General features: G+C 48.5%; 1 protein-coding gene across 1 annotated transcript; it reads left to right on the forward strand.

The window, feature by feature from the left end:
* Positions 1–35,123: 35,123 nt before the first annotated feature.
* STC2 (stanniocalcin 2) lies at positions 35,124–49,069 on the forward strand. Its single transcript, XM_040262734.1, has 4 exons — positions 35,124–35,551; positions 37,610–37,752; positions 40,305–40,516; positions 45,663–49,069. The coding sequence occupies exons 1-4, from the start codon at positions 35,401–35,403 to the stop codon at positions 46,063–46,065; spliced, it is 909 nt and encodes a 302-aa protein (XP_040118668.1). The 5' UTR covers positions 35,124–35,400; the 3' UTR covers positions 46,066–49,069.
* The last annotated feature ends 22,655 nt before the right edge of the window (positions 49,070–71,724 follow it).

The following is a 71,724-nucleotide window of genomic DNA, read 5'->3' on the forward strand; positions in this document are numbered from 1 at the left end:
TTTTGACCCTGACACAAATAATACAAACAAGAATTAATAAACTTACTGACTTTTTGTGCTTCCTCTTCTGAGAAACATATGTTCATGTCTTCGCCATGTTTCCAGTTTCTTTTCTTATTGACTGGTAGGTGTTCCTTTTATAATGTTGATACTAATCTCTGGTTGTATGTATTGCAAATATCTTCTCCTAGTAAGTTATCAGTTCAATTTATTGAAGGTATTTTTTAATTAACAAAGCATATATCAAAGGGCTTTGTTTGTTTGTTTTAGACTCAATGAGAAATATTAACCCCTATTTTAAGCAGACTTACCTGGAAGGTTGTTTCCCAGTATAATTAGCTTCGAGGACTTTCTGCAATTCAAAATCACTTTCCTTTACATTAATGCAAGATACTGATAAATTTTCACTCTGACTTTTTTCTTCAACTTTCTAAATCAGCACTAAGAAATAACCCAATATCTTTCCTTGGGATGGGCCAGATTGGATAAATTTAACAGGATGGGTGTTTCTCTGACATGATATGGTCTGTCTGAAATTGATAACTTCTGGCAAAGATCTGCATGCTATTTTAAGTTCCTTCTTGGAAATCAGAGAACATTCTGGTTACATTAATACCACACTTAAAAATCATCAATTAAGTTAGCCCTTTTCTAAGACATTTTTAAGAAAACAATCTTGTCATATTAGTTTTCAATGCAGAAAATATAATATCTTTATGAAAATTCTATGAGTATATTGGATTTCATTCACCATCATACACTCAAAAAATTATTTCTCCATCTGGAAGAAAAACAAAGTTAGACCCTTATTTCATACCACATAAAAAAATTAACTCTTAATAAAGTGCTAAATGAGAAATAATGTTAGAAGAACATTTTTATAAAATCTATAGGAGGCCTTCCTAGTAAACAAGCATAAACATTATAGCTCCAAAATAAAGAATAGGCAGATACAACAATACAATATTTTTCGGGTGCAAGCTTCTTAATCCAATTAAAAGCGAATAAGCAATAAAGACATTTAGCCACCAAAAAGCGTAAGATAGATCCTGGGCTGATCAGTTTGGTCTCGATCACTGAGGACCTAGGCTCTGCATCTGTTCACTCTGCAGGGCTCAACTTTGGCCTTTGCCCTCGGGCTCGTCCCCAAACGGTCCACTTGATCCAAGTGCCGCAGCCTCCCTCAACAATGTCCAGAGGCAAAAAAGTAAAACCAGCACTCCTTGGGTCCCTTTTGCTCTGGTTTTTTGTTGTTGTTGGGTTTTTTTGGGGGGGGGTGGTTTTGACTCTGCTTTCAGGATCTTAATTCCCCAACCAGGATCAAACCCATGCCCTCAACAGTGAACACGCAGCATCCTAACCACTGGTCCACCAGGGAATCCCTCCATGGGTCCTTTCTGAAGGATGTGAAACCATCTCTTAGGATTTCCCTTCTCAGGAACCCCCAGTAGAGTTTAGTCATTGGAGAAATCTACACTTCCTGCATCTCAGTGGCCACAATCGCATCACAAACCTATGCCTAAAGCACAGAATTAGTAGGAGAAGTGGAATAACCATAATTGGCTTGAACTAACCAAAATTCACCCTCTGGGACTAGGGAGAAGCCCATACCCTACTCTTAAAGCCCAAGGCTACCCCATTAGCAGGGAAGAAGAGGGAAGCTGCTGCTGGGAAAACAACAGACAGCACCTGCCATAGATAATATAAAATCTCCTCCTCAAAGTAAACAAGTTTACATTATTGAGGTTAGAGTATGTGCCAAGTTGCCCTCTAGAAGCTCACAGTCCAGTGCAAGAGTTGGCAAACTTTTTCTGTAAAAGGTCAGATGATAAATATTTCAGTCTCTGAAGGTCATTTGTTCTCATGCAACTACTCAGCTTTTCCAGTGAAGCTCAAAAGCAACCACAGATAGTATGTAAACAAATGGACTGTGCTCCAATAAAACTTTATTGATAAAAGTAGCAGGCCATATTTCACCCAAGGGCTATAGTTTGTGAACCCCTAGTCTAGTGGAAAGATAAGTATGTAAACCAAGATCTCACACTATCCTGCAGACCTGTTTTGGCAAACCCTGGGTCTAAGAAAGACATTCACTTTCTAACTGACCACAGTCCCCACTATTCCCTATTGTCCCACACTATCCCACTCTCACTTTTACAGTCGTAACTCTCAAGTAAAGGTAAAGACGGTTTCATCCAGAGTTCTAGGGAACACCTACTTGCTTATTTATGGCTTTTTTGTACATAAATTTCATGATTTACCATGCAATGAAACTGTTTGTTCCACTGTGATCCCTGGTATACTTTGGGACGACAGACACACAATTTAACGGAATTATCTGGGCACAAATCTTTGTAGGCATGCAGTCCAGAGGAGCCCCTTGATAATTCTTTCTCAAGAGTGATCAACAGCCCTGAGTGGTCCCTGTTGACAAGCTCCGTGGTAACCCAATCTCTACATTCTGCTGACGAGCCACACTCCCGTGGTTTATGAGCTCAGTGGAATCCCTGAATAGAATTATACCCTTTTATTGAGTCCTAAACCATATATTATCATGAATACTAAACCAGTTCAAATGGTCCATCCCCTCTGCCTTAACATTAGACAAAGCCTTCAGCAATTACCCTTCTCTTTAAAGAATGTGTTTTCTTTGGCACTGAATCCTGCTGAAACCTGATGTGCCCAAGCCTTCTGCATCAGGCTCCAAGTTAGGCTGCCTCTGGCCCCATTGGTGTCTGGGGTCATTCAAAGACCACAAGGAAGCTAACTGTCTTCCCTTCCCATAAAGAAAGGATCAGCAAGAAGAATTATAAGCATGGGCTCAACTTGAGAGGAAATGGTTACAACCCTTACAAAGAACAGTAGCTCTTTATCATCTGACATCTTCAGGTGATGCAAGCACTTGAGAAGCACACTTTCCACCCTCAGCAAGTCCAAGGCTCTCCAGAAGGTGGTACCTTCTTTACCAACTGTAAAAAAGGAGTCCTGTTATTTCTTTTCATTCATTCAAGAAATATCTATTCAGCATCTGCTGTGTGTCAGCTACTACACCAGGCACTGCAGATAGAGCAGGAAATGGAAAAGATCCAAATGTGACAGCAACAAGCGATGCTGAGGAGTTGGAAGTGGATAATAAATCGATCACCAAGTGCACGATATGAAAGCAACTTGTCGTAAGCAACATGATGGAAAAGAACAAAATGCTGTGTGTACGAGTTCCCTGTGGCTGCTGTAACAAAGTACCACACACCGGGTGACTGAATACAACAAAAATGTATTCTCCCATAGTTCTGGGGGAGTCCAAAATCAAGGTGTGGACAGGGCCACGCGCCCTCCAAAAGCTCTAGGGGAGAATCGTCCTTGCCTCTTTCATCTCCTGGTGGCCCCAGCGTGCTCACTGGCGCATGGCTGCGTCATTCCAGGCTCCCCCTCCATCTTCCCGCAGCCATCTCCTCTTCTCCCCGCGTGTTTCTTTTCTGTGTATCGCTTAAAGGTCAGTTGTTGTTGGATTCAGAGCCCACCCAGATAGTCCAGGATGATGTCATTTTGAGATCCTTCATTTAATGACATACATCTGCAAAGACCATTTTTCAAAATAAGGTCACATTCACAGGTTCTAAGGGGTTGTGGAACCCGGAACTTGGGAGTCACCATTCAACTACAGGAAACAGCAATGGGATAGCGTATTTTAGATCAAAGGTGGGGGGAGTCAGAGAAGGTTCTCTGAGGAGGTGACATTTAATCGAGACTTGAAGGATGAGGAGGAACATATCTTGCAGAGTAGAGGAGAGTACGGTATCCGCATACCATGCATAGGGACAAGGAGAACGGCATTGCTGACTCAGCGCCCAATCTATGCAAAGGCCCCCAACGCTGCTGAGCTTACAGTCCTCCAGAAACTGAAAGAAGGTTAGCAGAGCCAAGAGAAGGGTGAGGATGGCCTGAGGTATCCTGGGAGGGATGGGCAGAGGCCTAGCCTGAAGTCACAGTAAGGAGACGGGATTTCACTTCACGTGAAAGGGGGATCCCTTGAAGAGTGTTAAGCATAAGAATAGCATGATTAAATTTACCTTGCACCCTGAAGGCATTTTCAAAAGCATAGCTGGCCTCAGTTTAAACTGGGAGTTACTATTTTTAGTGGAGTCTTGGTAATAACAAATACACCCTATTTTATCATTTATACCACTAGATGCCTTAATTCCTTTAATTAAAAAATGCATTTAACTCAAATACAAACCAGAGTGTCCTGTGGTCCAGTGTCTGTCTGACAGTCCATTTTAGGAAGCGCAGTTTAGAGATCAAAAATAATGAGAATTCCAATCTTTGCTGGCATCTCTTCCAGAACATCACAGGGGATCTAATTCATAATCTATACCAACACTTAATCAAACCCTCTTTCCCCATTGCTCTCCTTCATATCTCTTATCTCTTCTAACCCACAGCTTCCTCTTGCCCAGTCTTGACTAATTCCCCATCAAAATCTCTCCCCAAAACCTAGCCTAAGGTTCTTGACTCCTTCACCACTGATCCAGCAAACAGACACACAGCCTCCCTTAGCAGAAAGAGGCGGCAGAACCCAAGCAGCCAGGGACAGACTCCACAATCCAGTTTCTCTCTCTCTGAGGAGGTGTTGGTGCTAAATACAGTTTTATGCCTTCTTTCTTTTCACACACAAACTTCTAAATTTTTAATTAAAACCTCCATGAGGATGGAAACTACATTTCACACATTTTGCATCTCCTACACTGTAGAGTTAACCTCTTTGCAGAAAGGTGAGACAGATTGATAACAGGAGTTTGCCGGAGACCCTGAATCCTTGCTCTGTGATCCAACATTCTTCCCACATTATCTATGAAGTTCCTGAGATGAAACTGTCTGGTCTTAATTAAGCTGTGGCAACATCTGTCATAAGTGATTAGTGACATTTTTCCGTTCACTTATCACCCCTAAAAATGGACTCAAACCTGCTAAGGAGGAATGAACAGACTAAGGCAGACTGGAGCATAGGTGAGGGAGGTTGCAGAGGTCACCCAGGGGGATGTGCGAGGCAATGGGGCAGGGACAAAAGCAGCTGCCACACTGGGACCCGGCTCCCAATGGCAGGCGGTGTGGACGGCCCAATCCCCTTCTACCAGTAGCATCTTCTGCCAGTGAGATGATCTGAAAGGATAGCAGAGGACAGCAGAGAAAGATGGGCAGCTCACCATGGACTGCAGGCTCCTCCAGGCCAGAAACTGCTGAATTCAACTTGGTATCTCCTGCCTCCCCTCCACCCTCCACCTCCTGGCTCCTAAGCTCCTAGCCTGGGATGTAGCACACTGTGAAGTTGCTGGGGTGGCTGGGTGGTTAGTTAAGTGAGCAATTAAAGTCTCTAACAGGGGCCTTCCCAAGTCTTTTCCTCTGAAACTCAGCAAAGGCCATAAAGTTACACTTGCTCCTGCTCCCTTAAGCCAACCCCCGAACTTCCCAGACTGAGAAAGAAGATTCCTGATTTCTAGGAATGACAATGTGGTATAATAAATAAATATGTATATATGACATGTACTATATACACACACACACACACAACACACACACACACCACACACATACGGTAGTTGGTCTTTGTCCTGGGTGACTGGCACAGAGCTCCTAAAACCCTTGGAATTTTCTGAGTGATGAGAATGTCTTTTGTTATTCATAATGACTTCCTTTGACAGTACCAGAAATTATGCTAATGACATGAACTTTGGCAGACCCACTGGATAGTTTCAGGATGGCAGCAGAATGGCAGAGAAACCAGCCACAGGAGTGGACCACAGGTTGGAAATTTCAGCCCCACCCCCGCTCTCCGCACAGCCCTGATCTCTGGAGAGCGGAAAAAGGCTAGAGACTGAGCCTAGTCAACAATGGCCAGTGATTTAATCAGCTGTGCCTATATAATGAAACAACACGAAGCTGGGGGAGCTTTCAGGTTGCTGCACTCATGGATGTGATAGGAGGCTGGCACCCCAGAGAAGGCACGGAGGTTCCCTCTCCCCTCACCTTCATCCTACGCATCTCTTCTGTTTGGCTATTCCTGAGTTGTATCCTTCATAATAAAACTATTATTGCTAAGCATAGCACTTTCTGGAGTTCTGAGTCATTCTAGCAAATTATGGAACCTGAGTGGGTTTGGGGGTCATGGGAACCCCCAATCTGTAGCTGGCCAGACAGAAGTGTAGGTAGCTTGGGGACCCGATTTGCAACTGGCATCTGGAGGGGGGAAGCAGTCTTATGAGACTCAGATCCTGACCCGTGGGCTCTGTGCCAGCTCCAGGTAGTGTCAGAACTGAATGGAACTGTAGAGCAATTGGTGGCAGGGAAGGAAAGAAGTAGTTGCTACTGGAAAAATGAAACCGAGATCCCAAAGATGCTCACTAGCTGTCAAAGGGTGCACATCCCAGCCATCCATCAGAGGATCTTATTCATGAAAATGTTCTCATTTTAAACTCATATGACCACTGTACTCTCTCTAATGCCTGGAAAATCCTATGGACGGTGGAACCTGGTAGGCTACAGTCTATGGGGTCACAAAGAGTCAGACGTGACTGAGCGACTTCACTTTCATTTTTCTTTCTTCTAATGTTTTACAAACTCTACTTAAATCCCTCTTCAAATATAAACATTTTTAAGCACTCATCATGTGTAAAGTACCATAGGGGAGATGGTCTTTAAACTTTCAAGCGCATACTACTCCTAAAAGAATTCTGATGCTGTATATAAGCCCTTGCACATTTTCATTGTAAATTTAAATAGTACAAACCATGCACTTCCCACTGTATTGTAAATATTGACATTTTATAAAATATAAAACTGTTACATCACTCTTTTAAAATTTCCAATGGAATCCAAATGCCATAGCAATTTGATACCTACCATCAGCTATTTTTAAAACTACATAAACAAACTCTTCTTTATGAGTCAGAAAAGTTTACATTTTTCCTTTTTCCTCCTTGAAATTATATTTATTCTTCTTAACATAATTTCATTGTACTTGTAATTTTTATGCTATAAAGTCTTTTATTAATCATCCTATCAAACTTTTATGCAGGAAGAATGTATATTAATTGAAATTGTAATTTACTTTTTGATTTCTGCATGTTAGGCTCTGAATGTTAAAATCTTTTCCTTTGGAGTCTGTACATTCGATCAAGGCATTGTAGATATATTAAAAATATTGGTGTTTACATGTTAAATATACATAATACAATTTGTTGAAAATAAAAGTCTTAATCAATATGAGGGTTCCACAGAGACTTCCCTGGTGGCTCAGGGGCTAAGACTCAGAGCTCCCAATGCAGGGGGCCTGGGTTCAATCCCTAGCCAGGGAACTAGATCCCACTAGATCCATGCTGCAACGAACAGTTCACATGCCACAAAGCTCTGGCGCAGCCAAATAAATAAATATGAGGGTTTCACAGACATGGGTATTTTTAATGTCTCTGTTTGGCACTTTAGGGTAAGGAAGAGCTGCCACTTCCTCTGAAAAAGTGAGAGAAAGGCATCTGGAAAGAAGAGCAAAGGAGAACTGGCCTCCACAACAGGTGCGCTCTCAGGCAGACGTGTCCAAGCAAAGGATGCTGGAGTGGATTCATTTGGAACTACCTGTGCTCACATCCCCACAGAAAGTTCTTCCATACCCCCAGGGACAAGAGAAACCCAGGTTTAAAATGCAAGTTATAGGCAGTTCACGGAGGAGCAAAACATAATTTCAGTCTTTGAGGAGTTTACACCTGGATACGGCGATGAGATTAATCTCCACCTGAGATTTATAACAGCAAACGATCTAAAAAGAAAAAATTGTTCAAGACAATAGAAGTGGTGGGCAGCAGAATGGCCCCCAAATATGTCCACATCCTAATCCCCAGAACCTATGAAAATGTTACTTTCCATGGCAAATGGGAATGAAAGCTGATAATCAGCTGACCTTACAATAAGGAGATCATTCTGGATTTCCAGGAGGGCCTAATGGAGTCTCCAGCATCCTTACAGTGGAAGAGGGAGTCAGAAGACCAGGTCAGAGTGATGCTCTCAGAAGAAGGACTCAAACCGCCCCTGCTGGTTTTAAAGGTGGAGAAAGGCAGCCTCTCTAAGCTGCAAGAGGCAAAGCAACTCATTCACCTTTAAAGCCTCCATAGGGAACAGGTGCCTCAGTGGTAAAGAATCTGTCTGCTAATGCAGGAGGCGCTGGAGATCTGGGTTCAATCCCTGAGTCAGGAAGATCCCCTGGAGAAGGGAATGGCAATACACCCCAGTATTCTTGCCTGGAGAATCCCATGGATAGAGGAGCCTGGTGGGCTGCAGTCCATGGGGTCACACAGAGTCGGACACGAGTGAGCGACCAACACACACAGGGGGCACAGACATGCTGACACCTTGACTGTAGCCCAGGGAGACCCATATTGGTTGATAAGCTGGTGTTGTCTAAACCCACTGAGCTTACAGTAGTTGTTACAGCAACAGTACACATCTAACACAATAGCAATCCGTCCCGCACACAGAAAAACAGGAGCCTTGGGGGCTCAGAAAAAGGCACTTCCTCTTGCTAAGAAAGGAGGGTGTGGCAGTCAAGCACTGGCCACACCTGAGTGTGAATCCCACTCCATCTGGTTTGGCCTGGGGGCACTGCCAGCCTGAGGACACGGGTATGGGGCCTGCTCAGCCGCTGGCCACCACTGTTCCCACACCCACCCTGTCTGCTGTCTGGAGAAAGGTGGGGCCCTCGCGTCTCCAATTCTCACAACAACCTTGCAAGGTGTACTGTCATCCCCATTTTACAGCCAAGGAAACTGAGGCTCAGAGAAGCAGAGGATCTGTACCTGGCAACGGCTAATCCACCCCTTATCCCGGACGCTTTTCAAAATCTAGCTTCCTAAGCCCTGCTGCAGACCCTCTGAATACTCCAGGAATCTCCAAGTTCAAATCAAAGCCAAGAATCTCTGCTCCCAAGTTCCTTGAGGGTAGGCTTGAGCACCACCACACAGGGTCACTTAGAGCTGCCAGGGTAAATCCTTACGTCTGCAGAGTGAGAAAAGGTAAACTGAGACATGTGAAATTTTGAAGGCTTTATAGGAGCAAGGAAGGCAGGGGCGAGGGTGGAGGCTTTTATGGTGAAGAGACAGAAGCAAAGCAAAGCAATCATTTAATTGGCTGTAGCTTAAACAGTTACCTTAATTGGACAAATCTATTTGGCCAACGGGACAGTTGCTCTTGAGTTTCATTTTCTCAGATTCGAGTAAATCTAGTTGGCTGTTTATAATTAGTCATTTTTGAGTTTTGTTTTCTTAGATTTGAGTGCACTAACTCTGGCTTAGGCTTAGGTTTGCTTATACAGGGTGCCAAGGTCACTAGGGCCACCCCTGTCTAACAGCCTCCTTGTCTGACTACCTTAGCCACAGGCAGATCCCAATACTGTCACCTGCCCTCGTCAACAGTGAAGTGCTGTTGTCAATCAAAGACTGGAGGGCACCAGCTCCTCCTACACTACATGGTTCTCAGCCTTGGCTGCACATTAGAATTACTCGAGGGAGAAAAAAAAAAGGCTCTCTGCCTGAGGCCCACTATGTTGACAAAGGTTCAAATTCCATTGATTTGGGTTGGAGGGAGCGACCAGTGATGTTTTAAGCTCCCCCAGATGATTCAAATGTGCAACCAAGGTTAGGAATCACTATCCTGCAACAGTTAATACCTGCGAGCAATGTTCACACTGCACTTACAGATCAGACACTAAGTGTTTTGTCCGTGCATGTTAACTTAATCCATACAACTGCATTAAGAGTAATCTTCATTTCATAGCTAAGGACACTGACGCCCAGAGAAAGATCTGCCCAACATACAAGCAGCAGTAGTGGGGCCTGAATGCAGACAATCTGGCTCCTGCATCTCTGTGAACCGCCACCTGCTTCCCTGGGAGGCGAGCCCTATATCCCTCAGCTCCATGGCCAGGTCCCAAGGAGTCCATATTTCCCTGTAACTGCCCTGGTGTCAGTAAATGCCAATGGCAGCAGGCTGTCCATCCGTGTACTCACACCAGGGCTGAAAGCTATCTACAGTTGCAAGAACAAAGTCAGGAGGGGGAGGTGCTTTCCCTACCCACATTCTAACTGCATCCTCCCTGCCCTTCCCACAGGAGTGCACAGAGGAGCCGCCCCTGGATGCAGCCAACCCAGCTCACTGCCACCACACAGCCACCCCCTCTCCACTGAGCGTGTACACAGGAATGGTGCTTCTCTTGGAGAAGCCACATTTCAGCTGATTTAAAATACTATCTTTAAAAAAACATCATATTAAAGTGGGGGAGGGATGCAGTGGGAGTTTGGGATTAGTAGATGAAAACTATCATAGATAGAATGAAAACAAGTTCCTACGGTATAACACAGGGAACTATATTTGGTATCTTATGATAAACCATAATGGGAAAGAATATTTTAAAAAAAAATGTCTATGTATGTATAACTGAATCACTCTGCTCTACGGCAGAAATCGACACAATGTTGTAAATCCACTACACTTCAATAAAATTTTTTTAATTTAAAAAATCATTAAAAAACATGATGGACAGATGAACATTGTGAAATGGAGGTAGGGGCTGTTTGCAAAAAGAATCTGTACACCAATTCCCGTTTGGTACAAATACATACATGTTTAAAACCAGAAGGATGCTGACAGAAGGGTGATTTTTGTTCTGATTATCTGGGCATTCTAAATAGTTTACAATGAAGTCGCATTACTTTTGAAATAATGTAGGAAAAGAATCAAAGTAAATATTTTTTAAAGCAATGGTCTACAATAAACTAAGACGTTTGAAATTCTAACCGAAAGTATTTTTGTACCTGATCTTATATTAGTGATGGTTGCTAAGGAACCATGTGATGCAAATTAGGAATAATCCCAACTATAGCTCAAAGGGGTGAAAACAGAGACAGTCAGGTACACAGAAGCCTATGGATTAAAGAAAGGAGTCATGAAAAAATGTGTCTAATCATGCTGGCTCTTTCTCTTCCAGCTCAGGTGGAAAAGAAGGACCATTTGTTCCCGCGAAGCACAAACACTTAGGTAGTTGAGCATCAGAGCCCAAGACAGCCAAGAGCCTCTAAAGACTAGTCAGGGGCAGGAGGAAACAAATCATCATTACTATTTATCGGATATATCTATGTGCCAGACACTGGGCTCAGCGTTTAATTCTCAAGACACCCCAAAAGGTGGTGCTGTGACTATCCCCATCTTCCAGAAAAGGAAACTGAGGCACAAAGAGCAACTTGTTCCAGTTCACACAGCCAGGAAGTGTCAGAGTCGCCCTACAGCCCCAGGCAGCCTGATCCCAGAGGCCACGAAATGCCACCACACCCAGAAAAGGCAGAGTGAGCGCTTTCATCCTGGTCGGAGCCGAAAATAAGGCTCAAGGGCATCTTTCAAAGCCGAAGCGTGGGAAGAAGCAGCGGCCTCTCAGAGAGGAATGAGAAAGAGGGAAGGAAACAGATGAAGCATTCCCAGTTAAAAAGAGTAGAGAGAAAAGTGTGAGCTTTGGGGTTGGCATGGATCGTACTAGTTTCTGCTAGTTTCTCGGTTTACTGCTTCTATAAATAGGGTGTTGTTTGATGTTTATGTTCTTCTGCTTAATAAAGGATCTGTGAAGTGAGTGTGTGTCCACATGTGTATGTGAGTGTGTGTTCATGCTCCTGCATGAATGGCGGGGGCATGCAGAGGGGGAGGGGGCACAAGAGCCTGTAAGTGTGTGCATGGGGAGGTATGGGTGCACGTGTGCGTCCGCAGGGACAAGGATGTGTGCCTGTGGGTGCATATGAGCCCCAGACCATCCCCAACACACTTGTGTTTTCCCAGGGGCAACCTGGCCTAATTGCCAGCAGAATTCCTCAACAGAAATAAACAGCCTCCCGGGAGAGTCGACCGTCCACCCCTTGCTTGAAGCAGCAGCAGATGCTTCCTCCTCTGTCTGCCCTGCACCCACAGAGCCCCAAGACAGAGCACCTCAGTCCGAGTTGTTGACAAACTGACAGCAAACGAGGCTGAGGCTGGGGAGGGGCCGGGAGAGCCGGTGGGGGCGGGGGGGGAGTGCCAGAGGCACAGTCAGTGGCCACTCCTTTCTGGCTGGACACTCTTGCCTTTCACACATTCCTCGGATTTAAAGAAGAAAAAGGCCTGCTTAGTCCACTCTCCCTGCAGACGCACAGGGTGTCAATGACCAGCACTGTACTGCCCCGCACAGACAGCACCGTGTGGCCCGCCGCCCGAACACCAAGAGGCAGGTCACCGCCCCAAACCCTCCTTCTGGCGGGGCGCACGGGTTAACCCACACATTCTTGGGCTGGGCTCTTCTGGCTGGGACAATGACTGCAGTCTCAAGTGGTGGTACGGTTCCTGTCCCCAAGGCCGTGGTGGGGGGCGGGGAGGAGGTGTCTTACTTTTTGAAGTTTTCTTGAAACTAGGAAAAGAGCAAAAAAGTGAGCTTTGATGGCAACTTCTTAGCAGGCAGGGCTCTTCCTTGCCTAAGGCGAACACTATCAATACCCTCAGAGCATACTGCAAGTACTAGAAGCCAGCAGTTTTGCAACTGCTTCTCAAGACAAAAAGCAGAGCCCTCCCCGGGGGACAGCTTGCACGATACTCCACCTTCAAGTGAGAAGGAGAATCAGAAAGAAAACAGGTCAATAAGGGAGGTGCCCTGAAGAGCAGCCTCTCTACAGATTTGAGGGAGGGGCAGCTGTAGAGAAGCTGCAGTCCTCCAGGGAGACCCTTGTCCCTCTATAAAGCCAGAGAGCTCCTGGATCATTTCCAAAGCAAAGGCGCAAGTGTAAGAAATAGGAAGCAAATTGAAGGAATGGAGCCTAGTGAGCACTTAGGTTATTTTTTGAAGCATCCAGAAGAAAGATGTCAATTCTCCAAGGTGAACTGCAGTTTCATGCTGGCTAATGCTCAGGGAGCCTGGGTGGAGGAGCTGATTATCAGACCCGAAGGGAAGAGAGTACTGTTCACGAGTGAAGGACTGTCCCAAGTGTCACTAACGACACAAATCATTTCTTCAATCCATGGGTACCGGACTGGGGTCTCCTGTGGACCAGGCGCAGGAGGCATATGTCCCAAACGCGAGCGGGTGCCAAGAGCCAGGCGGAGGGGGAAGTAGAGAGGCCCTCCTCCTCCCCCTGATCGTGTCTCTCCATCCTCTGGAGGAAAGCCACGCCCTCACCCCAACAGGCCTCCTCCATTTCCACAGAGACCTAGGAAACCATTCAAGTGCACCCGCAAACGAGGGGCAGAGGCAAGACCAGAACCCCGCTCTCCTCGGGCCTGACTCATTGGTGGCACCATATCACACACACGGTCCAAACCCAAGCAGGAATCTGGAAACAGAGGGTGCTGCCTGGTTCCTCAGTTCAGTTCAGTCGCTCAGTCGTGTCCAACTATTTGCGACCCCATGGACTGCAGCACGCCAGGCCTCCCTGTCCATCACCAACTCCCGAGGTTTACCCAAACTCATGTCCATCCAGTCAGTGATGCTATCCAGCCATCTCACCCTCTGTTGTCCCCTTCTCCTCCTGCCCCCAATACCTCTCAGCATCAGGGTCTTTTCCAATGAGTCAACTCTTCGCATGAGGTGGCCAAAGTACTGGAGTTTCAGCTTCAGCCATCAGTCCTTCCAAAGAACACCCAGAACTGATCTCCTTTAGAATGGACTGGTTGGATCTCCTTGCAGGCCAAGGGGCTCTCAAGAGTCTTCTCCAACACCACAGTTCAAAATCATCAATTCTTTGGCACTCAGCTTTCTTCACAGTCCAACTCTCACATCCATACATGAGCACTGGAAAAATCATAGCCTTGACTAGACGGATCTTTGTTGGCAAAGTAATGTCTCTGCTTTTTAATGCCCCTAAAATTATGCACAATAAGACAGACCCCAAACAGCACCCAGTCAGAAGTGGGGTTCCATCCCAGACTGAAGCCCACACCACTACTCATCCATAAAATGGGCATTGTGCCTGGATCCCTCATCCCTTACCTGAACAGGTAGCACATTTCAGAAACCTCCAAACACTTCTTGGAGCCTGTGTGCCAAGTACAGGTCCATTGGGCAGGAAGTTTTACATGCCATGCTAGTGAGCCAGGCTTCATCCTGTAGGAATGGTTTAGGGGCTGGAGGGCACTGTGGAAAGACCCCGAAGGACTGACAGAGATCAGATGTGTGTCTTAGAAGGACTAGTCTAGAGCCACATACAAATTAGATGGAACAGGAAGCCTGCTACCAGGTCATACAGAATGAAGATGAGTAGTATTTTTTTTTAGGGTTTTTCTGTGTTCAGGTGTTATACTAAGTACTCTACCAAGTACTAACGGATTTAACCCTCAGAACAACTCTACAAGGTAGATACTGTTACTACACTCATTTTAGAGATGAGAAAACTAAACACAGAGAACTTAAATAACTACCCTGTAGCTTATATATGACAATGTAGAATTTGAACCCATCTAGTCTGACTTCAGAGCCTGCATGTTGACCTACTAAACTAAACTACCTCTGTCCAGATAGCTGCTAAATATCTAAATAGGAACCCAAAAATGTCTGCTGACCAGCTAGTTCCACTATATGATTATCTGGTTTTATAGAGAACAGAAATCAGAGAGATGAGTGAACTTTTTTTTCCATTTTCATCCAAATGTTTGGCATCCATAATATAGTATGTCCGTGAGTGGGAGCCACTCGGGAATTAGAACTGTTACCGGTAGAAACAGTCTTAATGCAAGGTTGTTGTTTCAAGAATTAACATCCTACCCAAAAATGTCTGCCTAACTTCCCAAAGCCTTGCACTTTTTGACGAACTGTTTTCCAGCATTTTTATTCCACTATGGGTTTGAGCAGCAGTTAATAGACATACCTTGCCCATTTATTTGTCTTCTATCCGGTATTAGCTGAAGTCACATCAGATTTTTTTTTTCTTCTACATCACAAATAACAAAACCCATGCATATTTTAACTTCATCTCTAGGATTAAAGTAAATACATAATTTTGGCAAATTACTTGGAATTACGGGCTAGCAGCATCTGGTTCGGATATTCTCGAGTAAATTATTGGCACAATCTCTGCCACATTTTTAATTTTAACCAAAATGTTCTCAGAAACATGTGTTTTCTGTCCCGTTTGCATGGAATCTGTTTCAGAGGGCCTTGGAGTTTTACACTGGGGTTTCAGACATTAGCTGCGATACCTGAGCACTGCTCACGGGCCTTGAAGAGCCCTCCTCCCTCCAGCACCATTCTGTCCTGCCTCCAGCTCTGCAGGGCGAGAAGCCCGCAGGTACTGTGTGTACGCGTCACTTGCCCTTCCTTCTGCTCCCAAATTACATACCTCACTTTTATGTCAAGTCCAATATAGCCTTCTTACCGTTATTTTTTTCCTCCTTATTCCACATCAAGAGTACCCAATTACTTTTATAAATACTTGCTTTAAAAATATCACAGTGGTTTCCTGCTGCTTCAAATTCTGAAGGGCTATGCAGGATTTTAGACTCTTATAAATCTTTCAAACAGTTCATATTTTATCAACAAAGTGTGCTTTTTTGTAAACCCTAAGTATTAACTCCTCATCGAAAGTTTTTTTTCGCCAATTATTTGACCTTTCCTTAAAAACAACAAAATTAAAGGAATTTGGGTCATTTCAAAAGCTACTTGCCGTGCTGTCCACAGGCCCACTAACTCCACCTCGCTCACCAGCAGGAATGGGGTTTGCTTAAAAGAGAAAGTAGGAGGGCTGTCAATTTCAAAACATCCCAGCAGATGTACAGCAGGGTTATGTACTAGGTCTATAAAAGAAAAGTCCAGGAAGGCCATGGCTTTTGCTAAAACTGAAAAGCTCAAGGAGCTCATCGAGTGAATGTGGTGTCACATCACCAGGGACACAGCAGGACTGAGCTTGATGGTCGAGGCTGGGCCCCCGGTCCTGAGGCTGCACCAGTCCTGCAGGTTACCCAGCTGTCTCAAGGCATACAGCCACTTCCGTGGTTTTTCACTTGAAAATCCTTAGAGATACCCAAGCCTTGGCCACTTAGGAGACAAATCCAAGAATGATATTCAACCTCCAGCAAGATGCAGTTCTAAGCAACACAAAAATCAAGGTGTATCCACCAACCAAATGATCACCTGGAAACTCAGGAGTTCCAAGGCTTAAGTCTCCTTTGCTATATTTGAATTTGTATAATATCTTATGATCTGGAAACCACTGCTGGGCATAGAATCAGAGAACAAGGGGGGAGAAATGTAGTCTGGGTACATTTTAGAACCTCGGGTCACAAACACAAAAGAATAAACTAGGACATCCCTGGTGGTCCAATGGCTAAGACTCCTTGCTCTTAATGCAGGGAGCCCCTGTCCGGTAACTGGTCAGGGAGCTAGATCCCACACGCCACAACTAAGAGTTCACATCCCACAACTAAAGATCCTGCATGCTGCAATTAAGACCTAGAGAAACCAAATAAATATTAAAGAAAAAAAAAGGAATAAATCAACTCTTTGAAAAATGACCTTGGGTTAGAGATCCTTGATTACCCCCACCAGAAATCCAGGAGAGTGTTTGCAATCAGCTTAGAGTCACCCCCATCCCCAACTCACCGGTTCCCCACGCGCATCCGGCAAAGACCTGGTGGCCACCCACTGTGTGCCCAGTTCTTCTGGGAGCTGAGGCAGGGCCCAAGAAGCACAAAGTGGACCCAGAGATTACCATACTCAGCAAAGCGAGCCAACCAGAGACAAGCATCATACCATACTGCTCACATGTGGAATCTTAAAAAAAAATGATACAAATGAACTTAAATACAAAACAGAAATAGACCCACAGACACAGAAAACAAATTTATGGTTACCAAGCGGAAAAGGGAGGGGGGAAGGGACAAATCAGGAATTAGGGGTTAACACATACACTCTACTATAAATAAAACAGATAACCAACGAGGTTCTACTGTATAACACAGGGAACTATACTCAATATTTTGTAATAACCTGTAAGGGAAAAGCATCTGAAAACAATAGGCATGTATGTATGTATAACTAAGTCACCTTACTGTATTCCTGAAACTAACACAACATTGTAAATCAACTATACTTCAATTAAAAAAAAAACACAGAAAATGGATACCTCTCCTCAACAGTGAAATTGTGGGTGTACAGCCTTAGAGCTACATAACCCTATCAGGCACTAGGTGAGCAAAACCAATCAGGGTCCGGTCAGGGCACTCAGAGTAGGTGGGAAGGCACGGCTTCTGAAAGCTGGCTACTCAGAAAAGGGGGTCCAGAAAGTGAGGTCTGGGCCAAGCCACAGGAGGTATTCACAGTCCGGGTTCACAGAGAACAGAACCAGGAATATATACATACATATCTGTGTGTATGTATGTTTACGCACATATACACACGCTTCCCAGGTGGCACAGCGGCAAAGAATCCGCCACGAGAGACGCAGACACAAGACACGCAGGTTCGATCCCTGGGTTGCAAAGAGCCCTAGAGGATCCCCTGGAGGCAACCCACTCCAGTATTCTGGCCTGGAAAACCCCATGGACAGAGGAGCCTGGTGGGCTATAGTCCATGGGGTCGCAAAGAGTCAGGCACGACTGAACACACACACACACACACAGAGAGGATGACTTTTTGTAAGGAACTGGCTCCTGTGATCATGAGGGCTGACAACTCTGAATTTTTAGGACAGAATGTAGGCTGAAAACACAGGAGGAGTTGACACTGCATTCTGCAGGCAGAGTTCCTTCTCTGGGACAGCTCAGCTGACTGTATGGGAACAACCCACATCATCCAGGGCAATCTTCTTTACTAACAGCCAACTGACTGTAGATGCTAACTACATCCACAAAATACCTTAGCAGCCACACTCAGCTTCCCATTTGATTGACCAGCTGGGCCTACGACCCGGCCAAGTTGACACATAAAACTAAGCTCCTAGGAGGCCTCTGGAGAGGAAGCAAGAAGGGGCAGGCTGTGGACTGTGGAGCCCAGCTGGGCCGAGGAGAGAATGGTGGGTCAGAGAGCTGAAAGTAGTGAGCTGAAAACAGGATCACGGGGCAGGAACAGCCGCTTGGGTGTCAGCTCGGGGGTTCTGAACTCTGTGCTCAGAGGTTCAGGGCACATGTCCCAGCCTCTGGAGTCACTAAAGGTTTCCCATGATACAGGCAATTCTGCAGTCTGCAGGGAGGATAAACCAGGAAGAACAGACCACTGAGAAATCTGCATGAATCCACCCAAGGGAAGGACCAGATCCCAGACTGGTGAGAGGAGAGGAGCTGAGCGGAAGGATGAATGGCTACAAGAGGCAGGCAGCCCAGACAGATGCAAGGGACAGATACAGTGCTGGGCCCTGAGCCGCAAAGGACACCCCCATCCCCACAGGCAGCAGTGGGGATCAAGAGCAGCAGCCAGCTTGGAGATCAGGCTGGGGGTCCTGTGTCTTGGGGGTGTGCTCACTGAGCCCCCAGGGGACACAACCACATGCAGAGCAGAGCTCAAGGTAACCAGAGAGAGAAACAGGCCAGTGCTAATTCATCTGGTGGCATCTCCCAGGGAGAGACCAAAAAGAACAGTTTGGAGAGTTGAGCCTCAGAGGGTGGCTCCAAAGAGCCCAGAAACCAAGGGGACGGAACCAGAAAGTCAGACAGGCCATCAACAGATGCCAGCCAGGCCACAGAGGGAGTGGAGGGCCATCGTGCAGACCAGGGTATAAGCAGAAGCTTTCCAAATGGCAGAAGCAACACAGCAACCAAGCAGCTAGGCATAACCCCAGGAAGAAACACGACCTGCCCTCAGGGCCTCTCCCACCTGCAAGGGAACCTGAGAGAAGAATCTACAGCCTGGGGCACGGGCCATGTGATCAAAGGGGGAGGCTGAAGCAGCTTCTCCCTGAAATTCTCCCCAGCCCTTCGGAGCCCCGAAGGGGTGAGCAGAGGACCCCCAGGAGGCGATGGGTGCATATGCGCTGGACTTCAGTGGAGGTCTACTTAGCACCCGGACACCTAATAGGATGAAGGTGGGGACAGGTTACTGAAAGTGGAGGAGCAGGCAACAGAGACAAAGGCCACTGCGAGAGAGTAAACTGGGGAAAGATGGGGCAACTGACCACGGGGGAGGGCAGGAGGAGCGGGCACCTTCTTCCTTGATAGACAGATGATTCACACACCGCGGTTCACAGGATACTGAGGCTCAAGGCAAGGACGGAGGTTAGTGCGGCGGTAGTGTTAGGTAGTGTTAGCATCACTAGGTGGGCACCAACCCACCCTGCTTCAGACCCCTGCCTGGTACAAAAGGGGTGGTGGAAAAGGAGGTACAGCTGGATCTTGGAAAAATAAAAGACTAAACAAGAGATGATAGAGGCAGCAGCCCCAGATGATCAACAGCTCACTCTTCTCCATGGTGCTTACTGACCATCAGACACAACTCAAGGAGCTCTGTACGCTAATGCACTTCAAGTCTCTGAATCACCACAGCCCTAAAAAGGTGCAGTACAATAATTACCACCATTTTACAGAGAAATAGAGGAACAGAGAGGTTAAGAACCTGCCCAAGATCACACAGTTAGGAAGTGACAGAACGGGAATTCAAACTAGACCGTCAACCTAGGTGCGAGAGACTAAAAGCCCTGTCTGAAATAAAGCAAGAAGATAAATGCAGAACTCCACAAGCATACACATATGGTGGCTGGTTTACCCACCCAGATGCACAACAGCCTGGAGCATCCTCTGATCTGGAGGCAGAAGAAGAACACTCGCCAGGAGCTTGCAATGCCCCCTCCAGCACACTGGTTCCCAACACCCTTGCAAAGACTTGTCCTAAACCACCATGATCTGTGCCCAGGAGCCAGAGGTCCAGGGTCCAGAAGACAGGGGCTGGCCAGCATCACAGCTTGGACAATACTGGATGGGCCCTGAGAAGCTAGGGCTTCATCCGCCAGGCAAGTCCCCCATCAGATTCCAGAGATGCTGAGTATGCTGGAAGTAGCTCAGGAGATGCTTCACACCAAGGTCCCTGTCGGCTCTAGGAGCCTCTGTGTCTATGCTGAGCCAGAACACAGATTTAGAACCTGGAGATATACTGATGATCTGCTGTGTCACTTGACCTCTTAACCTGCCAAAATCCAAACTGGTAATTAAGGCAAGTCCAAACATCCAACTGTTCATGGGATTCTCAAGGCAAGAATACTGAACTGGTTTGCCATTCTCTTCTCCAGTGGACCACATTGGGTCAGACCTCTCCACCATGCCCGCCCCACAGGGCATGGCTTAGTTTCATTGAGTTAGACAAGGCTGTGGTCCTAGTGTGATTAGATTGACTAGTTTTCTGTGATTATGGTTTCAGTGTGTCTGCCCTCTGATGCCCTCTTGCAACACCTACCATCTTACTTGGGTTTCTCTTACCTTGGACGTGGGGTATCTCGTCGTGGCTGCTTCAGCAAAGCACAGAGTCGGACACCACTGAGCGACTGAACTGAACTGAAACATCCAACACATAGAGAGACCATCTTTGCCCCAAAAAATAACCTATTGCTTTTACATTTGTACCTTGTCTTTTACTGATAAAACCTTTCACCCTACGGAAGGGTTATCTATTGCAACATAAGAACCAAAATGTTGATTTTGTGCTTGTCCACCCAGCCAAGGCCTTAAGGCTCAAGAGACAAATATACATTGTATTATTTTCTCACTCTCACCCAAAACCATTCTCCTGCTGCAAAGTATTAAGGCCAAGGCTCCACACCTCTCTGCCCGCCTTCTCCACTGGCCAACCCCTCACCCCATTCTCTCCTCTCCAAGACAACTGCCCAGGCTTTGTTCCATAGTTCGCAAGCCACAAAGCCTGGCCTCTTCCTCCTCCTCCTCCTCTCCAGTCTCCTCCCCCTCATCCTCGCCCTCCTCCTCTTCTTCCTTCCTGTCCTCCTCTGTCCCCTTCCTCTCCTCATTCCCTCCCCTGCCTCCTCCATTGGCTTCACCTCCTCCACCATAGCTGTTCCCATGATGGGGACAAAAGAGTGGCTTCTACTCTGGCAGGAGGAGCCTGGAATAGGGCAGGAGGGCAAAGAGCAGGGGGTCCCCAGAGATGAGAGAAAGGCACCATAGCCCTTCCATGGGCCCTCTCATCAGTCACCAAAGCTGCCTTTTCAGTGAGAGCCACCGCAGGTGGCAGCACCTAGCTGCTGTGACTTCAGATCACAGAATGGCAAGTCACCGAAGATCCAGAAGTGTGCCCAGGGCCAGCGGGCATTCTTTTGAATGCATCCTCACCCATCATATAAATCAGAATTCCCCAAAGTGTGACCTGTGTGCTACTGGACCCCTCGAGATCACTCACTGGGTGATGGACACGTGCTTTCTATTGAAGAGATGTGTATCTATTTTTACAATCAACTTCCATTTCCAGGAAGATAAAAACTGGTTTTAAAGCACGGGTACGGAATAAAGTTTCCTGTTAAAATTAATTTTCTTTGTGAAAAACATAAGCCACTTTAAAGAAAAGCAGAAAGTAGTAAACACATGGGTAAAATGCAGGTGTGGTAAAATCCACAAAGGCAATAAACAAATGACTCATGACTGGTGATGCTGATATTAACTGCGTAGATATGGACCCATCCCACAGGCCTGCTTTGGTCCTTGGTTAACTGAGAACAGGTCAGACTCACAAACCACTTTCAATTCAGTGGACAAATATTCACTGAGAGCCTTTGCTGTGTCCAGGACTATGAGAGTCACAGAGAAAAGAGAACGCCCACAGCCACCCCTGACTCCAGGAAGTTTTCCATTAACTTGTTGAAAAGAACAAGGAAACTGGGAGAGAATGGAACAAAAGTCTGTAAGAGAGACAAGCCGACTTTAGCACTGGGGAGGCAAGAAAAGGGAGCCCATGACTGGCTGGAGTGACCCCAGGGTGGGGCTCAGGAAGAGTCGTGGAGACCCTAATCAGTTCCGAGGTGCTTAGAATGTTCCTTCCACTCTGACTTCATCACTTGGATCCCAAGAAGCCACTCCAGACTCAAATGACTTTACGGCAGCAAAAGTCACCAGAGGACCTCACTTCTAGAGGCTGTGAGAAAGGAGCAGACGCCGGCAGGTCACGTTCTGGAAGCTCTGTCACCCTGACAGCCACCCCCCAAAGCCCAATAGCAAGGCTCTTCTGCCGAGGACCCCAGCACCCTCCAGCCAGGCTCCGCCTAGACTCACAGTTCTAGAACTCTTCAGTTCTCTGCTTCCTGGTATGGCTCTCCTGCCTCCCAAACTCTTGGTGCTGCCCTCTCTGTGGTGGCTGGGAGAGCCATCTCCCTGCCCAGTCCTGCGCTGACCTAGGAACCCGGAAAGCTGGGCGTAGCTGAGTGGGAACAGAGGCAGATTCACAAGTGCCTAATTTCTCTCCAGATCTTGAGAGCTGACACTTTTGGGTGCCTCCTGGTGCCCTGTCTACCATGAGGTCCCAATCTTAGGGAACTGCTCCCTTCCCCACCCCGCCCACAGAGTCCCAGGATGGGCCCCCAACCACAGGATCACAGCACATGGCCCCACCCCACTGACCACAAAGCAGCAGAGCAGAGATCTGAGCCAATCAGATTCTCCCTCTGGAACTGGGAGCTCTTCAGAATTTGGAATTACAGCAGAGAGACTCCAGCTTACTCTGGGCTGGTCTCTCAACAGTAGAGATGTGAAACTCCACAGTCAGGGGAGGCCATCTTCTGCCACATGGCCCAGAGATGCAGAGAAAGTGGATCTGCAGTGAGAAACAGACATTAGGCAAGAAGAGATAAGTCCAAACAGGCTATGCTCGCCCTCAGCCTTTCAAATGTTGTTGCTGCCCCAATGCCGTCTGCTTCCTACCTATCCAAGATAACTGCCCAGGCCTCCCAGGTCCCATCACACTTAACAGTAAAATCCATTGTTACAGACAGAATGCTATGCCCCCCAATATTTATATATGGAAACCCCAACCCCTTGGTGTAAAGGTTTTAGAGGTGGGACCTTTGAGAAATAATTAGCTTAGATGAGGTCACGAGAGTGAAGCACCCCATGATGGGATTAATACCCTTAAAGAAAAGACCCGAGAGCTTGCCCTCTTTCTCTCTTTCTCCACTCTGTAAAAACACAGCAAGAAGACAGCCATCTGCAAGCCAGGAAGAGAGGGCCCTCACCAGAACCCAGCTGAGCTGGCACCCTGATCTCAGGCCTCCCAGCCTCCAGAACTGTGAGAGAAGAGATCTCTGCTGTTTAAGCGGCCCCGTCTATGGCATTTTGTCTCTAGCAAGCCCAGCCAAGACATCCAGACTTCTTTCCCTGGACCACTGGCCTTAAACTCCTCACCTACTCCCACTTTCCACATCACTCACTAGACCCTGGGCACACCAACCGTGTTTCAGTTCTTCGAACAAGTCAAGCTTAACTCCAACCTCAGGGCCTCTGTACTTAACACTGCGCTTCTGCCTAGGAGCAGCCTCCCTCCGTCTTTTCCATGTCAGTCATATTTGTACAGAAACGATCCCCATTCAGGGAGGCCTTCCCAGACCACGCTTGCTGACAGAGGCCCTCAGACACTCTTCCCCGGACTTTACGTCTAGCTGCCTTGCCTATCTTATGCGTCACATCTGTGCTTGAGCTCAGCTGCTTCGGTCGTACCCAACTCTGTGCAACCCTATGGACTCTAGCCCACCAGGCTCCTCAGTCCGCAGGATTCTCCAGGCAAGAACAGTGGAGTGAACTGCCACGCCCTTCCCCAGGGGACGCTCCCAACCCAGGGACTGAGCCTAGGTCTCCTGCTATTGCAGGTGGATTCTCTACCAAGTGAGCCACCAGAGAGTCCAGCCCAGTGCCCGGCACAGAAAGTGTTCACCAGATATTTGTTGAGTAAAAGACTGAAACACAGAAGTCTGGCCTCTACAAGTCCAGACAGAGAGCCCCGCTGCAGGTGGAAGAGGGGAAGGGGTGACACTGGACGAGGACACCCCCCCAGCCTGGCCTCAGCAAGCCAGCGCACATGAGAACTCCTAAGGAGACTCGGCCAGTGCGGAGCTCGGGGAACCGGAGCCCAGGGCTGGTCAAGAGACAGCCACACGCTACAATATGCACGACCAGATTTTGTGCACTGCGTGTTTTATCTTTGACCGTACTTGTGGAAACATTATTCAAGAACATCGTGAACACACAAAAATAAATCTTTAAAAATATCATTTGGACGACACACACATACAAATGAAAAGATCTTTCTCTCTTTTTACTATAGCAGTCCATTAAGGCATTTTGAAAAAGCAGATTTGCTAAGTAACGGCACACAGTAACCTGCAAATATAAATGGACCCACTTGCCACCTACATAGCAGCCCCCAGATGAAACCCACCCCAATCTCACCATCACTCAAGGCAGGAGGAGGGGGCAGCTCCCTGACTCTGCTTCCTGCCTTCTGAGGATCTGACAGTGTCCCAAGCAACAGAAGGTCACGGTTCTTACTTATACCCGGATGTGGCTCAGAGAGTTGCCACAGCCCCCACCGCTAGCTTTGATCACCAGGGAAAAAACCGGGGAAAGCAAGCACGGAGCAAGGCACACTGTCCCATTTAATTCTGCAACAACCCTGCGAAGTACACAGCATGATCCTGAAACAGGATGAGCAGGCTGAAGCACGGAGAGGCTAAGGCCCTAGCTGAGAAGACACAGCAAATTAGCACCAAGGCTAAGATTTGAAGGCCACAGCACCTAAAGAAGCTGCCCTAACCTCCACACCCCACAGATTAGCTCTCCTTTCCCGTCTGCCTCTCCACCGTCCGTGACAAGCATCCAGGGCCCAACCCTGTCCTCTTCTCTTCTCTCCTGAACACCCGCCAGCCCGCAGCGAGCGTCACTTGGTTGCTAATGATGAACCCAGGCTGCTTGCAGAGCACCCTCCTCTGGCCTGCCTCTCCCTCCCTCGGCCGCCTCTACTCACACATACATGGGGGCTCTGTTCTTATCAATTAGCAGCCCCCCTGCTTTAGTTTTGTATGTCTAGTTTATCTTGTTATCCACATCTTTTTTGTTTGTAACCTAGCCAAAGAACAAGAAGGGTCTAAAACACATTCTGTGACTTTCTTTTAGATTATAATCTTATCTTAGTTGTTGTTTATTTCTTTCTTCTGAGGACTTTCTTTTACTTTCCTCTTTGTTTTTCTCTTTTCCTAGTTCTTCCGTCTCTCTCAAGGTTTTAAGGTCTTAAGGAGAAAAAAGTACGTATACATATATGCACATACATGGCCACTGGATTCCTCTGGCCATCAGGGTCTATCAGAAGCTCACTTCGCTCATCATCAAAATGAAAATGTTCTGCAACATGGTCTGCAAGCCTTCTTGTCACTGCTGGGGATGGAGTAGATTATGAACTCAGAACAACAATAAAATACAAAGATCTAGACATCTGAATACCCACATTCAAATCTGGACAGGAACCCTTCTAGCTCTATGTGATTTTTGGATAAGAATCTCTGAGTTTGAGGTTTTCATCTGTAAAGGAATAATAATGCTACTCCCACCCAAGGTTGTAGAGAAGTTTAAAGGGGCTTCGTATATGAAAATACTTTTAACCTAGAAATTATCTCAGCATAAAGCAGTATGGAATCAGGGTCCTGGCTGAACTATGAAATGCAGAAGAACAGGAGGATGCTGTTGAACTGTGCGCTGCGTATCACACCTTGACGGCCCACTAACCCTTTACAGCCACTGTCTTTCCCCCAAACTGGGTTTCCCCCTGGAAGTCCTAGTTCTGCTGATGGAACCAGGAGGCATTTCATCATGCAACAACCACACACACAATCTGCTGTGAGTCAGGCTAGTGGGTGCTGGGGACTGAACAGGGAACATGTTGGACAATACCCTCTCCTTTGGGGCCTTTTAATACATTTTGGGTGGGAGAAAGAGTAAGACAACAAACAATGAAAATAAGGCAACAGTGTAATAACTGATCAAGGCCCCTAATTTACAGGAACAGCCTGTATGAAGGCCCTAGGCAGGAGAGAGCTTGGCCTAACAGTAGCATAAAAAGAAGGTGCTGGAAGGGAGCGATTGAGGGAGTGAGTCCCCTGAGGTCTGCAAAACCAGCAGAGCCAGATCTAACCAGGCCGTCCAGTCCATGGTTAGGAGTGTGACCTGGATTTTGAGGAGGCCCCTGGAGTGATGCAATAGAGTAATAGGATCGGGTTCGGGGTTTATTTTTGTTGGCTACTTGTTTTGTTTTATTTTATCAGTCTGGCTACAGTGCAGAGAATTAGGACTGGATAGAGTGTTGGTGAGCAAAAGTGGAAGCAAGAGAACAGATGGTCAGCTCCACAGTAGGACAAGACAGAGATGACTGAGGCTTGGATAGGAGACACATAGAGAGGTGAGCAGGACTGACAGCTATTTTGGAGTCAGAAACAGCATGAATTGATAAGTCCCACACAGAGGCATGCAAAGGGAAGGAGTAAATGATTGTTTCCATATGGAAGATTACTCCTGGATTTTTGTGCTAGACAGTAAAAGAATCCACCTGCAATACAGGAGACCTGGATTCAATCCCTGGGTCAGGAAGATCCTTTGGAGAAGGGAATGGTAATCCACTCCAGTATTCTTGCCTGGAGAATTCCATGGACAGAGGAGCCGAGTGGGCTACAAGCCCACTACAGGCCTAATGGGCACAAAGAGTTGGACACGATTGAGCGACTCACACACACACACACACACCCAGAAAAGTAGTGACAGCATTGATTGGGAGATGTGGGTGGGGAGTAGAAGGTGGGGGGAGCACAGGGCAGGTAAAGGGAGGACTGCTAAAGAGAGGCTTAAGCTGCCCCATCTTCCCCACTCACCCCTCAAGTGTGCAAGTCGATCATCCCGCCCGTTTGTCCCCACAAGCTTCTCAAAGTCACCTCCTCACTTGGCACCTGGCTTCGCAATGCGTTCCCCGCGTGGAGGTTTCCGTCCCCAATCCACTTTCTGGAATGGGGAGTAACACACTTGCCCTTAATAAGGTTTTTGCTTAGGGTTTTCTGTTACTTGCAGATGAAGAGAGACACAACAGGCCCTCAGGGTCTAATCCCAGTCAGTGTCCAGCCGAGAGTCCTCTCTTCCACAAACACCATCCTGCCCAGCCACACCAGACCACCCAGCTCTCCATCCTGCCTGCTCTCTCTCACTCCTCTGGGCCTCTACATATGTTGGCCCTGCTGCCTGGAGGCTTTTTCTCCCTGTTTCCACCCTCCAAATGCCTCCTAAACATTCTCCTCTTCAATTCCTGTTTTGTAAGTGAACATAAAAACTAGTAATGTTCATCTTTGACACCTTTTGTAAGGCGTCAACCACTGAGGTGTCAGCGGTTGAGGGCAACCATTCTCTTGGTTCCCAGGATACCCTGATCTCATCTCCATGGTAATTCTGACCACACAGTGCTCAAAAAATTATTGCTTCCTCCTCTCTAGATTGATGCTGCTATAAGGGCAGTCGTGACAGTCACTCAGTCGTGTTTGACTCTTTGGAACCCCATGCCAGGCTCCTTGTCCATGGGATTCTCCAGGCAAGAATACTGGAGCCTGCCATTCCCTTCTCCAAGGGATCTTCCCAATCCAAGGATCAAATCCAGGTCTCCTGTATTGCAGGCAGATTCTTTACCATCTGAGTCACCAGGGAAGTCAGAAGGGCAGTGCCTGAGTTCAGCTCTTCCTTCCTGCCCGCGGTGTAACACCAGGTCTAAAACATAGACACACAGAGAGTTTACTGAATGAATCAAGGTCAGAGTGGCTCAGTGCCATAGCCTGAATGTCTGTGTCCTCCCTGAATTCATAAGTTGAAAGCCTAACGCCCAATGTGATGGAATTTGGATGTGGGGTCTTTAGGAGGTAAGTAGGGTTAGATAGTTTATGAGGGTGAGACCCTCATGATGGGATTAATGCCCTTATAAAGATGGAGCTCTCTCTCAGCATCTCACTCTCTCCCTCTTTTTATGTATAATCAAGGAAGCAGGCCTCCACCAAGAACCCAACCAGGCTGATGCTCTGATCTCAGGTTTCCAGCTTCCAGAACTATGAGAAATAAACATTTGTGGGAACTCCCTGGTAGTCCAGTGGTTAGGACTCTGCACTTACTGCCAAGGACACAGTTGCAATCCCTTATCAGGGAACTAAGAACCAGGCAAGCCATACAGGCAGGCCAAAAGAAAATTGTTATTTAAACCATCCAGACAATGGTATTCTGTTATGGCCACCTCAGTGGACTAAGACAGGTTGGTTCTAAAGTCTTCATACAAAGTAAAAATTCTTGAATGGTCAAAATGAACCTTACAAATCCTGCCTACCATCCTCTAAAATGCAGTATCCATATTTTATGTCATATACAGCAATTCTTATCCCCACTGAATTTTGAGAACTACTGAGTTCCACTAAAGGGGAGAATAAACGGAGAGGCTATATGACAATGTCTTTCATTCAAAGCACCCTGCTGTAAAACAGTCGTTAATCCTTGAGTAAGTGAGTGAGTGAAGTCACTCAGTCGTGTCCGACTCTTTGAGACCCCGTGGACCGTAGCCCGCCAGGCTCCTCTGTCTGTGGGATTCTCCAGGCAAGAATACTGGAGCGGGTTGCCATTTCAAGCTTTAAGGAAAGTAGGGTGGTGGGAGGGCTGAGAATGGACAGATGGACGGAGTCTTCTACACTGGCTCCTGCTTACCTGAAGGAGTTTAGTTGACTTTTTAAAAAATATTCTCTGTATGTGACCTCAGGCCCTGCTGTATGTACATCAAGAAAAAGCTGTCGTCATCATCTGGTCCAGTGGAAGTCTTTTTATTTTTCTGAGTAATTTACAGAAGTAATAATAAAGGGATAGTTTTTACATTTTCACTACAAAATTCGTTCAATCATTTAAATATAGCACATTTTCATTCCCTATTCTCCTGACTTTGAAGGTATATTAACTCAAAATGAGCAATATTCTCTACATGCAACTAACTATTCATGAACTGTCAAATGTGAACCTGGAGTAGATCCATCTCACAAATACTAATTCCATATTTCAAGTATGTTCTGATTTATTGTCAATTCTGGTTCTTCTTGCATTATAAAACTAGTACTTTTGAAACCTCTGATGGGTCATAACTTTGCTAAAGAGAAGATGGTCATCTTTCTCCATAATTGCAAAGCATTTTCAGTTTTACATTTATAAACACTGGCAAGAATATTCTTTGGATCACTTTTGCAAACACACCTGATTTTGTTATTTGTCCCCTTCAAGCTGTATCAAGAAAATTTTGTTAAACAAACACCACAAAAGGTAAAAGAACATCGGTTCCTGCTGCTTTGAGCAAAACAGGATGGTCCCGGTTCTTGTTGCAAAATATTGGGTGATGAAATCATTCTTGTTGAATGACTAACTGGATGAGAATATCATATTTTCTCTTTGTCCTCAAAAATATATTGTTTATTTGTCGATTCTGGAGTGTGAGAAAACTCACCTAGATTATTGTATGGCAAAATTCAGGGTCTGAGACTTTGCTTACAAAGTGAATTTTACTATTACCGTTAGAGTCAACATTGCTATTGTCTCTTCCGATTTGTCTAACTACTATAAAAAACATTTTCCTTTGTCACTTTTCTTCTCTTTACCATTTTGTGCAGGCAATGACAAATTCTCTATTCTCATGCAATGAAAGCAATAATAATAAAACTACAAAGATGGTATCGTCTAGCCTCTTTTAAACTTTCCTGAAAGATGATGTAATACTCTAAGCAATGTCATAAGAAAACTGAAGGGTGATGTAATCATGATGATTTATTTCACTATGACATCATCTTTCTGGATGGTGATGCCATCATTCTTTCATTTTCTTATCATTTTAGTATTTTTTAGTATAATTGGTAATAATTGATGGGCAATGATAAAATAATCCCAAGGATGATAAAATGAAAAGTGCTTCAAGATATAAGAAAATTCAGTTTCCACAAATGGTCCTACATGGTACATTCAAGATAGAATGGGTTTTATTCTGTTTTTGTTTTAAAAGTAAATGTTTTCTTTGATCTTTGCAAGATTTTTTTTAAAAAGAACCAAAATTATGAAATATTAACCTTTACAAATATTTAGAACTCCTCAGAAAAAAAAAAACTCTAAAATGAAAATTTAGTTCCATGGACCCTGATGGCATACTGCTGGTTTAATCATATTAACAGATTTGATCATTTTATGAAGATTTTCAAAATCTGGCTCCCTGGAAATTTGCCCCCCCCCCACACACACACACACAATAAAACAACAACTCTTCCTTTACTCACAGTTCTCCAACCAAACCCATCAGAGAGAAAGAGCCACAGCGCTCCAAGGCCGGAGGGGCTCCCCTCCCAGCCCCACGAGCACTCCTCGTAGAGATCCTGCAGACCCTGGGACACTTCCTCCTGGAGTCTTGTCTCTGCACACAGTGAGGAAGCAAAAATCATGACCCGAAGAAAACAGAGATGCCAAGTGGAATACTATGCAGGCTTCAGAGCAAGGCACAAACAAAACTCAGACCATGATCGGATGCCTGGTGATTACGGCTTTTGATTCTTTACAGTGAGGAGACAGTGTTATTATTCTCTTGCATTTTTTAAAACTTCTCATTCATCTTTTGTGTTTCCAGTCAGTCCACAACTATGGTTTGACTATTAATCTACAACATAGAGGAAATGTCCAATTCACAAAAGTGGTGTACTCCAAACCTTTGGCAGTTGGTTATTTTGGGAACTCAGGATAGTTTTTCCTCCAATATGCAATACTATAAATGATGGTGAGGTTTCCAGAGAAGCCCCACAAAAGTCTTCTGAACTCATAATGTTATTAAGGCCCTGGACTCTTACCGTGAAAATGAGTAGAAAGCAATTTTGTTGTAACACCAATATACAGACTCAAAGATCAGTCTCCCTTCTCTTGAATTTCATTTAATGAAACAACCCGTTCAGTGAAGGAAAACAAAGGGAAAGATAGAGACTTTTTAGGGAGAGACCTCTCCTTATTTTGGAGGCTGGTAGCAGCACTTTATTGTTATTTTGTCTGGCCGGTTTCACGTGGACAACTTCTTTTGCCATTTCCCCTCACGGAGATGTGACTCAAAGGGGCCATGATAGAATAGATATGAGGCTCACATCAAAGCATGGGGGAGGAAAAGCAAAAAGTTTGAATGAGATTTCCTCGATGGGATGATTAAAGCATGTGGTTGCAGGGAGGAGACTGTCTAAATCTGTATTAACTTACTTGCTAAGGAAATTGAGAAGGTGGAAGACCCGGTGTTCGTGTCTCACGTCTTTGAGCCTGGAAGAGAGGAGAGTCCACTATTTGGACAGGCAGTTCCCTCTCTGACCATAAGGTGGTGCCATCAGTCCAGACAGTCGGCCCCCAAGGGGGCGTGGCTTGCAGGAGGAGGAGCTCTACACGTGGAAGCCACGTTTTCCACTCTGGCTTTGGAACTCAGACAGCCTGGACCAGCCACCAAGTATTAACATCAACCTACACAACACTGCCTCATCATTCAACAACTTCCCATCCTCCAAGGCACCACCTGCTCACACCCAAGTAAGAACATCCTTCTGGGCATAGCAATCCACATCAAGATTCCAACTAATTACTTACCATTCCTCTCATCCATCCCTTCTTTCAGTGTCAGCTCTGGGCCACTGACCTTTTTCTAACTCCAAAAGGGAATCTAGTCTAAGAGCATCCTGGAGTTTCATCCTTAAATGCCACCAGGATGAGATAACAAGATCTTCTCTGGTGAGCACAGATTTATTCACAAAGGCCCTGCAACAAGGCCCCAAAAGTCCTTGACAGCTTTATCTTGCATTTGAATACCAAACTGGGCAACTCCTATTCCTCATATGAAATGCACCACGTCCCCTCTGTTCATTTACCCCTGATGGTCTTCCCTCCTAGGAAACCCTCTGTTCCTTTTCCACTTGTCAGTATCCTCTCCCCTTCCAAACTTAAACCCAAATTAACGCCCTCACTGTTTGGTTTTAATTGGTGAAATAGAGTGAGAAAGGAAAACTTGGGTTCCACACATTAACCACAGAAGCCCCCAGATGTCACAAAGGGAGCCTGCCTCATCCTTCCCACTGCCAGTTGGGTCTTAAACTGAGAAGGAGGGTCCATCCAGCCAAGAACCCTTGCTGAGTCTCAGGACGATACCAGCTGGACTGTCCTTACATCTCCAAAGGCTCAATTCCCACCTAGTGAGAGACCGAATCTGCAAGCACAATGCATGGTCCAGTGTCTGTTCCCCATTCATGTTTCCTTTACAGTAATAATATCTTTATTACTGCCCCTTACCTACTCCCTGTTGTCACCAGCCACAGGCTGCCAAACCAGGCCTGAGTTATAAGGGTAGAAGGAGAAAGGGAAGATCACAGCACAGTCACCAGCCTGAGCTCTTCTCCCTACTCTGACCCCAGGCCCGTGGCCTTGACTGGTAATCCCAGTACACTGCCTCCTGCTTCTGCAGAATTTTCTCAGCGCTGATGAGACAGACTGGGATGGACATTCTTCTCTGGATGTCTGGCTCTGGCCAAATGGTCTGAATATAAAACTCTTAAGAACTGGTAACTGTACTTGCTATACCTCAAATCCAAGTACTGCTATTTTTTTTTTTTTTTAGTTCTAAAAGGGGCAGGTGGCTCAGGTAGGAGACACGAATGTCCCCTGTGAAACTGGAGCAAATAGCGTCAAGATGAATTTTTCTATTATGCAGGTCCTCTGAGGGCAGTCCCAGGGCCTTGTGGTGGCAAAAGGCTGTGCCCCAGCTCTGGGAGGCAGGAGCCCAGAGACCTGCATCTACCTGACCCCTGCTCCAGGTGGTGGCCCAGCCTTCTAACAAGAAGACTCAGACTGTCTACATCCCAAAAAGGTGGGCTTGCTCCCACCCACTAGACCTCTCCTGTTTGTGTTGCTCAAAGAGCCAAAAGTCCAGATGCCCTTATTAATGCCAATATTACTCATGTTCTCACCTACGAAAGAGGCTCTCCAAGGAAAGAAAGCCTACCCAGGAAATTCAGAGGCTTATGGACTTCGTGGGAGGCCAGGCTGCTGTTGTTTTTTTGTTATGTTTTGTCTCTTAAGAATCTACAGGAGATGGTGTTTCATAAACTAATAAAGGAAATACCCAAACAAAAGCAGCGTGGGAAGTGCGCACCATCTATTATTAATATAATGGACTTGCACCCCACCTCCTTCCCCCAAAAACTCTTGAGGGAAGATGTAATTGTTATGGGAACCACGGGCATGAGTGGTCAGTTTTTTGTCACGATGCAGACTCAGACCTTCAAAGTGACCCTTTCTTGGGGTTCTGAAATCGGGTGGGGATGGTGGACAGCAGCTAGCTCCCAGGCGCTGCAACCCCTGGGAGGGCCTACTCGAAGGTGCCTTTCCCACCCCCTCCTATCCTTCCTCCCACCTCTGGGCCGCTGGACGCTGGACAGCCGCAGCCACTGGTCCCACCCTGCCCCCATCCCCGTTCCTAACGCCCTCCTGCATCCGGGACCTTGGGAGGGGAGCTTGGGAAGTCGAACGGCTGACAGAGGACGACCTGGCCCCGGCGTCTCCGCACCCCTTCCCCCAACCGTGTCACAAGGCTGCCCCAACGAGGCGCTCGGTGCGCCCCGCCGCGGAGACCCAGAGCCGCGTCGCCGCGGGCAGTGGGTGATGAAACCTCCGGGGCGCATTACCGCAGAGGGCGCGGGCTGGGAGCGGGGCGGGGGCGGGGGTTGGAGCTGGTACCCAAGCTCACCTGTTCTCCTGCAGGAGGGTGGAGACGGCGGGGGAGGGGCGAAAGCGCGTCACCCGGGGTGAGCGGCGCAGCGCTCGCGTCCCCCACCCTCCCCACACCCTACGAGCCCCCAGAGCTGCGCCGTCGGACTGACGGTGCCCGGAGCAGTTCCTGTCCCCGGCCTCAGCGCGGGGGAGACGTGAGCGTGCACACGTACACACACAGCGGGGGAAGAGGAGCTCCCAGCGGCGCCCAACTTTCTCCCTGCTTCCGCAAGCCGGGGGGAGAAAGCAGTCGAGGGCAACCCAGCCCCGGCCGTGCTTGGGGAGGGAGCTTGAACAAGAAAGCAGAAGAGATGGAGAGAATTTCCTCGGGTTCTGCTTTTAGGGTTTGGGGAGTGTTTTTTTGTTTGTTTGTTTGTTTTTTGACCTTTTCCATCCGATGAATGAAGAGTAAAGGGAACACAGAACGCGGCGGCGAGTAGCGCTTTGGGAAAATGGAAGAGTATGTTTGGAGACGCGTAAAGTTGCCTTTCAAGCTCCAGCCTCTCGGGCACGCGATGCTCCGCCGCGGGCTGACTCAGGGCTGCCCGGGCCTCCCTGCCACCCGCCTGTAAATGATGCAAGTCCAGTCTCTCACCTGGATCTCTGCAGCCCAGCCCAGAATCCGTCTAGACTGAGGGAGGGGCAAGAATCTGACACCTGAGGTGTGGCAAGGCCCCCCACGGCGGGGCGAAAAGAGGAAGATAGGGCAGCCGCTCAGGCAGAGTCCTGTATCCGGTGCTTCTGCTCCTATCTTAAAATAGTTTGGAGGATTTTTTGTTTTTAATGCAAAACATCACACCGCCAGGAATTCCCATCTGTGCCCAGCTTGCCCCCAGCACCACTGTGTCCAGAAAACTTCTCCAATCTGTCAAGGCCTCGGGGCTGGGAATCTCAACTAAATTACAAAAGGCAGAAAGAGGAAACTTTCCCAGCCCGTTGCGGGTGTGATGCGAGCCAGGAGCCCGAGGGGGTTGGAAGGGAGGGGGAACGCTGTCCCAGCGCAGACCATCCCCTCTCGCCTTTCTTTAGCTGCAACCGGAGCTGGGATTCGCTTTTAGTTAAGTCCGTTCGGCCATTGCCTTGGAGCACCCGCACACGCGCATGTATCTCCGGCCGCGCTCTCACACACTCACACACGCACGCAAACGCGTGGCCGTCGCCAGGTCGGCAACTTTGTCGGGCGCTCCCAGCGGCGCTCGGCTTCCTCCCGTAGTAGTTGGGCGCAGGCCCCGCCTCCCGGCCGTGTTGTCAAGCGGGCGGGGGTCTCGGATTGGTCCAGCCGCCGGGACAACACCTGCTCGACTCCTTCATTCAAGTGACACCAGAGCTTCCAGGGATATTTGAGGCACCGTCCCTGCCAGTGCCCGGCACTCGCGGCGCTGCTAACGGCCTGGTCACATGCTCTCCGGAGAGCTACGGGAGGGCGCTGGGTAACCTCTATCAGAGCCGCGGCCGCGAGGAGGGAAAAGGCGAGCCGGGAGGAAGAGTGGGAGGAGGAGGGGAAGCGGCGGAGGAGGAGGAAGAGGCGGAGGGGAGCACAAAGAATCCAGGTCTCCGGGCTGGAGGTTTACACCAAGAACCATGTGTGCCGAGCGGCTGGGCCAGTTCGTGACCCTGGCTTTGGTGCTGGTTACCTTCCATCCAGCTCGAGGGACCGACGCCACCAACACCCCCGAAGGTCCCCAAGACAGGGGCTCCCAGCAGAAAGGCCGTCTGTCCTTGCAGAACACAGGTAAGTGCGTGCGCCCCCGCGGCGGGGAGCTGCTGGGAGAAGACATCCCGCACCCACGCAGCGCGCCCCGAGCGCTTCGCCCAGAACTGGGCGCCCACCCTGGGCTGCGCAAACTCTTGGGGTGGAGCGGGGCGTGAAGAGGAGAGCGCGCGGCAGAGCGAGGTCCAACACCGGGCTCCGCGCGCCCGGAATCCGCACGTGCTGGCCGGGTGATGAGATGGCTGGGGCAGGACTTGTTGCTGTCCTCCCGGGGTCGAGGGTAAAGGAAGCACCGCATGACGCGGCCAGGGTCGGCTCCAGCGTCCCCGGACCGGTTCAAACCTCCCTGCTCCATCCTAACCGGCTTGCAGGAGGCGCGGAGCGTCCCCGCTACCGGGCTGCGCCCTGAACCGAAGAACTTCTCTTCCCAGCCGGCGGGAAGCCGGCAGGACTGCTTCTCCCCCTCCTCAAAAGATGCCCGACATCCAAGAACTTTGTAGGCGAGACAAATTGCATGGCGAACTTTCCCCCTTGTGGGGCATTCCTTTCGGAACGGGCAGGGGCGGGTGAAGTAAAGCGTACCTCTGCGGTGCTGCCTCCGTCCCCGGCTCCAGAGCAGGTCAGCAAGAGAAGAAATGGTGACACGGCCCGAACCGTGCGCCGCAGCTGCTCGACCGGCTCTCCGTTTACCCGCGAGCTGCCAAGCACAACCAGGCGTGCAGGGCACGGGGCTGGTCCTTTTCCCAGCCCCCGGGAAAGGAAGAAAATCTGCCTAGCGCTTCTTCGCTCTTCACGGCCCTCCCTTTATTAAGGGGGCCTGCGAACCCGGCGGTGCCGTGCGTGCGTTCACCGCACGAGCAGGAATGCACGAGTGCCCATTAGGGGCGCCGGGAGCGAGTGAACCGCGGCCCTGCGCGCTCCGGGCCGGCGCGCCGGGGCCGCGCATGGGACCGTCCGGGAGTCTCCCACCTCCATAGGCGGATGCCAGCACCCCCAGCTCGCGCCCGGCTCGTCCTAGGAATCTCACCCACCTTTCCCCTCCCAGAGATTTCCCTGAGAATCAAACGTGATTTTCGCTAGTTGGTGACCCTCAACAAATACACGCCCCTCATTCTCTCGGCAGATTTAATCTGAATGCGGATTATCTCCTCCGACCCGCCCTTCTTCCAAAATATACTCTTCTGGTGTAATTTTGTGGTTGGTTTAAGTCAGGGAATTGGGTAGGGGGAGGGAGGGGAGAGAGGCTTTGCAGCCTGACAGTTAACTCCCTCTCAGCCTGTCCTTTCAGAGACGCGAATTGGGGCCACATTCTGCGAAGGAGGGCAGCGGACACCCGGGTCGCGAGAAGTCTAGGGTATTTAGCGACATCTCACCCCAGATCTCTATTAAAAAGGAACCTCGAACTGCAAAGGTTGCGTTTCTGCTGCAGACTAACCCCTATCTGACTCGACTCCTGAGCCTGCTTGCAAGCAAACCGCAGTTTCCCTAGCCTGGTATTTTTAATGCGAATGGTTTGGAGGCGCTGCCTTAATAGGAATTTTGTTTTGATTTTTAGGTGTTGAATCATAAAGCTAAATTGAAACTGCTTTTTGGACGCTCTCATTTGGGGGTCAGGAAGGAAATGGCCGTGATTTAATAGCAGCAGCTTCATCCAAGTACAGAAGAGTATTTCATTGATGAAGGACAGAAAGGAAAGACCAAGCTAATGGGTTGAAATTTTATTTTTGTCGGTGGGTTTAGAAAGCTGAAATATCTTCAGCTGTCAAACTAAGTATTCCCCCAAATACTTTAAAAGATGAGAAGGATGAAAAAATGGAGTGTTCTGACCTAACTTCTCTTGTGACTTTTGTAATGTAGGTCTGGCTAATTTTTACAAATATTTACAAATACTAGTTATCTTCATAAGTAGATTAAGTAATGAAATTTTCTTTCCTTGGTTTTTGGATCCCGAAACAGTCATTTCTAACACTTTTTCTTAATTTTCCTTTTAGTCATTACTTTTATTTCAACCAGCCTCTCTTTGCATTCCCCAGCATGGCAGAGAATTTTGTATATGATTGTATGTAATTCTCATTTTAGCGGAAATCCAGCACTGTTTGGTCAACGCTGGCGACGTGGGGTGTGGCGTGTTTGAATGTTTCGAGAACAACTCTTGTGAGATTCGGGGCTTACATGGAATTTGCATGACTTTTCTGCACAACGCTGGAAAATTTGATGCCCAGGTAAAAACCATATTGAGCACCAAGAATGTTTTGGGTTAGCAGAGCATGACTGAAGCGTTCATTGGAAAAACCTGTTAACAGAGTTTCCTAGCTGATCGTCATGGTGGGTTTTAGTACTTGCCAGCATGGAGAAGGCAATGGTACTCCACTCCAGTATTCTTGCCTGGCAAATCCCATGGGCGGAGGAGCCTGGTGGGCTGCAGTCCATGGGGTCGCACAGAGTCGGACACGACTGGGGCGACTCAGCAGCAGAGACCTTCCAGGTGTGCAGCAGGGTGCCAGTGACTCCCCACTCCACTCCTGGGGTCCAGCTTTCTGGGCCTGTCATCTCGGCCGAGTCTTCCTCCACTCTTCACTGTGTTTGCATGCACAGAGTGGGATGGAGACCAAGCTGAACAATTATTTGAGGATTCTTAGCAGAGAAAACTCATAATAAATAATAAACATCTTGTAAGGGACACACTGTGTCTGGCTACCCAGAACCCAGTCTTCGAGGACCATAACATTAGGCTGGGGGTAGAGCAGGGAAGGCCAGGGACTCCAATTAAACATGGCAAAAGCTATTTTCACCTAATAGGCAAGAATAAGAGAGACACAAAATTAGTAGAAATTCGTCATCTCCTAGAGGACATGTGGGCAGGCAGCATGGATAAATCAGGGCCTCCAGAGAGCAGACTTTTCTTCCTCCTCTCCCAACCTGAAAAGTTGGAACCCTGAATGAGTCCTGCTCTATATAACTATAGTCAGGGCCTGACCCACTTCACTTATCCCAGGGTCCCCAGGGTAAAAGCCTAGATGCTGCATGAGTAAGAAATGAACCCAACAAGTGACCTTATGGCTCCAGTGCACACCATACGAACACATTTCAGGTGGAGTGGAGCATCAGGCTCACCTCCTTCGTGTCCTCCCCAGCCTGTATATGCATTGTGGAGTCATTTCATTGGAGAGCCATGACTGTTTGGATGAGGCCAACAGTTGAGGTGTGATTTATGAACATCACCAGTTACCACGTACTGACATCCTGTAGACGGCCTGACAAAGCAACGCCTGGGAACCAGAAAGGGATGCGACAGGGCTGGCAGCCTCCCCTACAGAGGATGTGGGGTGCCAGCAGGGGAAACCAGGGAAGGAAAGAGGAGGAAAGTGTTTGAACTCCTTGAGATGCCCTAATAAAGCGTCCCTTCTGGATTAACGGGAATTAGGAAACGTAATAGGAAATCCGGAGGAAAGATGTGTATTTCAGGGCAATCCCACAGGATGTCAGGGAAGAATACTGAGAACAGATTGCTGCAGCCCTCACATAAATTCATCTTCCTTTTTTTCCCTCAACCAACAGGAGTACGTTCTCAAGTTAGAAGCATCCCTTTCAAGTCAGGTCTCAGCCCATAACTACTTAGTCAACCGGCACACCCTACCCTCCATCCTATTTGGCTCCCACTGGCGCGTCAGAGAATCACCATGAGGTGGCTTTCCAGTGATCAGACTCTATGTGTAGACCTTTCAGCTGCTTCTACAGGAGAGGACAAATAAACATGCTGGCCGGCGTCCCACTTCCAACCTAAACCCATTTACTTTCTCAACTCCGTTACTTCCAGGCCTGTCTAAAACACAGGGGTGACCTCTCCAATGACGGCTTGCTTCTGTAGAAGAGGGGGTGTGAGGATCCCTGGGTGGGTATCCCACCGTGCCTCTGTGCCCTGCGAGGCTGATAAGGAAGCTAACGGCCCAGGCTCGCCCCCACACCAACAGCTGTCTCCTCTCTAGGATGAGAACAATCTCGTGGGGTTGCCAGGAAAGAGAACTGCAGGCCAGATGTATGCCTGGCTGCCTTCGCCACTCGGAGGCCTGGGGCGAGGGGGAGGGGCCGTCAGCCGGGCAGTTCAGGCTCCAGATGCTGGCAGGCAGTGTGCCAGGCGGGCCTTTTAGAGGCAGTAATCCTAACAGTTTAAAGGAGTCGAATTGCTTTCAAAAAGGAAAAGAATGCTCCTCCTTAAAGGCTAGGAGGAGGAGAGAGAGAGTATGGGTTGGGGTCGGTGGGAGGCACTGAGGCAGGAAAGGCAGGCCCAGCTAGCACCTGACCTTCACATCACTAGGAGCAGGAAAGATGTGAGATCTGCACAAGCAGGCACCTGGGAAAAACGCTCACCACGCACCGCCAAGGAGCTCTGGGCTTATGCCTGTCCAAATTTCCCTCAGGGTTTCAGAAACGTTGCCACCATACAGTCAACACTGGGCTTCCTTGAGGACAGAGGGCCAGAGGAGCTGCAGGACAAGGGAGGCTAGTAGAGGAGTTTGGGAGGAAGGAAGCAACTGTGTCAGTCTCCCAGGTAACATCCTTTGGGGCTAAAGGCAGAGGTCTCACATCACTCTGGACAGACCTCCCAATGTAGCCTCAGCCTGTCACCAGCAAGGATGTCTGTCTGGATGGGGCCTTGAGGTTCGGGTGTCAGAAAAACCCCATGTAAGCCCAACAAGGGTCAGACTGTCAAAGCGTGTAATAAGGACTGGTCTCTTCCACCCCTCTCTCCCTCCCCTGTCCCCTCCGCTCTCAGGGCAAGTCATTCATCAAAGATGCCTTGAAGTGTAAGGCGCACGCTCTGCGGCACAGATTCAGCTGTATAAGCCGGAAGTGTCCAGCCATCAAGGAGATGGTGTTCCAGTTACAGCGGGAATGCTACCTTAAGCATGACCTGTGCTCTGCTGCACAGGAGAACATCCGGGTGATGGTGGAGATGATTCACTTCAAGGACTTGCTGCTGCATGAGTGAGTGCTGCCCTGGGGGGTGGGTCGGGGCTGGGCTGGGGTGATGCTGCAGCGTAGAGGGAGGGAGGGGAGGCCTGCTGTGGTCCAGAGACAGTCTTCTTCAGTCTGATGGGTTGACTTGTAGAGGCTGAGCTCTCCTCTTAAATGGGAGGTTGTGGTTTACCACAGAAAGCTGCACTGACTCCCCTGAGCATCCCTTTCCAGCTGGCCTTCAGGAAAAGCAAAAGAAATTTCCACCATCGGTTTCAAAATCCAAAGCAATAGCAACAGGAAATCTTTTTCACTGAGCGTGAAACAGCGTGTGGAATTCAGGAATACCTTTTGTCTTTCCTTCAGCCAGGATCCCAACAGTTCTGAGTGTTCCGAGTTGCCATGTAGGTGCCCCAGCAGATGGCCAAGGGCTGGTAATATATACTGAGTATGTACTGAGTGCCCGGCATTGTGTTAAGGCTTCATATGAATTTTTCACTTGATCGTCAAGACAGCACCATGGGCTAGGTGCCATTCTCATCTCCATTTGACAGATGAGAACTGAGATTCACTGTGGTAAAGATCACACAGACAATGAGGAGGAGCCTGGCAGTGCAGCCCCAGGACTTACACTCTTAAATACCAATGGCTTTTCCCCTTGCCTCCATAAGCTCTGCTTTCCCTTGGAAAGTCCAATTCACCTTCTCCAACATTTGTGCTCTCCCAGAGAAAATGCAAAACAAATGATAAAAACGTGAATCAGCTAAACACCTTTATGCCAAAATGAGGGGATAGGAACATACTCTTTAGAAGACTTGCAATTCAATCATAAATCCAGGACATCTTCCTTTAAAAACATACAATGGCTCCTTTCTTGGGGACTCAGGGCAGAAAGTAAGGTACTAGCTAAGCAGCCCAGTACAAGTCACTGCACTGTTAGTCTTTGCCCAGTGACTCACTGGGCCAAATCAGTACAATTTTATCAACCCTTGCTCCTTAGTTCATGCCATAGCCTCCCTCAGCTATGTCACTAAACAGGCCACTCCCCATGCCATCCACACCACTTAGACCACAGGGAATAGCAGCCATCACCTGTCACTTGCAACACCCCTGGTGCAGTGTTAGAATTATTAGATACACCATGAATCTCTATAGGCAGCTCTTGCCAGGAGCAAAGTGATATTGCCTTTGCCTTGAGTTACACTGTGTTCTCAGTCGCTCAGTCATGTCTGACTCGATGGGTTGTAGCCCACCAGGCTCCTCTGTCATGGATTTTCCAGGCAAGAATACTGGAGCAGGTTGCCATTTCCTACTCCAGGGGATTTTCCTGACCTAGGGATCAAACCCACATCTCTTGCATCTCCTTCATTGGCAGTCGAATTCTTTACCACCAGCACCACCTAGGAAGCCTGAGTTATACTAAAGCCCAATAAAATATTTTCTATTCTTCCAAATCTCTATAAAGAATCAAACCAACAATAGCATCAACAACAATAGCAATAACAATAACTGTCATTTTCTGAGTGGGCCAGGCCCTTGGCCAGGAACTTGGCCTAGATTATCTCATTTACCTTTCCCAACAGTGCTACAAGCCAGAGAATACTAACCCCATGCAACAGAGAAAGAACCTGAAGCTTAAAAGTTAAAAAATTTTGCTCTGAGGTTCAATTCCTAATTTCCAACTTGGGAATTGGTGCTTCTGAAGCCAGTTGTCAGGAATGGACCTCAAACCTCCTTGTCCTGGCCTCCATCCTCCCCACTAGACCAACTAAAGGCTCATTGGTCCCCAAGTGCAGCAGGATTTTTCCCTTTTTTCAAAAACAGTCCTGTTACACAAGCAGAACACTGAGCTCTCCTTCCCTCAGGTGCCCCTGCAAGGGGCACACACCCCACGGCTGAGAAGCTCATGAAGTTCATTTGTCCTCAACTTACTCTCCTCCATCAGAGATAGTTTGTTGGCTAATTCTGTAACACATTCCTGGAGCCAAGAAGACTTGTTTCTTTGGAAAAAAGTCTTTGGGAAAATGGAAGGTTTTGAGGGGTTTTGCCACCCCACCCCACCTTTGCATTTAAGAAGACAGAAAGCACGATGGCTTTCTGATACCTCCTCCATGGAAACATCGTCCGTGGGACCCCTACTTCCAAAAGGCTCCATGCATCATTTAGAACCCACATAACCCCGACCCCAGCCTGCTCTGGAAATGCAGGTGGTCTACCCCAAAAGCAAACCTGGGCCTTTTTCTTAAATACTCCGTGTGGCTACATGCAATTCCTCTTGCTAAGCCAGCAATTCTAGCTCCCCACAAAATCCCACTGCCTTCCCTTTTGAAGCTGCAACTGCACACTCTGTTAACTAGCATTTAAAGCTGAACTAATTTTTTTTTTTTTTTAGTTTTTCTTAACTATCTTAACTGATTTGGGCACCAAAGATCCCATCAGTCCCCAAATATCAAGAAGGCCATTTAAGAATGTGTGACCTTGGCCACAGATAAGAAAATGAAAACTGAATTTGCTCTTCCCTCTAGAGAGAAGGAAATCATAGGCATCCTAGAATCCACATCACCCCCATCCCTCAACCTGACCCTCACCTAACCCCTAAAACACTCACATTCAGTTAAAGTGACTTCCTTCAAACGCCCTGCTCCCCTCACTCCTTCCCGTCCAACTTTCTCCATATCACCCTCTTGGCCATCAGACACCCTGTCACTGGGTGCTGGCAGCCTCCAGGCACATCCCCCTCCAAGTATTTTTAAAAACCCTTTAGCCTTGCTGACGCCCAGTGGAGAGAGCTGGGCTTTGTCATTAGACACGGGCTGAGCTAGCAGCCTGAGAAGGCACCATGCCAGCTTGAAATACAGCTTAGATGAACACACCCCTCCCCGTGGTTCACAGCTTTCTCCTCGGCAGAGAGCACCAAGGGCAGAAAAGAGCGTGGGGTAGTCCAGCCTTCTGGGATCCGCCTTGGGATTCAGCAAGTTCATGTGGCAGCCAGGATACCCTGCTGAAGGAGGCCAAGAGGCAGTCCATGGATTCCCAAGAGGGCCCTTCCTCTCCTTACTCTGGGGAAAGAAACTTGGAAAAAAGCATCCCCAAAAGACAGATGCTTAGTCTCCGTGATCTGCTTCTCTAGCCGCAGGAGGTGGCAGGCAGGATCAGGTGCTAAAATCCCAGTGATGCTCTGGCAGACACTCAGTGAACTTGACCTCCCTGAGGCTGTCAGTGCTAGTTTTCAAAAGACGGAAAAAAACGGACATGCAGGGAACACATCCCTCGTGTGACCATGCCCTCCTCTCTTGGCTGAAGTCAACTTGGGTCATCACTGTCCTTGTCACGGTTAGGGGCCTGCCTTCAAGACTTCCAGCACCCTGCCCATCAGCTGTGCCCAGACTCTCCGACTCCAAAGGCATCAAGTAAGCCTTAAAAGGCAGCTTGATCTCTGTCAGCCGGAACATTCCTCCTCGCCGCTCTCAGCCCAGCCCCAGGCCTTCTCGGCCCAGAAGCTTCCAAAAGCCACTTTCTCCCCCACCATATCCCTGTTTTTCTATCTATGAAATGAGGACAGTTCACTCAATTACAACTTGAGGACTATTTCATAAATATGGCAGCAAACTGCTTCACAAGTCTTCAAACAATCTGCCCTTCCTGCTGGGCAACAACGGCCAACCTGCAGAGAAAAGAGTCAAATGGTCTGTAGTGCAGCATCCCAGTGGTACAGGCTCACCGAGGAAAAAAAGGCTTGTTCCTATAAATGAGCTCACGTGCCAGAGTGGTTTCTCGCCCAAGGGGACGGCCCAGTGCATGTTCTGCCAGTGAGGACTGCTTAAGAAAGCTTGTAAGCCACCTGGAACATGCCAGACCCCTCCCCACACCTTGGGGATTTTAAGAGTCCAGTGAGATGTGAGAAAGGCTTGGTGAGTTGGCCAGGAGAGCCCATTGCTGGGGGCACCTTTTGCCAGATGGGCCCCAAAATAGGCACACTACTCTGGCTTTCTGCACACACCTCCATCCCAGGAGGAAGGTATGTAGTCATTCCTCCTTCAGCACTTTTTCTAAAGATGGCCTGAGCAACTGGTCCTCCCCCTGGAAACCAAGCATGCTTATTTCACAGACAGCTGGCTCTCGTCCCAAGCACAGAGGCCCCTCTATGCCAGGCCAGCTCTCACCTCCCTTTGTGGGGAAGCCCAGACCAAAAGAATAGAGCTGTTCAGACACTCTCACTTCACTCTGTGAAGCCACTCCCCCGCCTCAGCCTCTGCTACCAAGGAAGGGAAATCTTGGTTGGAATCAACACCCCAGCCCCACCCTTCACCTGTTTCAGACACCTCCAGATACAAAGGAGAATGCATCCAGAAACTTCCCCAAACACCCTTCATTATCATAAGCCCAAACCAGGGGCAAATGCACACATGGGGTAAGTGGTTTGGGAGGAGCCTAACTTAGATTAGGCTTATCGAGGAGGACACCCAGTGCAAAGCCAGCCAATCTCACTTCCCTGCCGTAAAGGCTCTTCAGTTTAGTATTTAAGGCCCTTCACCATTTGCCTAAGTAGTATTCCACTGGCTCCACGACCCATTTCCCCTCCTGCTAAAATCCTCCTAGTTAGCACACCCTAAACAGGCCCGGGGACTTCCCTGCTGGCTCACACAGTAAAGAATCCTGCAATGTGGGAGACCTGGGTTTGATCCCTGGGTTGGGAAGATCCCCTGGAGGAGGGCATGTCACCCCACTCCAGTATTCTTGCCTGGAGAATCCCCATGGACAGAGAAGCCTGGCAGGCTACAGTCCATGGGAATCGCAAAGAGTCAGAGACGACTGAGCAACTATGCAGAGCACAGGACAAAGGGGCCTGGAGCTCCCCTGCCGGCCTCATTCCCACAGCTGTGTGCCTCACTCCCCAGGGCTTCTTTCTAGGCTTCTAGCACAGACACCTGTGTATTGTCAGGGGCCCTTTTTCTTGCGGCAGGCTCCCTCCCCCAGGCTCCAGTTCCCTCCAGTGCCTGGCAGGGAGCCCAGTACTCCACAGAATCCAGGTAAAGGCTTGCAGTAATGCCAGGAACATCTTTTGCCAAACCAAACCCAAGTCAAGCATCGGCCAGGTCTCTCCGCTCCTGTGGGTCCTGCCCTCGGCAGCCCACAGGAGGCATTCTCCAGCCCCGGTCTCTCTCTCAATCCCCAGACCCTACGTGGATCTAGTGAACCTGCTGCTGACCTGTGGGGAGGAGGTGAAGGAGGCCATCACCCACAGCGTCCAGGCTCAGTGTGAGCAGAGCTGGGGAAGCCTGTGCTCCATCCTGAGTTTCTGCACCTCGGCCATCCAGAGACCCCCCACGGCGCCGCCCGAGCGCCAGCTCCAGGGCGACAGGGCCAAGCTCTCCAGGGGCCACCCCGCGGAAATGGGTCACCACCTTGCGGAGCCCAGCAGTCGGGAGGCCGGCCGAGGTGCCAAGGGTGAGCGAGGTAGCAAGAGCCACCCCAACGCCCACGCCCGGGGCAGAGCGGCCGGCCCCGGGGCCCAAGGAACTTCTGGAAGCAGCGAGTGGGAGGATGAACAGTCCGAGTATTCCGATATCCGGAGGTGAAATGAAAGGCCCGGCCGGGAAATCTTTTCCTCCACGCCGTCCATTTTCTTCTCTCTGGACATTCCAAAACATTTGCCATTAAAGAGGGGGGCTATCACTCTCAGGATGTGATGGGGATTGCGGACTTGATTGGAGGTGTGTTAGCGGCATGAACAGGTGAGGCGGAGGCTCCCTGGGCAGCGAGGGCTCGGTTGTGCCTGGTGTGTCCCGCATCCACACATCCCGACGGGAGGTCGTCCTCCTCGCAACTTTGCCTTCTTCCCATCCGCGGAGACCCTGGGCTGTGGCTTGCGGCTCCCTTTGCCGTGGGAGGTGACGAGAGGGGCGGGGTGACCCGCGGGGGCCCGACTGTGCGCTTGGTGCTGGGCCCCGCCCCCAGCTTCTGTGCCGACCGTCCTAGCGGAGTGCAGCTGGATTCCGGCGCAAGAGTGGGTGTGCAAATCTCCCAGGGAATCGGGAGAAGGGTGGAGCGGGGGCAGGGCCGTGTGGGTGCTTGGTGCCAAACAGAAATCCAGTTTCTTGCATGGGACCTTGAGATTTGGAGTAACTTGGGTCGGGGCGGGGGGTGTGGGGGCGGCGAGGATTCTAAGTGTAATTTCTGAGCCATTGTTCTGTCTAGGGGACCCTGCTGCAGGGAGTGGCCCCTGTGTGTTTGTATTTTAACCACTGCTTCGAGTCTCGATTTCACTTTATTTATCCAGTTACATCTCCTTATCTGTCGTCTAAATAAATAGCTTTCAAACAAGCAACTGGGTCATTAAAACCAGCTCAAAGGAAAACAAAAAGCAACCCATCTTTGGGGGCTGAATTTTTTTTTAAGTACTATTTTTAAAGTAATCAAAAAGTGACGTAGTTTTATGTCTGACTGCCTGACGTGGGCTCATTGCCACTAGAGCAAAGCCCACCCTGGAAAAAACGCACACAGGAGTGCGTTTGACAGAATTCCCTTTGCCTTTCGGTACCTCGCCTTGACCCTCAGCCAAGACGGACCCTGGTTCTATTGGGCCGAGTTGGAAAGCTGGCCTGTCCATGCTAGAGGCTGGAAAAGAGGAACACAGAAGGAGACTGCTGCATGTCACTGGGGGACAAGATTTCCCAGATCCAGAATGAAGATGGAGCAATGAGAAAAGGAGTCAGTGTAAAAAGAAAAGCAGGGAGGAGAGACAGAACTGAGGATACAGGGAAAGGATTAGAACAGAAAGCATTGGCAATGGATGTCTTGTGGTTACTGAAGAGGCCTCAGAGATAGGCCTTTTCTTCTCTTTTCTGACAGAGCTTATCCTTTCTTGCAGCCAGTACTCAAATGGGGGCCCAGTATTGCAAAGAATGGATGGATGTTCTGGGCCAGGTCCTTCTAGAACAGGGGTCAACAAACCTTGTCTGTAAAGGTCCAGATAGTGAATACACTATTTTCAGTTTGGCAGGTTATATGGTTTTTGTTGCAGCTACTCAACTCAGCCTTTGTTGCCTGAAAGCAGAAACATACGTAGACAACACGTAACAAATAGGCTTGGCTTCACTCCATTAAAATTTTATTTAACAAGCACCCAACTGGATTTGGCTCTTGGGCCTGAGTTTGCTGACTGCTGTTCTAGTGACTGGGCAAAAAAGTATGCATCCTCCATTTATATCAACTCATAGCTCTCCCTCAAAGCAACCTGAGGCCAGAGATAAAGAGGCTATATTTATCTACTCAAAAATGATTTGTTCCACAGGATGCCCTTACCCAAAGCCCAGCTAGTGTTTATATAACCTAAATCCAGTCTCACTGCTGCCAGGACAGGGTGCCACAGCGTCGTTTTCCCAATCTTTCACGATGCATGTTGGAAAGAAACCATCTGTTGGGGGGAGGGGTACAAAAGGCTGGGAGAAGCACCTAGAAAGAGCTGGAGTTGCAGAAAACAGAGGAGATGTGCTCGATCCATCTCTGCCCTCGGAGAGAGGAGGACCGGTGTGTCAGACTCTGCCATGGCAACTGAACGTAAACCGTGGCTGTCTGAAGCCACACAGCACGTGGACTGTTTTCCTTACATCACTCAAAAGCTGAAGCAATAACATTCTCTCGCGTTGCTGGGTCAGCTGCTCATTTGTTCGCCCGCTTCTGGGCCGGGTGGGTGAAAGGCATCACTTTTATATTTTCTGCAGTGTAAATGTTTTATGTGTTCGCTACTGACACCCCATGTGTTGCTTCTGTTGTAAATATTTGTCATTTGTATTTATTATCTCGGTGTTTTCCCCCGAGACATACAATTGCTTCCTATGTTGATTTGAACCCCCTCATTGATCGCTGTTGTATATTTTTTCATGCCGCTGCTTTGTTTCTCCTCAAAAGCCAGGTAGAAATCCTTGCATTCTGGTTCCTAAACTTTTGAAGCCTATAGTAGTATTTATTGCTGAGATTCTTTATCTCAAAACTGGGGAAAATCCAAATTCCTGTAAGCATGGACAGAGGCATTTGTACAGTCCAAAATGTAAGCAAAGTTGTCCTTAAAAATAGACCCTCCACTTGGGGCTTCGTACTTCATACAAATTTACTCCTGAGCCTTCCTTTGAGGAAGGATGTGGATTTCCAAATAAAGATATGATGTTTATTTTGAGCCTTGCATCTTAACAAGATGATCCGAACACCTCTCCTTTGTATCAATAAATAGCCCTGTTATTCTGAAATGAGAGGCCTTAGTAGAGTGAAATGCTGACACTCAAAACTAAATAAATAGAAAATGCTAGCCCAGAGCTGTAGCTGTACTTTCACACACAGACACACACACACAGAAATTTCAGCTCGAACCTAGGAAAAGGCTTCGTTTACAACAACATGGACAAACAGCGCCTCCAGGGCCCGTTTCCTAACGAAGAGCAACCCTCCTGTGATCTCAGCATCAGCACCATGTGGGCTTGCTAAGTTATAAGATCTGTTTCTGTTACAGATTTAGGCAGCAGGATCTGTACTTTGTCACATTGCATTATCTTTCTCCAAGACTTAATAAAGGTTTTAAATAACTGACTTCCTCTTGAGTAGCATTTTTGTCTGAGAGAGCTTTGGGTGGGCCAAGGGGATGGCTGTGAGCAAGTAGGCTTTGAGTCCATTAAATGCTGGATGTTCAGATATCTACAAGACAGAAACAGGCTCATAGACATAGAGAACAGAGGCATGGCTGCCGAAAGGGGAGGGGGCTGGGAGGATTGGGGGTTTAGGACTAGACGCAAACTGTTACATATAGGATGGATAAACAAGGCCCCAGGACTTCCCTGGTGGCCTTGTGGTTAAGATTCTGGGCTTTCACCGCGGTGGCCCAGGTTCAGTTCCTGGTTGGAGAAGATCTCACAAACCACATGGTGTAACCAAAAGAAAAAACAACAAGGACCTACTGTATAGCACAGGGAACTATTTTCAAATATCCTATGATAAGCCATGATGGAAAATAATGTGAACGAGAATATATACATATATGTGTGTGTATATATACATATATATTTGAGTCACTTTGCTATATAGCAAAAGATAATACAACATTGTAAATCAATCATGTCAGTTTAAAAAATGTAATGGTGAATGTTCAGTTTACAGGGAGAGGAACTCAAGGAAGAAGACTACTCTGGGCTTTTCTTCACCCACAGGGACTCTGTCCAAAACCCTGCCTGAACCACCCAAAGAGGAGGCTGAGCTTCACAGCCTGAAAGCACCAACCCCAGGGCCATCAGGGTGGTCCTCAGAGCTCCTTCTGGAGTGCACAGACCTTGGAGTCAGCTACCCTTTCTTGCAGATGGGGCCTACAGAGGACGCCACCAGCATAATTAAGTCTTGGCCAGAAAACAGCTCGGGGGCCAGGGGCTCTGCACAGGCAGGGAAGCCTCCTCCTCACCTCTCCCTTCCTCAGCGCTACTGGAGAGCTGGAGTCCCTGATTTATTAATCTTATGGTTTATTTCACCATTGGCATACCTACTCTGTTCTCAGCACCATGCCAAGCATCTTGCATACGTAACCTCATCCCCACTACATCCCACAAGCAGCAGATATTATCCCCATTTTACAGGTGAAGAAACCAAGGTATAGGAAAGTAAAGCAACTTCTCCCAAACCATGTGACTAGTGGCGGGGGGCGGGGGGGAACATCTGAACTCAAACCCAGATCCATGACTCTTAAGTCCACATGCTTTCCCCTACTTCAGGCCCAGATTCTTCACATACGATTTATTTTTAATTTAAACCAATCAGTACGATTCTATTTTACACAGGGCTTAAAGAAAGAATAATTATACTCTTATATTTATAGCACCAGGCCTCCAAGGAATTCTGCTTTAGAATGGAAAGGAAAATTGATGCTCTCACCTTTCCTCTTTGCAAAGACTCAGATTTTAGTTCAGATTAAGGGAGGGGAGGAAAATCATGGAGTCTGATCACTTTTCAGTGCATATGAGTAATTTTTAAGATGCTTCTTAAGTGTTCCTAAGGAAAGCCTTTGGGGAGTGGCTGGCTGGAGTGACCGTGCAGGCTGAGTTTTCTCCACTAAACCCACCCGATTGCCAGCCCTACCTTAAGACGTCAGGCTTCGCTGAAAGCTTCACCACCACCATCACTCTCATCATGATAGCTGCAGTTTCCTGTGAATCTGTTACGTGCCCCCTGTGCTGCTTGGTGCTTTACAGATATCATTTCTGAGCTTCATTTTACATATGAAAACACTGAAGCCCAAAGGCATCTTCATTTGCCTAGAGCCATCACAAGGCTAGCAAGCTCCAGAGGGTGGCAGGGCTCAGTCAGCACTCTCTTCTATCTGTCGATTACCCCGATGTGAAAATGTGGGTTAAATACACCCAGTGTTCAGAAACGCAGCTACCTCCCTCCCCGCAACGCTCAGAACTGCTCCAGTCGACTGGTTCAGGAATGATGAGGCTGTGGGAGGGCTAGAAGATCTTCCAAATATGCTGGATTTAAGCAAAGTTTTCAAAGGAAGCTGGAACTGTGGGTCCCACAATCTGGAGACAGAAATCTGAATTTATTCTAAAGTTGACAAAAAGGAAAGCCTCCTACTGAAGAGGGAACAAGCCTTGGCCAGAGAACAAGTTTCATGTGAAATTGTTCTGTGGAGTCAGAGAGATCAATACAAGCCTAGGGCTAGGAGTCATATGAGGCTGCTAGCGTAAGAAGTTCAGTTTTTATCACTCCCCAGAAAGAACATGCAACTCAAAAGGCACTCCCTAAAGAGAAGTGGGGGGAAAGCCACAAAGCCAACCTAAGCTGATGCATGAAATGGGCCTGTTTCACTCAGCAGGATGAACCCTGCTGTCCCACAGGACCTGGGCATGTGCCCACCACACCATTTAACATCAGGTCTGCCTGGGTGAGCCAAAGCTTGGGAGAGACAAGAGAAGCCCCTCCAGGAATTCTGATGCAGGCCAATTGTTCACAAGGTACAGAGGAGAACTGGCTAGTTCCATGTTCCACCGGAGAGTTTCCAGAGTTTTTTGAGGCTCTCACAGCAAAGGAGTGCCCACATAAAAAGCAGTGGCACACTGACAAGGGTGGGGCCACAGGCTCACTCGCCCTCACAAACCGTGAAGTGCACTCAGCAGAGGAGGAGGGGCACCAAAGAGGGCTTTGTGCGGGGAGGACAACCAGGCCCCTGAATTTTGTCCTGATTGTTTCTTGCTGTGTTAGCAAACAACCTCAAACTTAGTAGATTGAGACAACAATTTTATTTTGCTCACAATTTTGTGGGTCAGAAACTTAGAAAGGGCTCTGCTGGGTGGTTGGTCTCTTTCCCAGATGGCGTTAGCTGCCTTCCCAGATGGATGGATGTGCCCTTCAAGTAGTCGGGGTGACTCCTCAGTGCTCCCAGCCCCTTCCCCCTCTCCCTTCTCGCTCTTTCTCCATGTGACATCTCACCCCCGAGGCCTTGCAAAGTGTGGCCATTTCAGGTGGTTAGTCTCCCTTCTTTCATGGTGACTGGCTTCCCCAAGAGAGGCTGGAGAATTTTACAGCACACTCTGCAGATATAAACTAGGGTTTGGACTTCATCCTTGGAAATGAATGTCACAAGGGCAGAGACTCTCACTTCTGCACACAATTTCATGTCCCTCCAGTGACCTTGCCATCACACAGCTAGAATGAATGAATGGATGAAACCTCTTGTCCAAAAGGATGCCAAACTGTCAAATCAGAGAAGTTTCTCTTCACTTTAACTCCTAAAGGAAATGCACCCTTGTGTCCTTGTAAGGAGCACCAACATGTCCGCAAGTCATGGATGGGTGTCAGAACTAAAGGTCACAGGGAAGTCTAATAATTTTGGAGTCAGGAGACAGTATATTAATCCAACCACTCATTGTCTTGCACCTGGTAAATATTTATATTCTTTTTAAAAAAACAACTGAAAAAAGTCAGGACTGGCCCCGAGATCCTGGCAAATCAGGTACATTTTCTCAGCTACAAAATAAGGAAACTGACAGTCACTCTATTTCTCTCACAAGGGGTAGTAAGGAGAAAATGACTGAAGCTATACAGAAGTGGCAATACACAGGAGATGCTTTGAAGAGCATGGATGCCATCTCAATGGTGGGGATTACTTCTCCTGGCCATTTTGAAAGGCTTGTGTCTAAAGTCAAGAGCACAGAGAGGATGAGCCATCCCATCCTTTCCATTGTCCTGGTCTGATGTCTTCCACAGCCAGGATAGAGGGTCAGCCCCACACGGTGGGCTAGGAGGGGGCATTGAGGCTAGAGGTGGGCTAGAACCGGGCATGAGGGGGCAGAGCCTAACTAGAGGGCTGAGAGCAGCCCCTGAGTCACTCCCCAGTGGCAGACTGGGCTGGGGAGCCACCAACAGGCTGGGGAGCAGAGGACCTTCCTACCAGGCTCTCCTTCTGCATACCTCAAGGCAAGGGACCCACAAAAAAGCCGGTTCATAACTCCTTAATGAGAAAGGAAAGCAGAGACTGACAGAGATGAGGGAGGAAAGAGATTCGGGGCCAGAGTCCACTCCACTGGGTGCCAAGGTTCCTGAGAGTTTGACATTTGGAAAAGATCTGGCCTGAAGGAGCCAAGGATTCGGGACAGGACTCCTTCCGGCTCCTGGGACTGTCAAGAAGAGAAGGAGGGGGAGGAAAATGACTCAGCTGAAATAAAGAGAAATGTATTTTTTAAAAGGGAAATGACAAGAGGCACAAAGGAATGAGATGGAGCCCCAGGACGGGGTCCAGATGCCTTCTCAGATGAAGCGGGGCCAATCTGCAAAACGCTAACAAGCTCACGAGGGCTTCCAGACCAAGAATAACGCCTCGAAAATGAAGAGCATCTTCCAGGCTTGCCAGGCCCGACGCCCTCGGAGCCCTCCAGGTCTGGAGTCCCCAGGGGCTAGTGCCCACCTCTGCAGGAGAAATGCTGGGGTTGACCCAGCAGCGCAGAAGCTCCTCCAGAGTTTTGACTCTGAAGATGGGGGCAGTTTTTGCATAGAGGAGTTAGATAGAAACTTATTTCACATTCAGGCTCACACTCACCCAGCAGGGCAAGGCTGGGAGGAGGGGCTAGAATGCCCTTCAACTCCTCCCTGGCTTCATTCCATACACCAAACCCTGAGGGGTGGGGGAGGCATGGAAGCAGGCTCCCTCCCTGGAAGCTGATGCAACTCTTAACACTAACCCACCACCCCCAACAGCCAAGGGCAGATGACCCTGATTGCAGAAGTGTCAATGGACACTGAAAAGAGATATGAGAATAAAGAGAAGCTGCTGGTACTTCCATGGGGTCCCATGGTTAGGGGACTGGTTCCATCCTTAGTTTGGGGAAATAAGATCCCACAGGCCACGTGGTATGGCCAAAACAAAGGGGGGAGCAGGGTGGTCATTAAAAAAAAGAGAGAGAGAAGCCACTGACTGACAACTCTGCATCTCCGTCCCCCAGATCACCCAGTGCTGGGTTCATGGTGGGGTACACCTCCCCCCAGCATGGAACTCACAGTTCTAGAAGAGGAGAAATTAGGAAGAAGAGGTCAGCTCAGCATGGCCGAAGAACTGTGAACCCCTTGCACAAGCCTATCAGGCCCATCAACCTTTCCGAGTTGCTTGACATTTACCCAGAGGCTCCTGTCACTGGGGAAACATCATGTGTCTTGGGAGGATGCAAAGCAGGGAGGCCAGCATGCCGGGGAGCACAATGACACGTGCAGGGGAGAACCCGGAAGGGAGTCGACAGACCAAAGCCAGCTGTCCCACTGTCCAGAAACAAGGCTGGGGTGGGAAGCCTCCCCTGACAGTAGCCCTACATTCTAGCAGAAAACAGGAAACCAGAAGAGAATTCCTGGCCCTCTGCACGCTGGGTTATCCCAGCACCTCCGAGACGAGAAGCTGTCCCTCTGGACCACTCAAATGGCTGCCAGCACCTGGCAGAGGGGCTTCAGGCACCCAGAAACTGAGAGCGTGGGGCCGACTGGCTGCCCTCTGAGGTCGCTCCCATAGCTGTGGCTGCCCTGAGCTTCCTTACTAGCCTGGGACCTGCTACAAGGACAACCACAGGCAGCGTGGGGAGCACACCCACACCTGTCTTTCCAGGGCCTGGGACCTCAGAAACCGGTTTGGTGAGGGAAAGCAGAGACAGAATTAAAACTGTGAGAGATCTGTTAAGAGAAACAGCGTGAAAGGCCAGGTGAAAGGAAGAAGCAGGCAGGTGGTGCCTCAGACAGAAGTGCAGGGCCGACACCCGGGAAGGGAGAGAGGGAAGGAAGCAGCGCTGAGCAGGACTGCAGGCAGCTCTGAGAAAGTCTCAGCCAAGAGGGTGTGGAGCCTGGGGATGCCGCTCTGTGTGGGCAGGAGTGGCAGGCTCTGCCCCAACCCCCACCATGAGCTCCATCATTGCCAGGAACAGCCTGGGAAGAGGGTGGCTAGGGAGGCAGACAGCGATGGGCTGGAAGGAGTGGCAGGTGGAGGCTGAACTGGCTCCACTCTTCACAGCGGGGAGGTCTGAGCAGCACCCTCCTACAGCTACCTAAGAGCCAATGCCTTCTTAAACTTTAGCCAACACTTTTTTTAAACTTGGGCTTCCCTGCTGCTCAGATGGTAAAGAATCTGCCTGCAATGCAGGAGACCTGGGTTTGACCCTTGCGTAGGGAATATTCCCCAGGAGAAGGGATTGGCTACCTGCTCCAGTATTCTTGCCTGGAGAATTCCATGGACAGAGGCACCTAGCAGGCTACAACCCATGGGTTTGCAGAGTCGGACAGAACTGTACCGCTACCGCTTTTTTTTAAACTTGCTTGGTACTAGGTGAAGTAAGTCCAACAATTAGGAATTGGGGGATATATATAAAGTAGATAAACAAAGACCTATAGTAAAGCATGGGATATAGCACTGTACAGCACTCAATATTTTGTAATAACCTATATGGGAAAAGAATCTGAAAATCTGAAATATATATATATGTTCATTTTCAGATTCTTTTATCATTCACTTTTCATATATACATATGTGTATATGTATACGAATCACTTTACACATGAAATTAACACAACATTGTAAATCAACTATACTGCAAAAAAAATTAATTAAAAACCCAAACAACAAAAATAAATCCTTTAACAGAGCATTCAATTCTTGAAAGAGGTTCTACCAGCCCTTTGGTAAGCTCTTTGATAACCAAAACAAGTACAAGAATTAAGGTAACACTGATTGGCAAACTAGAAGGCCCCCACTAGAAGTTCGCAAAATGATGGCTCACAGGTCACATATAGCCGAGGTTTTGTTTGACTCACACACTGATTTTTTTTTTTTTTAAGTTAAATTAGTTGCCAGCACAGAGGAGCCACCAAAATCCAAATTTCCAGCTTCCCTTCAAAAATAATAACATCCATCCGTCCTGAGACTTCCTTGGTGGTCCAGTAGTTAAAATTCCACCTTCCAGTGTAGGGGACACGGGTTTGACCCCTGAGCAGGGAACTAAAATCCCACATGCCAAGGGCAACCAAGCCCAAGCACTGCAATGCAGACCCTGCTCACCACAACCAAAAAGGCCCGATGCATCCAAATAAATTTAAAAAATAATATCCATCAATCCTGAGCCCACATTCCAGCTCACCACAGTTCTTATCACTCCCTACTGTCTTACTCCCTACCTGCTTCCCTCACATACTTGACCAGACTGGCTTCTGCAGGCCTCTTGCCTACACTCATGGATGCGTCTCAACCATTCATGGCCATTCCATTTCCTAGGGGGATGAAAAGAGGAACATCTAGAACATCTAAAAAGAGCTCTGGGTAATTAAAATATAACAAAGAAAAATGAAAAAGAATCAATAAAACAACTGGGAGGTAAATTTAAGAAAATCCTTTAGAAAGAGACTAATTATGGAAGAGAAAGAAGATCAATCTAGGAGATTTATCCCGTCAGAAGGACTTCCAGAATAAGGGAATGAGAAAATGGTAGGGAGAAAATTATCTAAGAAATAGTACAGAATTGAAGCACAAGAGCTTTCAGACTGAAGAGGCCTAATGAGGACCCAAGACAGTGAATGAAAAACTCCCCAATAATATGCATCCTTGTGAAAGTTCAAAATTCCTAAGAGTAAAGGGGGAAAGCCCAAATGCTTCCAAGGAGTGGAAAAGACTTAGAAGGAATCAGGATCAACATGTACACACTGCTACATTTAAAATGGACAGCCAACACTGACCTGCTGTACAGCACAGGGAACCCTGCTCAATGTTATGTGCCAGCCTGGATGCAAGCGGAGTTTGGGGCAGAATGGATACATGTATATGTGTGGCTGAGCCCCTTTGCTGTTCAGCTGAAATTATCACATTGTTAATCGCCTATACCCCAGTACAGAATAAAAACGTTTTTAAAAAAGAATCCGTAAGGCCTCAGACTCCTCACCAGCAACTTTGGAAGCCAGAAGACAAAGAAGCCATGCTTCAGCATCCTGCGGGAAAGTAACTCTATCCCTAGTCAGATTATCAATTAAGTGGAGTACAATCCAGATATTTTTCAAACATGCCAGGTCTCAAAAATTTTCCTTCTGAAATATCCTTTCACAGGAAGCTCCTGAAGCTGCATGCTGCCAAAATAAGGGAGTAAAATTAGAACAAAGACATAATCAGATCCAGGAAGCAGAGACCTAGCCCAGGAGAGAGGGAAAGGGCTTCCCAGGATGATGGTGAAAAGAGTCCAAGGACTTCCCTGGCAGCCCAGTCACCGTGCTGCCACTCCAGGGGGTGGGGGTTCAATGCCCTGGTCTGGGAATTAAGATCCCACATGCCATATGGCATGCCAAAAAAAAAAAAAAAATCTAGGCTGACAGTTGAGCAGACAGACCCCTGGGAGCAGAGGACCATGGGGACTGCAGAGGATCACTTCATGGTCTGGCCAGAGGTCCTGAGGGCTAACTTAGTGATGGTTAAATTACTCACAGGAGACTAAGCAAATCAAAAGAAGAGAAAGATTGAATGGGCATTTCACAAAGAAGATCTCCAAATAGCCCATAAGCATATGAAAAAGGCCTCGACACCATCAGTCAATAGGAAGATACAAATTATAACGCTTATGATCATCACTGTCTACCCAGCAGAATAGATCAAACAAAGAATAACAGAGTCCCAAGGACAGGAGAGGCAATGAAGAAACTGGCTCTCTCATATGTTGCTAGTGGGGTACCGGTGGTCCAAACACTTTGGGAAACTCTTTGGCAGTTTCTTAGAAAGTTAAACATATACCCATCCTATGCCCCAGAAACCCCACTCCTAGGAATACATCCAGAGGAATGAACACAAACAGAGCCACTACTAGTACAAGCATGTTGAGTAACTTTATGCATAATAGCCAAAAACTGGAACCAGCCCTAATGTCCATCCAACTGGAGACGGATAAACCAAGCATGATTCTTCCATCCAAGGAATACGAGTTGGCAATCGAAAGGAATGAGTGACACACACAACCATGTGGGCGAATCTTCAAAACACGAAGAGGGGAAGGCGACAGGAAAGACAGAAAAGTTTACTTACAAAAGTTCACACCCAGGAAATACTAATCTATGGGGTGAGAATTCAAAATAGTATTATCTCTAGGGGATCAATGACAGATATTAACTGACAAGGACAAAAGGGAAACTTCTAGGATGACAGATATGTCCTGGTGTCACAGGCATATTGTATTTAAAAGTCATTAATCGGGGAACTTAAAATACACTTTATTATGTGTTAATTTATTCCCCAAAAAAAGTACTGGGGGAAAAAAAGAAAATGAAATAAATTTTAAAATTATTAATTTCATGAAAAATAAAAACATATTGAAAAAGAAAATGTTACCATAGGACACTCCCTGTAACATGGACCTAGTTTGGCTATGAACTGTGAACACAGTTCTAATAGATAATTATACTATATATGGATTCCACCAGAAATCTCTATTGGCAGGATGAGCAGAAGAGCAGCGTTTATGTATTGCAAAGGGTTGGGGGTGAGTAAAGAGAGACAAATCCTAATATTTTATAGAAAGAAGTCAACAGATCATGTGTAAAATCAAATATACAAATAAACAAGACATAGCAGTGAGGTGTGTTCAGCAGTGAGGCTTCTAAATGTAAATACAAGAAGAAAGAGCTGAAGAGCAGCAAGTGGTTGTCTCTGGGGAGTAGCATTCAGTGGTGGGAAGGTGTGGGCCAGATCACTTGAATCTGCTAGAATTAAGTTTGGCAAAAAGAAACAGGAACCCAAAACAAAATCCCTTAATTAAAACGGAAATGTAAAAGTCTAGAGATAGACAACCTAGGACTGCTCCACAAAGGTCTCAAAGATTCAGGCTTCTTTTTCTCACTGCTATACCAAACACTGGCTCCAGTTTCAAGACCACCTTATGCTTCAATATGGCTGCTCCAGCTCCAGCCATCAAATCCACATTTCAACCAGTGCAATGGAAAAAGAGATAAAGATGAAAAAAGGTGCCTATTTCCCCAAAGCAACCCCACAACACTTCTGTTTAAACCTCACTGGTCAGAACTGAGTCCCATGGTCACTCCTAGCTGCAAGGGAGGCTGGAAAAAATCTTCTCTAATCTGAACAGCCATGTACCAACCATGGCAGAGGGTAGTCTCTATCATTAGGACCCATGTTTAAATTTTTTAACTATATATAGGTATCACTTCGATTTAAAGATAAAAATTTGAACAAAAAGAAGTACCATGAGCAGTCAGCAGACACAGTGAAGAACAGTCCTGCTGCATTACTGTACAGCAGGTGGTATCGGAGCCGGGTAGGCAGCAGAAAACACCAATGATGCATAACCACCACCTCAGTCTTCCCACCACAGCAAGGGAGCCAGAGGGGGCCCAGAGGGAAAACTAAGGAGGTGATATATGGAATTAAGCTATTGGGTGGTGCACGCTGGGGCAAGAATCCACCTGAGGGCCAAGTAACTCCACAACAACAACCTTTCAGATAGCCCCAAGCTCTGAAACCTTTCCTAGCCTTCCACATTTAGAACAGCTTTAAAAAAGATAAAAATCGCAAAGACCCCAGAAAGGTAGAAACTGTTATTCCTCCTTTACAGATAAACAGACTCCCAGAGGTTGAGTAACTTCCTGCAGGTCATATCTGGAGAGGCTAGGACTTGACCTCAGGAATCCCCAAGACAGAGTCCTGGTTTCTCTCCTCCATGACACAGGCACTCCTCCAAGGGGTCTGGGCGGCCACCCGAAGCTTTTGGATTCTCTGCAGAGTCACATCAGGCTTGTCAATAAGTCACAAGATGCCATGACTCATCTGAAGACAAGATAAACAACAGGGAGGCCCGGTGGGATGAGAGGCCCTGTTTCCTAGGAAGTTGCCTTCTGCAGAGCTGAAAGAGTACACAGTCAGCAGGCAAGAGCCTCTTCCGCAAACACTAGCGCAGCAGTTTGCAGACAAAGAAAAAGCGCTGCTGGTCCTGGAGATGGGTGGCAGAGCTGGGAGCCGTGAGTTATTTCCATCCTGAAAGGGCTTTTGTCAAGCCCAGGCCATGAGCCTGAGCATATAGAATTCCAAGCCTTTCCCTTCCAATTTCTCCAAAACCAGAAGGGAAGGTCCGTCTGCGCTGATGTAACATGAGTTCTCTACTGCATCCCTTCCAAGAATCACAAAATGTTTAACCAGTGTTTCTGGATAGAAACTGCAGACCCTCCGAGTGACCTTGGGGTAACCGTTTCCTCTTCCTGCACCCCAGCTCTCAGGGGAGAATAAGATGGCTCTCAGGGAGACGAAGGAGATTGGGCAGAGGGCGGGAGCTTATTGCCCTCAGCACCCATCCAACCAGGTCTGTCTGGACACAACAGGCTCATGGGGACCAGTCAAAGCGCAGAGCCCAGATGGCCCAACAGGAAAGTGGCAGGTAGTCAGGAAGGGCGGGGCAGAGTGTGCAGAGGCCAGCAGAAGGGACCCAGCCCAGGGCTCAGGGACAGGGCTCAGTCCTGCAAAGACTCAGGCCACAAGAAGAAGTCTACTGTCAAATGAAGGATCCAAGTAGAGCCTTGAGGCTTGGTCATCAGGAAATAGGACAAGAGATAGGCTTGCTGGACTGTAGGTCAGAATGAGGTGACATAATGCTGATTCAGCCAGAGAAAACTTAGAGGGAATTTTCACTCTCCCTAATCAGTCACGGAGCTGATGCCAGAGTCTGCAATTGAGGCAACTCCGAATGTTTGGGGATGAGAGGACAGGGAAGCCCCAGAGGCAATTCGGGAAGCAGCACGTGCTTGGCCACCTCCCTCCTGTCCACCTGTTCATAAGGACCTTCTCCTCCAAATCATCACAGCCAAGCAGGTGGCTTGGCCAAGCCCCAGGACTCTGTGACAACGCTCAGAACAACATCTTGCTTATTCATGACCTCTTCTTGGCCACCTCCAGTTTGAATGGACCTTCCCAATGCATGCATTTCATCTCTGACTCAATTCTAATCTTCTATCGCTATTGGCTCAGCAGCAAAGAATCCACCTGCCAATGCAGAAGATACAGGTTTGATCCCTGGTTAGGGAAGATCCCCTGGAGTAGGCAATGGCAACCTACTCCAGCATTCTTGCCTGAAAAATCCCATGGACAGAGGCGCCTAGTGAGATACAGTCCACGGGGTTACAAAGAGTTGGACATGACTGAGCAACTGAGCACACACTGTTATTTTATTTTTCACATTGTTATTTTAAAATGACTGACTCTCACTCGATCCCAGCACAATGCAGGGTACTCAGAAGAGCTTAGTAAATATCTTTGTCTTTGACTACACTTGAAAATAATATATTTAAGGAGATTAAAAAAGAACTTCATGAGAAAATGACAATATAAGGACAAAATGATGCTATGAACACAAAAGTCATAAATCCTGAGGAAGCATTGAAAAAATAAGTAATCAGAGAGAGGGGCCATTAATCTGGGAGGGCTTCTTAGAAAAGGTGAGTTTTGAACCAGCAACTAAGAGAAATAGGGAATATATTAGAATTGCAAGCAACAGCAATCTAATTCAAAGTAGCTTAACCCCAAAAAGACAAGAAAAAGTAGGAAGAGGGAAGGAAGGAGTCAAGGAGAAAAAACACAGGGGAACTGCATTGACTCATGTAATGAAATGTAGGCATGGCTGGATCCAGGTGCTCAGATAATATTATCAGGAATCCACCATTCTCTGTTCTGGTTTCCTCTGTGATGGTGTCATTCCAAGGCTGGCTCCCTCTAGGGTGGTTCCCTAGACATGGATCCTACGGCTTAGCAACTTCAGGAGGAAGAGAAAGCTTCTCTTTTCCATAGTTTAGAGGTACTCAAAACAAAAAACAAACAAAAAACTTTTGTTGTAAAGAGATTCTGAGGGTTTGTTTTTGCAGCTTAACTTGGTCTCTCCTGACTAATACATGCCCTGTATGTCTAGCCTGGGACGCAGACTCACCCCTATAGTCAGCAGAATATGCTGATCTGATTGGCCAGGCTGAAGCAGGGTACGGTGCTCTGATTGGCCAGGCTGAAGCAGGGTACGGTGCTGTGACTGACCCAACTGAGCTGCACACCCAACGCGGGAACCAGGAAACTGAGGCCAGCCCCACCTTAATCATGTGGGCTGAGATTTCCTTACAGGAAAATCAAGATCCTGTTACCAAAAAGAAAGGGGAATATTCTCTGGGCAGCAAAAAATCTGAAGAGCTTAATACACACTTGGCAGAAAGGTGAAAGGAAGCTGGGCATACTTCACAACCACGATTCCTGCGTCTGGGGCCCACCGTTCTGTCGGATGATCGCCCTCCCCCCAAGGTACTCCTTGTCTTCCCAAAGGAGAGTCCCCAAGCAAAAGCTGGGTTTCGGAAGAGAACTTGCAGCCCCCAGAGAAGGGACAGGTGTATCCCCTCACCCCATCTTTGCAGCTCACCACCTGCTCTGGCCAAGACTCCTAGCTGTGAAAGCTCGCGGCAGTGCAGGGAGGCTGCAGGCATCCAGCGGTGGCCTGGAGGCCCAGCGCCCACACCTGCAGCCTCTGAGGGCCCCACCAAATCCTGCCGGGACCCTCCCAGCAGCAGGCGCACGGACGCTCACAGGGCATTCCAGCGGGGCGACTCCTCGGGGAGCTGAGCGCAGCGCGTCAGCACTTTTCGCTCTATCATTCCCTTACAGACTTTTAACCTCCTGGATGGAAGAATTCAGCCCAGCTTGTTGCCTCTCTCCACCGACTTGAGAATCCAGCCGGAGTCGCTACGTCACACTTCCTGCAGCAGCCCAAGGGTCAGGAGTTCACCCGCTGAACCGTTTGCCTGGGGAGCCGTGGTCCTAATAAGCATGACATCCTCCCCCAAAGCTTCAGCAGCTGTGTTTCCCCCTGGCTCGGAAGGGAAGGAACCAAATAAAGCAGCAGGAGGATTTACGTGGTGCAGAACTGCTCAGCGTGGGATTCCAGGTCCAAAGGTCAGATGCTCAATTATGGTTTCGAGGAGGTCAGTCTTGGGGGTTTTGCCTCAGTTTTCCTGTTGCTAAAATGGAGGGAGAAGGGATCGTTTCTGGGAAACGAGCGGTGTCTGATAAAGTAGGAACTTCACCCAGGTTCCACAGTCGCCCAAAACCAAGCCAACCCTTTTTTATAGAGAACTTTCTAGACTGCCAAACCCACCCTAGGTGCAGAGAACTGCAATCCAGCTGAGCTTGCATCTTCAATTCTCGGTCTACACTTTTCACTGGATGAAGCAGAAATCTGGAAGGCTGAACCACCAGTTGATGGCTTAAAGCCCCCAATCATCTCTCCCAGGCGAAGGAAGACTGGCAGAGGGCTAGAAGCTGGGCAGACAAAAGTGTCCCAGGCCCTAGAACCTGTGCTCCTACATTATTCCTGGGAGCACCAACGTAAAAGATTTCTGAGAACTCACAACCTACCACTCACCACCAAAGGCAACAGGAACCAGAGAGATGGAGGGGCTGCAGAGTTTGGGAGGGGGTTGAAGAGAACTAAATACATGACTAGATCAGAACAGGCGAGAGAGAAGGTGGCTCCTGGCTGTTAATCTAGAACTCAAAATTATTATTATTTTTAAAAACAGTAGGAAAAAAATTTAATCTGAATAAACCACCTCTGTGTACTAGGCTAGGGAGCACACAGCTAAGTATAAAGGGCAGAGCCCATTTGGGGGGCAAGACTGACTCTAAGGCACTTGTAATGGTGTTTCCAAAGGACACATCCAACAAAATCACTTAAATGGAAATTAGGCCAAGTCCTGGCAATTGTATTAGAGGATTTTGGTTGCCAGTGGCAGCCACCCAGTTTAAACTGGCTTAAGCCAACATCGGAAATTTATTGCCTCACTGGCCTAAAACAAAAACCAGGGGTTCCAGCTTCAGGCATAGTTGGATCCAGGCTCAGACAGTGCCATGAAGACTCAGCCCCCTCCTCTCAGCCCTGCTTCCCTCCACACCAGCTTCATTCTGAGATGCTATGTGGCATCCCCAGGAGGCTGAAGGCTTACAGCCTCCTTCCTGCTGGCAATTGCAGAGGAAAAAGAGCTTTTCCTTCCCAAGGGCCTTCATTGACCCCTTTTGTGTCACAGTCCTTGTGCAGGGAGAAGGATCCATTGATTGGTCAGACTGCAGCCATGGACAGAGTTTCATATGAGGGTCTGGAACCTTATGAGAAAAGCCTGGTCTGGAGATTTAAAAAACAGGACTCATTGGGATAGAGATGTTACCAGTTTTGCTATTACTGGGCCGTGGGGCCTTGGGCAAGCCAGTGACCCACTGTGAACCTCTGTCTCCTCTTTTGCAGAAGAGTAACAGCATCTCCTGCAGACAGCCGCTTCGGAGGCCAACTAAGAGAACTTGGGTGAATTACCTAGCACAGAGCGTTCAACAGATAGTGGCTGCTCTTCTTTTTTTCTGGGTTTCCCAGGTGGTGCTAGTGGTAAAGAGCCCGCCTGCCAATGCAGGAGACATAAGAGATGAGGGTTTGATCCCTGGGCTGGTAAGATCCCCTGGAGGAGGGCATGGCAACCGCTCCAGTATTCTTGCCTGGAGAATCCTATGGACAGAGGAGCCTGGGGTCATGAAGAGTCGGACACGACTGAGGTCCCTTAGCACAGCACACATTCCTTTTTCTATTTGTTTCTCACTTGAGTTTCCCCTTTCCTGTTTCTACCTTAAGACTGCCGGAGGCTCACTCTTCGGCACTCTTCAGTACTCTTGCCTGGAAAATCCCATGGACGGAGGAGCCTGGTGGGCTGCAGTCCATGGGGTCACTAAGAGTCAGACACGACTGAGCGACTTCACTTTCACTTCTCTCTTTCATGCACTGGAGAAGGAAATGGCAACCCACTCCAGTGTTCTTGCCTGGAGAATCCCAGGGACTGGTGGGCTGCCGTCTATGGGGTTGCACAGAGTCGGACATGACTGAAACGACTTAGCAGCAGCAGCAGCAGCAGCAGAATCCTGGGAAGAGCTGGGAGAGGAGGGGGCCTCCCGAGAGAGGAGGGGCCTCCCAAGAGAGGAGGGGCCTGGGCTGCCAGGCCTTATTACAACTACCCCTCTGTTCCCTTTGGCATGCTTCATCTTGCAGCTGTGGGCTGGGAGATGGGGATTGGCCATGCCAGGTGCCAGCCAGGATGCCAGGGCTAGAGCAGGGAGTTCTACCTGAAACATCGCAAACTATCAAAACTACAGGGCCCCTGCAGGGAGAACAAAATGCAGAGCCTCCAAGAATGCACCTCTGATACATCATGGCAGGAGTGGGGTTGGGACTGCTGGGTCCAGTGAGTGGAGACAGGAAAGGGAAGCAAAGATGAGCATCGGAGAAGTGACCCAAGGAATCCTACCACTCGCCAAAGGCCAGGAAAACACAGCCTGGCTGCTCCAGGGCCAAGGCAAGGCCATCCCTGTGTTCTAAGGGACTGGAGAAATTCTTTGAATTCAGAAAAACATCAGAGTAACTCCACCCACTGTTCCTGGAAGTGGGCCACGGGATGACACCAGCAGTCCTGGCCCAGATGTGGGTTGCGAGCCGCCACAAGGAAGAAAGAGCAGGCCACCGCTTTGGGGAGGCTCTTCCCAGCCCCAGCCACCCTGCCTGCCCTTGGCCTTTGCCTTTTTAAGAAATTCTTTCCAGGACTTCCCTGGAGGTCCGATGGTCCACTTCCACTGCAGGGGGTACAGGTTCAGTCCCTGGTGGAGGAACTAAATCCCACATGCCACTCGGCGGGGCCTCAATAAATAGATAAATACATAAACATTTCTTAAAAAAAAAAAAAAGATTCTTTTGTGGAGAACCTCCCTGCAGACCTTCCCAAGGGTCGTAAGTGTCCTGAGCAGGGGAGGTGGGCCCCAGCAGAGCACTTGCAGAAGAGTGAATGTGAGCAGGTGATGCTGGGTTTCTGTCATTTCTGGACTGGGGGACCCTGGCCAAGTCTCATTTCCTAGTCCAGGAAGTTGGAATAACCACCAGTCACCTCTGCTCAGGGCTGGGCCCAGACAGCGGCAGGATGAAGGAGGGAAGGCAGTGGGAGAGCTGGGAGCCTGGGGGAAGGTTCAGGGGCCCTCCTCACCCCATCCACCAGGCAGCGGGCCCCCTGGATCAACAACACCCAGTGTGGGGGCTGAGGGCAACTTTTAAAAGACCTCTAGCTCTTCCCCTTCAAGCCCAACCCTGGCAGCCAACCTTGGCACATCACTGGCCTTCTCCAAATCAGAATTCCTGATCTGAGTGGCAGTAAGCTTGCTGGGAAGCAGCAATGCACCTGCGTTTGGAGTTGCCCTGCTGCTGCTGCTGCTGCTAAGTCGCTTCAGTCGTGTCCGACTCTGGGCGACCCCATAGACGGCAGCCCACCAGGCTCCCATCCCTGGGATTTTCCAGGCAAGAGTACTGGAGTGGGGTGCCATTGCCTTCTCCGTTGGAGTTGCCTTGGCTGCATTCAAATACTGGCTCTAAGCCTTATTTGCTTTGTAATTTGGGGCAAGTCATCTCCCCTTCCTGGGCCTCAGTTTTACAATCTGTAAAATGGTGATAATAGTCTCTGTGTTGAATGATGTGAGCTTTGTGACTGGCACATAAAAATCACTCAGTGATGGTAAACTGCTATGATTGATTGTTGTTGTTAGGTTTAGGGGGAAAAAAAGAGGTCTCCAGCAAAACATTTCAAAATTCACAGATTCAAGAGAGGTGACTCAGAACCTAAAATTCGGTTTTATTGCTCCTTTAACTACTGTTCTGCTTTATTGTCTCCAGGCGCCTTCTTTGCAAGATCGCCCAAACATCTGCCTTTGTCCATCAGCAGTCCAAAAGTAGATGCTAAGAAATCCAGACAAGCAAACGCAAAAAGCTAATATCCCAGCTTGAAAACTGGACTGCCCTGCAACGTTGGCGTTTGATCAAGTGCGTGGGTACCCAGGGAGCACTCGGTCATGGGTGTGGCTAGCAGACAGAGGTCACACGCGCAATTTCCCAAGGGGGCTTGCAGGCCAGAAAGGGCCCAGGAGCCACATGGCAGCCCTGTGTCATTCTTCCTGTAGAAAAATGACATTGAAAAAGTCGAAGTGTTCATCGCTCAGTCGTGTCCAACTCTTTTCAACGCTATGGACTGTAGCCCACCAGGCTCCTCTGTCCATGGAATTCTCCAGGCAAGCATACTGGAGTAGATTGCCATTTCCTTCTCCAGGGGATCTTCCCAACCCAGGGATCGAAGTCGGGTCTCCCCACATTGCAGGCGGATTCTTTACCTTCAGAGCCACCAGGGAAACCCATCAGTGTGTCCTTCTTCCTATACTGGTTTGCAATCACAAGCACCAGAGCCTCAGCAAGCCCTGGGGGGAGATTTGCATGGATTCTCTTCCATGTCTCCTCGCCTCCTTGCTTGCTCCTCCTCTTCCCTCCTCCACATTTATACAAGAACCAAGCTGCCCATCTGTGGCTCATGGAGAAATTGAGGGCACATCCCTGACCTGAGATGGAGGGAGAAATCTAGAGGATTCAAGGAGGAAGGAGCCTCACCTCCCCCTCAGTGATACCCACTCCCTCTCTGAGACTTTGATTCGGCTGAAGTTAAAATGAAGCTGGCCCCCTCCTGCGCAGCGGCTAATGCCAAAGATAGCAGGAGGTGGGAGGGAAAGGTGCTGGGGCACGGACAAACGGAGCAAGGCCAGGCAGGCCTTCCCCAGATGATCCAGATTTTCACACTAGTGGACCCTGGAGCTGGGTTCCAGCAGCAGAGCCTTTCCTCGGGTGTGAAGGTAACTCAGGCTGTGGAAGAGAAAAGCAAGAGAACAGAGGCAAGGGGGGAGGTGATGAGAGGCAGGGAAGGGTGAAAGGACAGATGGGGAAAAGAGGAGAGCCTGAGGGTGCAGCCAGCTTGGGGGAGGGGTGGAGGAGAAGGCAGTTGGCTTGTTCCATGCAGACTCCCCCTGCCCACCTGGCGGGCTACACAGGTGTCCCCAACTGTCCCAAATCTAAGCCAAGGGCAAACCCCTGTGTGCTCTGTGTCCACACACGGTAGGCCGTGTGTATGGTCTTTGTCAGTCTTACAGAATGAGCCTGCACAACTCCAGGGGGACCCTGAGCACCTTGGCGCCAGCGCTGGCCCGTGGTTGCGCAGCCCACAGCCAGGGCAGCCGTGCACCATGCCCTAGGGTGCAGCCATCCCTGCTGCATGCTCTCCTCCACCTCCACCTCTCTTGCCTTGGCAGCCTTCACCCCAGCCATGCCCCTGACAGGTGGTGAGGATACAGAGTGGCCACAAAGGCAAGGGCCCAAAGAAGGGGAAAGAGCCGGAAACATTAGACCCGGAACTTCCCTGGTGATCCAGTGGCTAAGACTCCGAGCTCCCAATGGAGGGGCCCAGGTTTGATCCCTGGTCAGGGAAATAGATCTTGCATGCCATGACTAAGACCTGGCACAGCCAAATAAATAAATATTTTTAAAAAACACTATCGCCAGAACAGTCACATGGGAAAAAGAAAGAGAATACTAGACCTACTCTCTCCCCCATTAAAGGGGCCAAGCGTGTGCTGTGTGCGAGTCACTCAGTTGCGTTCGACTCTTTGTGACCCCATGAACTATAGCCCACTAGGCTCCTCCTGTCCATGGAATTCTCCAGACAAGGATAATGGAATGGGTTGCCGTGCCCTTCTCCAGGGGATCTTCCCAACCCAGGGATCAAACCCAGGTCTCCCGCATTGCAGGCGGATTCTTTACCATTTGAACCACCAGGGAAGCCAAACAAATAATAGCCTTGTTGAATCCGCTGCAAGGTAAGGCTGCCTGCACCCGGCTGCTCCCACCTGTGGCATCCTGCTGGCTGCTGAGATGGGAGCTCCCAGGCCATCAGACCCGGGTGGGCCCACCTCCTCCAGGCACACACCTGCCATGGCAGCCTCCTCTCCTGCCCCAAACTGGACCCCACCCCAGGCCATGCTAGACCCAGCCCCGTCACAATCCAGGAGGACACAGGCAGTTTCCTACCCAAAAAAAATTCCCCTAAATCACCTTCCAACCTGCCTGCCCCATTTTTGTTAGTGTTATTAAAATCGACATTGAGACTTCCCTAGTAATCCAGGGGTTAAAACTGTGTGCTTCCAATGCATGGGATGCAGGTTTGATCTCTGGTTGGGGAACTAAAATCCCACGTGTCATTTGGCTCAGCCAGAGAAAAAAAGAAAAAATGGACATTGTTTAGACATCTTGCTGTGTGAAGCCAGACTCTCTCTCCCAAACTTAGGGGATAAATTATGCTTGGTCTATGCCAACCTTGGTCATCCTGTCCCTCCTTGCCAGTGAGAGTCCAGGAATGAGCATGTGACTCAGCTCTGGTCAATGAGATGTAAGAAGTCTGCCAAGATTTTCTGAGGTTGCTGACTAAAAAAAGAACGCTGTGGAGAAATGCCCTCTTTGCCATCTTTCCTGCTCTGTGTGAAGACGTGAGACCTGGAGCATCAGCAGCCACCTTGTGACCTAGAAGACAACTTAAGGCCAACACGCCAACGCTAAAGATGGCAGAGTCAACCGAAAGAACACGTGTTGCTCTCATGCAGCCATCATGAGATTGCTGAGCCAAAGCTGGAACTGCCCTCTCCAGATTCTTTCTTTATTGGTGAAATAATTAAACGTTTCTATGACTTAAGCCATTGTGAGTGGGGTTTCCTGCACTTGCGACCGAAAGCAGCCTAGATGGTACAACAGTCAGTAAGTCCCTCTCCAGTCACCCTGGCCAGGCTTGAGGTGCCCTTACCCAGCAGCCAGACCTCACACACATACCCTTCTTGAGTATCCCAGGCACCTGCCAATCCCCACCTGGAAAAGAAACTCCAGCCTGCTTTGCCTGTAGAGGGTGGGATGACCACTAACCAACCTAGGGTCCATGGGCTCCAACTCATTCTGTCCCCTCTATTCATCAGTCAGCTGTCTCTTAGCAAGCCACAACCTCTCTGGGCCTCTGTTCCCTTGTCTGTAAAATAAGGATGATTTTTTAAATTGCCTTATTTGCTTATAGGATATCAGAATGGAAACTAGATGAGAGAGGACAAGCAAAGGCATTTTGTATATTTTAAAGTGCACATTATTACTAAAATCATCTCTGGATGGGGGGCACGTAGAAAAAAATATAAATTGTTGTGGATCTGTATACTTCAACGGAATGAATTATTTGATAGGTATGATTCAAAACACAATGATGTAAAAATCATTTAATACATATGTATGTAGTATATATACATATATATGTGTCTATATATTCATTGTTATCAAAGTCATTCTTGTGATGATAAAAGGTTTTGGAACAGGCAGGTCTAGGTCAGACTTCTGCCTCTGCCACTTAGTAGCTGTGTGACTTTAGGTGAGTCACTTACCCTCTCTGAGCCCTGTTTCAGCTTGAAAATGGAGAGTTAGTTGCTCAGTCATTTCCAGCTCTTTGCAACCCCATGGACTGTTCTGCCCATGGGATTCTCCAGGCAAGAATACTGGAGTGGATTGCCATTTCCTTCTCCAGGGGATCTTCCCAACCCAGGGACTGAACCCAGGTCCATACCCAAGAGAATAATATCTAACTCACAGGGCTTGAAAAAGATTAAATAAGATAGTGTGTGTGTTCCTGGCCCCAAATGGGTGTGCAATAAAATGTCAGTTCCCCTTCTCAGGGGACCCCTGCGGTTTGGCCATGGAGTGGCTTCCCTCCACCATTCACAGAGGTTCCAGGCTCTTGTTCCAAGTACAGCAGTGACCACTTCCGTCAGAAGCACTGCGGTCCTTCCACCAAGCCCCTGGGCTGGCACCTACACAGCCAGGGTCTGGGGAGCTGCCTGCTAACAAGCGTAGCCCTGTCCCCGACTCAGCCCTAGTCCCCGAGCTCTGCGGTTTAGGCGGACTTAGTGCTCTGATGGCCAGGTGCCTGGCCCAGGTTCCTGGATCCTCGCCACACACCCCGAGAGGAGGGAGACAGTCAAGATCTCTCTCGTTCCACGAGGCCATCTGATGGAGGAGTGGGCAGAGTGTGTTGGCCTAGATCAGTCCCTCCAAACCTGTAAACTCCCCTTTCCTCTCCTTGCAGATGAGACTTCAGAGAGCAGGGGGCCTTGAACCTCAAGAGTCCCTGGGCGTCCAGCCCTCACTGCCCACGCTGGCACCCTTCGGACCTGGCAGATGCCTATACAGGGCGCCGCTCCTCCAGGCCCCGAGCCTTTGCAGCTGGGCACAGCAGGAGGGGCTGGAACCAAGGCAGGCTTGCTTTCGTGGCTGCCCCGAGGACGGGCGTCTTGGGCCTGCATGCCCAGTGGCCCGCACGAGCCCCAGTGCTTCAGCTGGGCCCCTGAGGCTTCCTGAGTGGCAGCCCTCCCTCCTCACTCTCCAGCCTCCCCCTCCTCCCCACACCAGCGAGGCGGGTCCATACACCTCCTCCAGTCCTCTTTCCTGCCTCCTGGCCTTGCCCTTGCAATCCCTGAGCCCAGCTGACCGGGATTCCAATCTCCCTATTCAATCTCCAACTGTGTTCAAGGCCTGACTCATTCCTCCCCTGCTCCAAGAAGCATTCCTGGACACCCTATCTGATGGCCTGTAGTACTGATTATCCCTCCCACAAGGTGAAACCTGTGGCATGTTCTAGAGTGTACATTTGCTCAACTGGTTCAATATGCTGTGCAGGCACAGTTGTGTCCAACTCTGCGCCCCCATGAACTGTAGCCCGCCGGGCTCCTCTGTCCATGGCATTCTCCAGGCAAGAAGACT

Source organism: Oryx dammah, unplaced genomic scaffold (genome assembly GCF_014754425.2).
Source record: "Oryx dammah isolate SB20612 unplaced genomic scaffold, SCBI_Odam_1.1 HiC_scaffold_20, whole genome shotgun sequence".
Taxonomy (NCBI): Eukaryota; Metazoa; Chordata; class Mammalia; order Artiodactyla; family Bovidae; genus Oryx; species Oryx dammah.

What these genes read in the sequence shown, in the direction of transcription:
- STC2 (XM_040262734.1), top strand. Translation starts at nt 35,401, where the DNA reads ATGTGTGCCGAGCGGCTGGGCCAGTTCGTGACCCTGGCTTTGGTGCTG. An exon ending in CTGGAAAATTTGATGCCCAG is followed by an intron (nt 37,753 to 40,304) that starts GTAAAAACCATA and finishes CTCCGCTCTCAG; the next exon opens with GGCAAGTCATTCATCAAAGA. An exon ending in AAGGACTTGCTGCTGCATGA is followed by an intron (nt 40,517 to 45,662) that starts GTGAGTGCTGCC and finishes CTCAATCCCCAG; the next exon opens with ACCCTACGTGGATCTAGTGA.